The sequence below is a fragment of the Bufo gargarizans genome, chromosome 8, assembly GCF_014858855.1.
Source record: "Bufo gargarizans isolate SCDJY-AF-19 chromosome 8, ASM1485885v1, whole genome shotgun sequence".
NCBI lineage: Eukaryota > Metazoa > Chordata > Amphibia > Anura > Bufonidae > Bufo > Bufo gargarizans.
Genome location: NC_058087.1, coordinates 2,789,264 through 2,861,352, shown reverse-complemented (window position 1 = coordinate 2,861,352; position 72,089 = coordinate 2,789,264). Strand labels below are relative to the sequence as shown.

The 72,089-nt window shown below is 45.1% G+C and overlaps 1 protein-coding gene across 1 annotated transcript; it reads left to right on the top strand.

The window, feature by feature from the left end:
• Nucleotides 1–15,296: 15,296 nt before the first annotated feature.
• On the top strand, nucleotides 15,297–42,069 carry LOC122945623 (protein mono-ADP-ribosyltransferase PARP15-like). Its single transcript, XM_044304736.1, has 13 exons — nucleotides 15,297–15,431; nucleotides 19,699–19,854; nucleotides 24,612–24,674; nucleotides 26,177–26,350; nucleotides 26,488–26,651; nucleotides 27,588–27,708; nucleotides 28,157–28,219; nucleotides 29,310–29,486; nucleotides 37,171–37,343; nucleotides 38,712–38,757; nucleotides 39,070–39,215; nucleotides 40,580–40,754; nucleotides 41,011–42,069. Exons 2-13 carry the CDS (start codon nucleotides 19,740–19,742, stop codon nucleotides 41,307–41,309), a joined length of 1,716 nt encoding a protein of 571 aa, XP_044160671.1. The 5' UTR covers nucleotides 15,297–15,431; nucleotides 19,699–19,739; the 3' UTR covers nucleotides 41,310–42,069.
• The last annotated feature ends 30,020 nt before the right edge of the window (nucleotides 42,070–72,089 follow it).

The following is a 72,089-nucleotide window of genomic DNA, read 5'->3' as shown; positions in this document are numbered from 1 at the left end:
TAATCAGGGTAAGCAAAAAATTACTTACCTTATCCATTTGATCGCATAGAGGCCGTTGCGGCCATCTGGACTATGTCATCACGCTGGGCAGAGTGGTGACATAATAAGTCATCACGTGGGATTTCGCACGGTATCTTCAATCAAGATGGCCTCTTCACACGTAAATGGATTGATTCATTCATGAGGAAATTGATGACCACCAGATGTGCTTCCTAACTGTAGATCACATACCGTACATTGACAACTGGGTAATGTTGGCGCTATATAAAAGGATGAGATTAATAGTTGATATAAACAGTAACACTATATTGGTGCTAAGATTATTAAGAAGATATAGCAATACTCGAATCAAAGCCCAGAAAGATAGAGAACTGTTAATATCGGAGGCAAAACGTACTGGCTTGCATTTTCATTTAATTTAGATTTTTTTAAAAATAATTTTTATCCTTAATTTTTTTTTTTTATTACTTGTGGTGTTTAATGATAGAATGTCTCCAAGGAAATGGTGCTCATGATACGTGTTTTGCAGGCATGGCTCGTGTAGATGTGGCAGAATCCATCACGGCCATTCTGAACAGTATCCTGAACTACTTATCTGATACCTTAATTCCATCCCTCGATACGATCTTCATAATTGTCATTCAGGAAAGTATTTACAAGAAGTATCTTGAGGTTTTTCAAGCCAAAAGCACAGAGCTTCAGGTAAAACCTTGATGTTTCAGAGGTATTAAAGGGGTTTTTACATTAAGTGAATTGTGCCCTGGTGATGCAGACTGTATACTGTAAAGTCATTATTTAAGGTATTAAAGGGTTTGTCCGCTTTTTTTAATATTGATGATCTATCCTCAGGTTATCAATATCAGATCGGTGAAGGTCTGACAACCGCCTCCCCAGAGACCCCCGCCAATCAGTTGTTTGAAGTGAAAGCAGCCTTCGTACGAATGCTGCCCTCTTTTCACTTTTTACCGGCTTGCCGTCGACATCGCAGCGTTGAGCAGTGTAATTACATGCCATTTGCTTCTATGGGATGACTCTTTCCTGTCGATGGCGAGCGGGTAAACGGTGAAGACCCCCGCCGATCTGCTATTGATGACCTATCCTGAGGATGACAATGACGGATCTCAATACCGGATATACACTCACCTAAAGAATTATTAGGAACACCTGTTCTATTTCTCATTAATGCGATCATCTAGTCACCCAATCACATGGCAGTTGCTTCGATGCATGGAGGGTTGTGGTCCTGGTCAAGACAATCTCCTGAACTCCAAACTGAATGTCAGAATGGGAAAGAAAGGTGGGCTACAACAGCAGAAGACCCCACCGGGTACCACTCATCTCCACTACAAATAGGAAAAAGAGGCTACAATTTGCACAAGCTCACCAAAATTGGACTGTTGAAGACTGGATGTTGCCTGGTCTGATGAGTCTCGATTTCTGTTGAGACATTCAAATGGTAGAGTCCGAATTTGGCGTAAACAGAAAGAGAACATGTATCCATCATGCCTTGTTACCACTGTGCAGGCTGGTGGTGGTGGTGTAATGGTGTGGGGGATGTTTTCTGGGCACACTTTAGGCCCCTTAGTGCCAATTGGCCATCGTTTAAATGCCACGGGCTACCTGAGCATTGTTTCTGACCATGTCCATCCCTTCATGACCACGTAGAATTAAGGCAGTTCTGAAGGCAAAATGGGGTCCAACACCGTATTAGTATGGCGTTCCTAATAATTCTTTAGGTGAGTGTATTTTCTTGTGGACATCATAGCGACTTTATAGTACCTTCATCCAACCCATCATAATGTTCCACACACATGCATATCAAACAAACATGGAGAGGTTAGAGGCATTACGTGCTGAATTCCTTAATTACTACATCTTACAAAGCCCTGATTGAGGTGACGTTAACACAGGTGATGCCAGTATATAGCCTGGGTAGAACATGAGGGTACACACAGCCAAATTTTATGGTTTAGGTCCAGGTATTCCTAGACAAACCCTTTAAGGAAGCACTCCCAGAAAAATGTTTTTGTCCCCATTGTTTAGTGCGTAGATATGCATAATACAGAAATTGGATACAGAGAAAGCATAAAGGACCTAATCCAACGCTCTAAAACAAGTCGCACAGATAAAACTATCCAAGTGGTTAATTCCTTCTGGTATCAGTCTTTTATCTCCATCTGCAGCAAGCCCCTGAGGTAGTAGTAACCCTGATGAGATGTTTTGCCACAGTGTGCTCCCTCCGGCTGTCGTGGGTTTCTGCAGCCCTTGGACCTTTCTGTCTTTTTGGAGTAGTGTTCCTCACAGACGAGCCAATTTCTGGTCCTAGGGCCCTATGGGGCAGGAGCTGAGGGATTGTGCTCCCTCACTCCAGGCTTACTACGCTAACTCTCTATAAAGCCACAGTATCTAGAAATCCCCATCCTGGCATGAAGTAGGACCAGAATGGAATGGTATGTTCCATTCCTCATGCCAACCATACCTTATCATTCCGGAAGCATAGAGCAGATACATTACATGTGATATGACATTAGTACAAAACATAACAGACAACTGCAGATACCCCATCTGGAGTATTGCACATCTTGCTCTCAACATGTAGATCACAATATTGTAGCATTCCATATGCAAACATGTGGAAATGTGGATGGTCAGAACTTCTTCCTCTATATATCATACGCCTGCAGGGGTTGTCCACTCCTTTGCTATTGATGGTCTATCCTCGGGATAGGCCATCAATATCTGATCGCCAGGGATCCAACACTCTGCACCCCTGACGGTCAAATTTTCTGCAGTAGCTTCAGCAGGAACTTCAATGAGCGTAGCTCTGCAGTAACCACCTCCATCCACTACATAGTGGACAAAGCTATGTGGCTCCGGGGCTCACTTCTAGCACTGCAGAACAGCTGATTGGGGGGGCAGTGTCAATCAGATATTGATGGCCTATCCTCAGTAAAAGAAGTGGACAACCCCTTGTAAATCAATGTTTCACAGTTGAGTCTGATCCATGGAAGCTCTAGGGCCTTATAACTGTATTGGTATTATTTGTATCTCGATTCTATTGGTTTCCTCAGTGCTTGCTCTTTTCCAGCACAATTATCTAAGCTTTTCCTGTGTTTAATGTTTTTCTTTATATTTTATTCTAGGCACTCCAAAGGGAAGAAAGAATCGTGGCAGCAAAACTTAATGGAGGTATATATGGTGACAATGACAATATAACTCCTTAAAGGGCATCCGTCAGCAGATTTGTACCTATGAAACTGACTGACCTGTTACATGTTCTCTTGGCAGCTGAAGACATCTGTGTTGGTCCCATGTTCATATGTGCCCAAATTGCTGAGAAAAATGAAGTTTTCAGATATGCATATGAGCCTTTAGGAGCAATAGAGTTGTTGCCATTACTTTTAAAGGCTCTGTTGTGTCTTCAACTGCCGCGCCCTCTGCACTTAGGTTGAGAGGGTGCGGCAGTTGAAGACGCAGCAGAGCCTTTAAAAGTAACAGCAACGCCCTTGTTGCTCCTAGAGGCTAATTTGCATATAATAAAACATAATTTTTCTCAGCAGTGCGGGCACATATGAACATGGAACCAACACAGACGCCTTCAGCTGCCAATTGCACATGCAACAGGTCAGCCAGTGTCATAGGTACAAATCTGCTGATAGATGTCCTTTAATGACCAGCCTGTTCTTGGCCACATAAGAACGATTAAAACACACAGACACTCTCCTGAGCATGGCCAGCACCCTCTGCAAGCCATGATACATTTTCAAAAAGTGTTGCACCACTAAATCGGTCACATGCACCATGCAAGGAGCATGTGTTATTTCCCCCAAATGCAACACAACTTCAATGTTCCTGCCATTGTCGCTGACCAGCTTGCCCAGTTGTAGCTGGCAGGAAATTTTCTGCTTGACAGCAACTTATCCACTGTGAAAACTGTGGCCTACTGCTACTACTACTGGCCAAACGGCTGATGCCAATTGTGCTGCTACTGCTGTTTGCACTACTACAGTCATCACATTCTCACTTGTGGATGATGAGGCATGGGTTGTTTGTTTTCCACTGTCATTTACCAGACATTATAATACAAGGGCAAGTAATAGGTTTACTAAACTATTATTAAATGAGCAAAATTTGCAAGAGTTTTTTTTTTAAGCTACAGGCCCAATTAAACGTTCCTCGTCACAAACACACTCTACACTGGTATTGACACACTAAAATGTGCTACATTGCACACTTCCAAACAGTAGAAAAGTTGTAACAGTTATTTTTTTTTTAAGAAATAAAGGCCCAATGGTATATCTCCTGCTACGGACAAACTATAAACCGATACTGATGCACCAAAATGTGCTAAATTGTTCACTTATAAACTGTTATAAAATTGCAACTGTAATGTGCTAGATTGTGCACTTATGATAGAAAAATTGCAACAGTTTTTTTTAAAGAAATGCACACCCACAATGAAATTGATTCATTGTGGATGTGTAGTATATTTAAGCCCTGCGAGGATTGTCTCATTAGGTTAAGACTAAGAACACACCTGCGTTCGAAACGCGTCAACCATGCTGGGGTGAAGGTTTGTGTCCTTGTGTGTTACATGCTACAAGAAGAAATAAAAAGCAACTGAGTTTGATTACAAGTGCTGGAATTTTTTTTCCTTTACCATCTACAAAGAGTGATTGTCCTTTACCATCTACAAAGAGTGATTGGCTTGACATGTTCCGTGCATAGGGCTCAAGAAAATGAGGTGGGCTGGATATATTTTTTCATGGACTCTGCAAATAAATGTCCCCTGCTACGAGCACACAGTGCACTGGTATATATGCATTAAAGTGTGCTAAATTACACTCCTATAAACAGTAGAAAAATTGCAACAGGTTTTTGGAAAGAAAAAGGTGAAATTCCGCAGTGCATGCAATGAAATATATGCTACTGGTGATGTAAAATATCCCTGTAAAATACCTATTGTTATTATTATTATTATTATTATTAAAGCACCATTCATTCCATGGAGCTGTACATATGGAAAAAGGTATACAAAAAACAAATGCAATAAGCTGGAACAAGACGAGTTACTGGTACAGAAGGGGAGAGCACCCTGCCTGCAAGGGCTTACAATCTACACTTATAAACTGGAGAAACTTTACAACAGGTTTTTGGACAAAAATGGCTGGCTCAAGCACAGACAAAAAAAAAAGTACTGTCTCTATAAATAATCTTTTGCAGTGCAACACACTAAAGGTGAGGCTACATAGCGACTTTTTGTAGCACAAATGACTGATTTTAACTATTTCTGCAGTCCAAATGAATGCATTCAGTTGAATTCAATCTTGTGGACTGCAGCTGTCATTCAATAGTTAAAATCAATCAGTCGCACTACAAAAAGTCGCAGTGCAGCTCGGGCCTTAAATGGCTGGCTTGTGTGTGTAATTGATGTTTGTCAGAAACATGGCAGACACATCCTCTCACATCAGGGACTGAGCTTACAATGGTGTCTGTGACAGGCCAGCCAATATCCTCCCTCCTGATTGGCTGTCAGGCTGACTGCAAAGCATTGTGGTCAAGCCCTCCAGCTAGGGCCCCTCCCAGGCTCATGTCATCCACTGAATTCATCTTCCCTACTCTTTTTTTTCCCTCGCTATTCTACTGAATTTTGAGTGCAATTTTAGTGCATTTTAGTGCAATTTGCGACAAATCCAATTTGCCTAGCATTGATTCGCTTATACTCTTTACATTATAATAGTTCAGAAACGGTCAAGTATCAGGCAGAGCATTGTTACAGTATATTGGAAAATGGCATGCAATCGAATACTGCAGGACAATAGGCTGTACTGGATCGACAGATGTCTTTTTTCAGCCTTACAAACTATGTTATTATGTTTTGTTTTTTTCCTACAGTAAAATTTAGCTATCCCATGACATGGACAGACATTGCGAAAAGTGAATTTCAGGAGGTGATACTTGACAAAAAATCACAAGAATACAAAAACTTCAAAGATAAATTCTTCAAAACCACATTAGCGAGTGAATATGAAGTTACGGAGGTAGGTGCAGCGTCCAGGAAACCCAATTAAACAACTACAGAGTTACAAATACAAAAGACATGGATTCACAACTTTTTTTTTTGTCTTGTAGATCAAACGTATTCAGAACATAAAATTATGGTAGAGTTTCACCGTTAACAAGCAAGCAGTGAACAGGAAGAACCCTGGCCAGAAGAATATAAGCCACTTGTACCATGGCACACATTCCGATGCCATTACCAACATTAACCATGATGGGTTCAACCGGGTCTACTGTGGTATTAATGGTAAGATAGCGGGCAGCTAGTCTATGGCCAACCCCCCCCCCCGAAAATTACAACTTCCACCAAATTGATTGATCTAATGCCTTAACAGTCTGGCAGCAGCTTATCTTCTGGAAAAAAGGTTTGGGCATGTTGGATTCCGGAATTTGTTGGGGACCCAATTAAATCATCAAACATTACTAGCAAAATCGTCATGTTCAGCCAATGTTTATGTAGTGTGCATGGCCAGCTTGTTCCTATTTGGTTGTCTGGTGAATATTACTAAAATCTCTGAATTCATTCCGGCAGGTACAGCCTATGGGAATGGGACCTACTTCGCAGCTGAGTCACAATACTCTTGTGGCGACAGATATTCTCGTTCTGATGCTAATGGGAACAAATACATCTACCAAGCCGCAGTGATAACCGGACGGTACTGTGCGGGAAAATATTCCTACAAGGAAGCTCCACATATCGATGGTGACGTCAACAAAGGCCGCTATGATTCAGTTGTGGATAACGTCCAGAACCCCAAAGTATTTGTCGTTTTTCACGATGATGTTGCCTACTCTGAATATCTCATCACCTTCAAGAAACGCACATCGTGAGCTGTTGAGAAGACTGTGTCTCAGAGTATCGTACTTTTCTAAAACAAGATTTGTCAGATATCAAGAGGGTTATTTATTAAACTGCAAAACACCTATATATTAGGCGCCGCCATCTGCGACTATTCCCCGCCTCTTCATAACTTCGGCGGAACCACCGCCAGCTTAGGGGTTTATTAGGACCAGCGTTTAAAACACCGTTCTTAATAAATGTGCCCCCAAATTTCCACCATATGAACAGTGTGTGTGAATTCTGTGATGTATGTTAAAGACGAGGTTGGATCCCATCAAAGGAGTCTTTGCCAAACCTTGCTATGGTAATCCGGTTTTGGTATATGGTATTTACTTGAGCTGTTCATGCGGTGGTGTGAATGAAGACCAAGGCTCACACACAGTAGAATCTTCTGCAGGACGATAGATGATGGAAGCCAAAGTGATTCACTCACAGCCATTAATTCAAATACTAATGCTACACTATTGCCATATTAGTAGAAATGTTAAAGGGCTTCTGTCACCCCACTAAAGTGATTTTTTTTTTTTGGGCTAGTGAAATTAGTTATATTGCGATATATCACAATATAATTGTGTCACTTACTTTGATCCAGCAGTTTCTTCAAAAAACGAAGTTTTATAATATGTAAATCCGGTCTCTACCAGCAAGTAGGGCGGCTACTTGCTGGTAGCTGCTGCAGAAATCCGCCCCCTCGTCGTGTTGATTGACAGGGCCAGCCGGGATCTCCTCCTCCGGCCAGCCCTGTCGGCATTTCAAAAATCGCGCGCCTCTGTTGATTCGGCGCAGGCGCTCTGAGATGAGGAGGCTCGTCTCCTCAGAACTCCCTCAGTGCGCCTGCGCCGATGACATCACCGAAATAGAAGATGTCATCGGCGCAGGCGCACTGAGGGAGTGCTGAGGAGACGAGCCTCCTCATCTCAGAGCGCCTGCGCCGAATCCACAGAGGCGCGCGATTTTTGAAATGCCGACAGGGCTGGCCGGAGGAGGAGATCCCGGCTGGCCCTGTCAATCAACACGGCGAGGGGGCGGATTTCTGCAGCAGCTACCAGCAAGTAGTCGCCCTACTTGCTGTTAGAGACCGAATTTACATATTATAAAACTTCGTTTTTTGAAGAAACTGCTGGATCAAAGTAAGTGACACAATTATATTGTGATATATCGCAATATAACTAATTTCACCAGCCCAAAAAAAAAAAATGACTTTAGTGGGGTGACAGAAGCCCTTTAAGAGTACAGTATATTGTGTTCAGAAATTATTCTTAAGGATAACCCCTTCTCATATGCGCCCTGTTATGGCCTAAAGAATTCAGAGAAAGGGCCCCCTTCTGTGAGCAAGATCAGAGAGCTACTAAATATCGGGCAAGCACAACTTGCCTGTCTTGTCCGTGCTTTACATGGTTGGTTGTTGAGTTCAATGTCGTCATGTAATACTAAATTTCCCCTGCAGTGGCCGCTGTAGAGGAAATATCTCTCTATAACTTCTTCCAGCGTAAACAGCTGATCACTGGGGGTTATAGAAGCCCGACCAGTGGTGATCGGCTGATCGCTAGGCCAGCCTTATTTTAAGGGGGGGGGGATTGTCATCATGAAAGAAACCTTTTAAAAAGGATGTTTACAAATTTGTAACTCTATATCTCTACATTTGAATGCATATATTTTACATTAAAAACTGTGTAAGAACTCTGCAAATCATGACTGCTTTTATTTAACTGCTGGTAAAGATTATAATCCATCAGCACAGCAAAGTTAGTGGCTATAATAGCTGGAAATAATACTGTGTAAAAAATACTTATGTCACTAATGACTTTGTATTGTGTAGTATTCTATACATTGTGATGTGTGGAATTTAGTAGTGTTGATCGCGAATATTCTAATCGCAAATTTTTATTGCGAATATCGGCACTTCGAGAATTCGCAAAGATCTAGAACATAGTGCTATATATTCATAATCGCGAATATTCAAGATTTTTGTTCATCAGTAACCTCCTGCTTCTTGATTGTCGGCCAATGAGAAGGCTGCAATGTCTTTGTCTGAGCAACATCCCTAGCCACCAATAGGAAAGTTGCCGACCCCTTACTATATAGGAAACTTCCCAGCAGCCATTTTCTACAGTTTTTTGCAGTTCTGAGAGAGAGCAGGGACATTGCTGAGCTCTGTGCTTTCATCTGGATCCTATTCCTTATCCAATTACATTAGATAGTTAGCTCATATATATAATACGGATAGTGGGAGATAGTGTAGTTTAGATAGTGATATAGTTTAGCTGGTTCCAGTGCAGGGTGTTAGGCAGTGTGATAGGAAATACTGTGCTGTGATAGGGATTAGTGTCTTTGTCTTTCGTCTTTGAAAAAAAACAGTAATTTGCTGTCTGTTTTTCTGAATCCCTATTTTATTATATTTTTGCCCCATTGTCCCAAACCCAATAAAGTCATCCCAAAGTCCATCTTTATTTTTTTTTTGTATCGTTTTTTCACTGTAAATACATTTTTTGCTGATCATGAGCGGTTGTGGGTGTGCCGGCAGCAGTGGTCGTGGTAGGGGAGTTGGTTCCAGTGCTGGACCGCTACAAGCACGGGGCCGCTCCTCTACCCTGCTCCCTCGGGCAGGGATCATCATAGCGCTGTGATGTCACAACAATACTTAGTGCACCAATCAGTAATATCTACTCAGACCTGATAAAATGGGAAGTTGCATGTATTGTGCCAAAAAATATGCGCATCATTAGTGCCGATTTGCGCAATAGCGAATATATTGGAGCACTCTATGTGCATATAAAGCTATTGTTGTGCCATGCATGCGAAATGTAATCAAAAACAGTGCTGTAATGTAAAATTACTTACAGTGTACAGGAGTTCTTCCTCACAGTCACGAAAGTTGCTGCCAACCATCTTCTCCAGTCTCAGGAAACTGCTAGAAGCTTGAAAAAGGTAGCAAAGTGAGCCACGCTGGTATTGCGTACAATTGCTGATTTTCGCAATCAAGAGAATAATGACTGGAGATCACGAATTCTGGAATTTGCGAATTTATGGCGAATATGAGGCCAAAAATGTACAAAATATTGCGAAAACGAGTATTGCCTATGCTGCTCGTCACTATAATTCAGGTTAAAAAGAAGAAAAATATATAAAAACAAGAATAATGCCACATGCAGCAAAACTAACCGTCCGGACATCAGACCTTGCAATTAATTTAGACCTCAGATCCCAAAATTGAGTCAAACCTCATACAACAAAATCAATTCAGACCCCGCTCTTAGGCTCTTAGGATTGGCTCCGGATGCGTTCAGTTTTGTCTGTAATTGCGTTTAGTGGGTGCAATCAGGTTTGATGCGTTTTTCACACATATGAAAAAAACCTGGTTTACAAACAACATCTTCCAGCAACCACCAGTGAAGAACACATTGCACCCGGACTGCATCCAGGTCACACCCGGATGTGCAATGCATTTTTTAATTAAAGTTTCAGTGCGGATGCTATGCGTACACTTCACGCATTGCACCTGCGCAGAAAACTCTCTCGTGTGAAAGGGGCCTTAGGGTCTGAATTCTGGGGTGCTTTCACAGTGAAATAGATCCCCTCCCCCTCTTCTTTAAATAAAACAGCCGTCCCAATGTAACAGCTCCCATTGCCCCTTCCTTCCTCACATGGAAGCCATGCTGCTGCTGCGCTTAAAGGGGTTGTCCAGGATTAAAAAAACATGGCTGCTTCCATCCAGGAACAGAGGCTCACCTGCACACCGGAGATGTGTGGCATTTCAGCTGAGCACCATTTGCTTCAGTAAAGCTGAGCTGCAATACCAGTCGCAGCCTATGGAGAGGTGTGGCACTGTTCCAAGAAGAAAGACGTGTTTTTCTAATCCTGGACAGCCCCATTATCCTCTTCACACATTCTGACATAAAAATATGTCAGTGGAGCGTGAGAGGTAGATGGAGCAGGGTCATCGGCTGATTCAGGTCCATACACCAGAGGTAACGCCGTTCCCAGTCATTTAAAGGGGTTACCCCATGATGAATGTATAAAATGGAAATCAAACATCATATATGACAATGTCTTTCTAACAAAACTTCAACCCAGTCCTACAGGTGCGTCTCAATAAATTAAGAAGATCATCGAAAATTTTATTACAACTCGGTTGACATCCGTTTTTGGTCTGTGGTTGGTCTGTGGCTCTGGAAACTAATTATCAGCCTAGCAGTGTACGGGAAACACGGATGACACACAGACTGAAAATCACGGATCAAACACGGAGGGATCACGGACAGTGGAGGCCATTACTGACATGAACATGTGAATGGGGCCTAAGTCACATTCAGTCTCTTCCTCCTTCATTCTGCGGATAGCGGGGATGTCGGCGTTCTGACTGTTCAGGATCGGATGGTATATCGCCGCACATTGCCATCAATTACTGTGGCTACTTTCACATCAGCGTTTTTGCTTGATCCGTCATGGAACAGCAAAAACGCTTCCCTCAGGATAATACAACCGTCTGCATCCATTATGAACAGATCCGGTTGTTTTATCTCTATAATAGCCATGACGGACCCGGCACTAAAACCATTGTAAGTCAGTGGGTGCCAGATCCATTTTCTTTGTGTCCCAGAAAACGTATCCAGCACCATTGACTTACATTGTGTTCCGTGCCGGATCCATCCTCCTCCACATCCCATGGCACACTCAAAAACGCTGCTTGCAGTGTTTTTCTATCCGGCATGGGAACGCAACCAAACGGATGCATCTGCTGCATTCCATTCCGTTCAGTTTTGTCCCCATTGACAATGAATGTAAAACGGAAGTGTTTTCCTCTAGTATTGAGATCCTATGACGTATCTCAATACCGGAAAGGAAAAACGCTGATGTAAAAGTAGTAACTTTCCTGTATATTTACTATATAAACTACATTTTATTCTCTTACGTGGAAGTTTCCTTTAAGAATTCATGAACTTCTTTTCAGCTAACATAACTTCATCTCTAATTTCTGGAAAGGGTATAGTATTAAGGAGAATGACTTTTCTAGGAATAAGATAGAAGAAAATAGAAAAGCCAGGCAGAATGCAAGTCAAGCATACTCAAGCATGATAAGGCCCAGCAGAGTTTATTCTTTAAGGGTCAAAAATATTTTACCGAATCAGGTCGTCGGGAAAACTCCTCTCGAGGGTGATTTCCAATCAAGATTTAAAAAAAAAGCAGATAGGTAACATCCGTCTTGCAGATGGTAGAGTTGTTAAGGATCAAGAGTGTATTAAGGGGACTTTTCTGAAACATCTCTCAGGTCTATATAAAACAGATATACTACGGATGAAATGATGGACTCCTATCTGGATGCTATTTCTTTTCCAGTCCTTACAGATTTTTCCCTACAAGAAGTAGAGGCGGCAATTAAAGCATGTTCTGGTAACTCCTCCCCAGGGTCAGATGGTTTTTCCATATGAATTTTACCGTAAATCATCCTCTCTAGTTTATTGAGTGTATTCACTGACTCATTGGAAGATGGGACCCTACCGGAATCAATGACAGAAGCTGTAATAATATTAATATTAATATTAAAAAAAAAGGTAAGGAGCCCTTGTATTTGGGTCATATTGACCTATATCCTTACTGAATACTCTTAAGGATTCTGACTACAAGACTCTCCAAGGTTATTCCTTCAATTATACCCAGATCAGAACGGGTTTATTCCAAATAAGGTTACCCATTATAATCTTCTTCGGTTATTTGCGAACAGTCTTCCGGGGGGGGTCTCTCGCTCCATCCTGTCCTTGGATCCTTCCAAGGCTTTTGACAGGGTAGAGTAAAGATTCCTCTGGAAGGTATTGGGTAGGATGGGGTTTGGAGACAGATTTATAGATATGATTAAACTGTTGTATAGATCTCCTTTGGCAAGATTAAATATTAATGGGAGTTTGACAACGAGTTTTGCTTTGAATAGGGGCACTCGCCAAGGCTGTCCTCTCCCCATTGGTATTTGATATTTATATCGAGCCCCTAGACCTGGCTGTTAGGTAGGACTCTAAGATTGAAGGGTTTGGAACAATGGGGGTGGAGGACCGCATCTCTCTATATGTGAGTGATGTCTTATTTTTTATAGATCATACTAATACAACACTTCCAAGACTCATACAAATAGTTAACTCTTTTGGTAAGGTCTCAGGCCTAGATATAAACTGGTCAAAAACCACTCTTATGCCAGTGGATACTTTTGTACTCTCTACTGAGGTAATTCTGAGTATGTTGAATTTTTCCGATTCATTCCAATATTTGGGTATGATTGTATCTCCCCAAGATTGAGGATTATCTTCAGCTTAATTTGATGCCATTATTAACTAAGCTGAGGTCAAAAATTGGGATATGGCTCTGACTTCCTTTATCTAGAGCTGATAGTCTCCTTGTTCAAGATGGTGATTTTGCCCCAACTCCTCTATATTCTTAGGAATTCACCTATATGGATAGAAGATAAGTTCTTTAATCGAGAGAATTATCAGCGATTTGTTGTGGGGAAGAAAGTGGGTAAGGCTTTAATTGGAACACTTATACAAGCTGTTGGAACAGGGAGGATTGAATCTTCCCTATTTCAAGGGCTATTTTATAGCTGGGCAATTATGGCTGTATCGTGAATGGGAGACCTTGGTGAGGGGATCTTTGTATAACAACATATTCACATTATTGGAATTGGGGCAATTGATTGATGTGCAACAGGAGTATAGAGAGGATAAAAAGCTACTATCTAAGGCATGGGATACTATAAGAAGATGGTAGAGAATAAAAGGGTCTCTTCAGTGTACTCCCCTTTGGCATAATCTTCAACTACAGGCCTTAGAAAAAACAGCCGGGGACCAGTTTTGGCAATAAAATAATATTTTATATGTTACACAAGTGGTGAAGAATGGAGAGATACTTCCGTTCTCGGTTTTCGTCCATATTCTCCCTTTGTACTGTTTGTCTTGGTTTAGATTTTCAATTATGTTCGGCACTTAGTAGTGTAAAGAATAAATCACTTCTGGAGATAGATACATCTACTTTTTTAAATGATTTGATAAGGAATTTAGATCAGAGGGTTAAGATTTCACATTTTTTTTAATTATTACTTAAAGGGAACTTGTCACCAGTTTTATGGTGTCCTACCTAAGGGCAACATAAATAAGTGACTGATTCTCTTAGCAAAATGCTGGGTCACTTTCTTTAATTGACCCAATCAATCTGCCAACATCTTGTATCGAAAAGCTCCAGCTGATAATGATGAGTCATGAATATTCATGAGCTCCTGACTCTCCCCGCCCACCTGCTGCTGAATGACAGTTATTTTCCATATGAATCAGCAGCAGGTGGACAGGGGAGTGGCTATAGCTCTGAATTAAATATACGCTGGACTCAATGACATCATGCTGGACTCAAATCAGCTCATTAGCATGCGGCACGCTGCATCTTTGTGTGTATATTATGAGGTAACCATCTGTCACACCAGTAAGTGAATACATCTAAGGCACTTTTTAGTAGTTAATGATTGTATATAATTAGTTAGATTATAATCAAATATCCACATGACAGGTTTCCTTTAAGGCACTATTTACTAAAATGCAATCACCAGGACAAAGGGCCTGGGGAGTTGATTGCCCAAGGATGCAATTAGAGGGATGGGGAAATATATTTGCGAATTTGAGTTTAATATCTCACAATTTGAATCACGTATTGGTAAAATTTAATGTTCTGCATAGATTATATGTTACGCCCTTATGGCTTAATAAACTTAGGTTAAGATATATGTCCACGGTGTGATTCTCCTGGGGATGATTACCTACATATGCTCTGGTCTTGCCCAGAATTAAAAGAATACTGGATTGCGATCAATAATTTCGTTGCTCATGAGTTAAGACTCCCGATTCCATTTATGGTTGAGTATTGGATATTGGGTGATCTTTCCAAGGTAAATTGCCATAAATATAAGAAGATTCTCTTGAATAGAATATTGTTCTTGGCAAGACTTTTGATCTCCAGAGTTTGGTTTTCACAAAATTTTCAAAATTGGAACAATTGGATAAACTTGATCAATAGGGTTAAAAGCTATAAGTGTGTCCTATATAAGCAAAGAAACAGACTAAGGTATGGGAGGTCTGGAGGTTTTAACCTTTCCCGACCCTAATTCTATGTCTCAACTTCCCATGATCTTTTTTATTCTTTTCCTAATCTTTCGTTCCTCTTTTTCTTATTTCTTGTATTGGAATGATAGAGGATTTTGAGACGCATCACAAGGGTAGGGAGGGATGGGAAATGGGTGGTTATGAGTGGTAACATAATAATAATAAGTTTATACTGTAATTCTGTATGAAAAGGTGAATGGCTTGTACATCTTTTACTCTAATAAAGATATCAATAAAAAAAAAAAAAAAAAAAAAGAATTCATGAAATTCTTTGCAGCTAGCAGAACTTCAGCCGCTGGGTGTGGATTTACAGTAAAACGAAAGTAGAGGAAACAAATCTTTGTGTCCGGGATGTTTCTCTCCACTTACACATAGGTCGCCCTGATCAAAGTCCTGAGGTAAGTCTACAGTCCTGAGGTAAGTCTTAGGGTTCCCCTATAGGTGTAATTGTTCACAGTGCAGAGGGCATCAGCTGCCCCTACTGAAGGTGGCACTGAGGGCCGAGGGCTTGTGACCACCATGAACTTTTATATTAAGTGTATCTTTGTATTATTTAGAGCAGGCATCCTCAAACTGCGCCCCTCCAGCTGTTATAAAACTACAACTCCCGCAATGCCCTGCTGTAGGCTGATACCGGTAGGCTGCTTGGGCATGCTGTGAGTTGTAGTTTTGCAACAGCTGGAGGGCCGCAGTTTGAGGATGCCTGATTTAGAGCACGGATATTAGATTACATTTTACAGGGAGCTGTTATGTGGTCACTGTATCTGACGGTGTACATTGGGCACTGTATGGTGGCATTTACACAGTGTGGCACTTCTACTTGGGCCCACGTACAGTACAGTTATTTCTGCATTGTACAGTAGCGGCAACAATGTATAACATTTAATCCACAAAATGTAAGTGTTGTTTGTAAACAATCAGCATTGTGCATATTTGTAGACTATATGACTCACCATGAACTATAACAGCTGCTCAGCTTCCCACAGAAGAGAAGGGAGCATGCTGGGAGTTGTAGTTTCACAACAGCTGGAGTGCCGAAGAATGCTGACCCCGGCGATTTTTTTTGTTTTTGCATTTCTGTTTTTTTAATCCCGGCCTCAGGGCGGACTGGGAACTTGAGGTGGCCCTGGAAAGAAAACTAAAAGTGGTCCCACGTTGTAGATGGATCTAAATTGACAGAAGCAGGGACAACACAAGTAGATGGGGCCAATACAAGTTGGCAGGGTCAGTAATCCCACAGGCCAGCACAACATACCTCCCCTCTGTGGTGGCCATCAATACTCTGTTCTGTCCTCCTCCAATTGTCTCTGATATGGATATGGAGCAGGGGGCTTAGGCGGTGACATGTGGGCCACAGCACCAGGCCTATCCTACCTTCAGCATGCTGCCTGGACTTCTTCTAATAATGACCCCTATAGTTTCCCCAGTAGTATGTACCCGGCCAGCGGCAGTGAGGAGGGATTGGATGGCCCTATGGGCATCGGCCCACCGGGCAAATTCCCTGTAGTATCTATGGCCAATCCATCCCTGCCTGGCCTTCCCGGGTCCATATCATTCACCTATCCATATGAGGGCTTGTTATTTGTGGGATTAGTTCTTATTTCTAATGGCACCATTTAATATTGCTTACAATGTAGTGGGAAGCTGGAAAAAAATTCCAAAAACACAATTCTGCTACAGTTTTATGGGTTTAGATTTCACGGTGTTCCCAATGTGGTAAAACTGACCCATTCATTTCATTCTCTAGGTCATTATGATACTACTTTTAGGGTTTGTTCACACGAAAGTTTTTTGCGTTCCATATACGTTCCGTTTACGGAACCATTTATTTCAATGGTTCCGCAAAAAAACAGAATGTACTCCGTATGCATTCCGTTTCCGTATTTCCATTCCGTTCAAAGATAGAACATGTCCTATTATTGCCCACAAATCATGTTCCGTGGCTCCATTCAGATCAATGGGTCCGCAAATAAAACGGAACACATACGGAATGTGTCCGTTCCGTTTTTGTGGAACCATCTATTGAAAATATTATGCCTAGCCCAATTTTTTCTGTCATTACTGTATACTGTATATGCCATACGGAAAAACTGAACGGAACCGGAAACACTACTGAAACAAAAAACAGAAAAATGGATAAGTTGAAAAAAGGCCCACAAAACACTGAAAAAGCCATATGGTCGTGTGAACGAGCCCTTATATCGTTTTTCTTGTATTTTAATACAAAAAAAACAAACTTTGGAAAAAATGAATTTTTTGTTTTTTTTTGCATCACTATATTCTGACCACAACTTTTTTTTTATAGCAATGTCTACGGAGCTGTGTGAGGGCTCATTTTTTGCAGGATAGTCCTTAGTTTTTATTGAAAAAAGTATTTTTAACCCATATGTAAATGAGAAGTTAAGTGCACCAAGGATGGACCCCGACCTCTCTGTGCACCCTTGCTCCACCTGCTTCCTCTGCCAGCACCTCTCTCTATCCTTCACGATTGACAGGGCCAGGTTTCTGCATAGTCATTTTGCCCGGCTCTGTCAATGAAGAAGGAAAGGGCGGGGCTGACAGAGGAAGCAGAAGCAGCAAGGGCCCGCCCTCTGTGCACTTAACTGCTCATTTGCATATGAATTAAAGGTACTTTTTCTCCAGAATGGATGGTAAAAGGTGAAATATTTACCCATCCATGATGGCCAATGGCCGCATGAACAATCGTGCAGCCGTTGTCTGCCATGGATGGGCATGGCTTGCAATGTGCGGCTGGCCCGACTGAGGACAGACACTCATATAAGCATGGGTTAGCTCAGCACCGCTCAATTTTTGTTCTTTACTTGTTAGCCAGCTCCTGACTGGTCCATTTACCCCCCTATCCAACTAGAGGTATTTTCGGTGGTATATAAGGTTTTATTTTTGTAAAATATGCCAAACAAAAATTAAAAAAAGGAAAAAATAGTCAATAGTCTACTAAAACACCTTTTAACATTTTGTCCCCTTTCCATAACGGTCATTTTAATATATCGGGATATATTGTTTATGGTTGTTGGCGGCGTGGCCACAAGTTGTGGTATTATCATTTATTTTTTATTTTTTTATTTTGTCTTTACACTTTGTGCCTCCCATAAAGGCCATACAAGACCTTTGGGGGACATTTTCTTTTTTTGCTTTTATTTCTCCAATAACTGGGGCTGACATATTAGCCCCAGTTATAGGAGGAATACAACCCCCTGGAGTTGTCATTAGGGTAGATACAGACGGTGCAGATTAATTTGCCGAGAATCCGCATGAAATCTGCACCAAAATCTCACACAAAAAAAAATATTTGTTGCGTTTTTATGAGTTTTTGGTGTGGATTTGATGCAGTTTTTCTGCAGATCTTTCCTGTCCTTTCTATGCAGGGAACGACTGTCTCCGACAGCAGGCTGCCCGCTTCCGCAGCTGCACGATTAGCTTGTAGCTGCTCTCTCTGCAAGGATTTTCAGAAAGATCCTAGCAGAGGTAAATGCGGACTGCCCGGACGTATATAGTCAACAACTGGTTAAACTGGTTGAGCATCGCTCATATTCCCTTGAAAGAAAAATTAAACCAGAAATTCAGAAAGATCTCTTTCTTTTTGTGACTTTTACTTTTTCAAGTGAAAGGGTTCATATCCGTGATTCGGGGGCGCAAACGGCCGGTGCCTGTGTATTGCGGACCCACTGTTTGCAGGCCGCAATACAGCCACGGCCGGGCAACAGCCGTGTGCATGAAGCCTAAGACCGCATAAATGGATCCGCATCCGTTTCACACTTTTGCAGAACGGGGCCGTAAAAAATGCAGACAGTTGCTTTTGCTTAGCATAAATTGGTAATCCAAACAGCTCCCAAACGTTATCTTGGTCATGAGCAGGTACTGGCTTAACTTTGGCAGGCAAATACTTCTCTGCAACAATCTCAGCAGTGCTGTGCTGTAGCTCACTCAGCACTGCTATGCTTGGCTGGATAAATAGGAAACTCCTCCTCTTCTGCTGGAACTTAGGTTAGCTGTTGTCTGTACTCTGTCTCTTACTTGTAATCCTAGGAACTCTTGTCCTGGACTCAAGCTCTGTTAGCTTGGGAGGCAATGCAAGTCCAGGAGGGGTCATGACTTCAGAGGCCAGGCCTCTGGGCCTAGCAGAGCAGACGGTGCTCTGCTGGCCAGCTCACAACCTCTCCCTTAGGAGGGTAGACTAGACACTGACTCACTGACTAACTAAACTCCTCCCTATCTACAGAGGGCTGCGAGGAAACAGAAGGTTCCTCTCCAGAGAAACTATCTCTGCCAATGCTGCCGCCATCTGCTGGTAGACCAGGCAGTTGCATGAACATTACCAGTTTTACATGAATAAATATGCACATTATTAGGCGATGACACAAAATACATTAGAAGTTATACATTAGCACCTAGGAGACGGTAGCAAGGTGTAGAAGAAGTGGTAATGGCACTCCAGGACATCACACATACTAATGTCACAGGCAATTATGGCATAATAATGCCGCCATATAGTTTCCAAATATTGCTATCACACACCAGACAAGTGAATATGGTAATGGTAGGCTGCAATCTTCTCAGTGTAGCCTAGAGCCACATGAGGAGCATTCTTTATACAATGATGACTATATTTCTGTTTCTGCTAATATTGTCTTTATTCGGTTTTAGGCTTTGTTTTAACTGGGCAAGTACTTGTGAAAACCGCCATCATGACAGATGTGGTGGTGTGCGAAACATCTGTGAAGTTAAAAAACGGGGACATCACTGCTGAAAGTACAGACGCCATAGTAAACCTAAGTAATGCAACACTGGACCGCAGCGCTGGTAAGGAGCCGAGATCTCACATCTACTGTGTCTGATTCAGAAAGATAACCATGCAGGAACTTGGCCCTGTCTATCAAGAAGGAATGGGAGGGACTGGCAGAAGAAGGGTGCTTGAGCCTGCCCCCGGTGCACTTAACTGCTCATTTGCATATGGATTTTAAACGCCTGTTCTCTCTAGTGCAGGGTGGGGACTGACTGTCTTTAGCTCAACTCAATGTCAGAATGTGGAATTTTGAGCCATAGGCACACACACACCCTGAGATAGGTGACAACATGCGTCACTTGCAGCAGACCCAGGCGTTCGGGTGTCCGGGAAGATTTTAGACCGGGTCTCAGCTCTCTAGCACGTACCGTTCCTGAGATATTCCCAAAAAATGCATTAGCCAGTAGAAGCCTGGTCACATGACCCTTATTAGCCAATAGGAGCTCGCAGGCCCTTAGTCTTCACATAAACTGTGGAGGTCACTTTTAAAAGGGCGGGCACTGTGGAGGTCACTGTTAAAGGAGGAGGGGACTGTGAAGGCCACTATTAAAGGGGCAGCGGGGTACTGTGAGGTCACTGTTAAGGCAGCAGGGTACTGTGAGGTCACTGTTAAGGGAGCAGGGTACAGTGGAGGTCACTGTTATGGAGGTGGGTACTGTAAGGTCACTGTTAAAGGGGAAGTCGCTGTGGAGGTCTCTGCTAAGGGGCTGGGATTTGTGGAGGTCACAGTTAGGGGGACTATAACCTATGATCAGTGTTAAGGGGCGGGTGCTGTAGAAGTCACTGTTAATGGGGCGGGCCCCTGTGGAGGTCACTGTAAAGGGGGTGGGGTGCTGTGGAACACACTGTTAAAGGGGCAGGCTGCTGTGAAGGTCAAAGTTAAGGGAGTGGGCTGCTTTGGAGGTCCCATTTTAAGGAGACAGGGCACTGTGGGGGGTCAGTGTCAAGGGGTGGGGGCTGTGGAGGTCACTGTTAAGGGGGCGGGGTGCTGTTCTGGTGGATACTGTTGATATCTTTTAACGACGCACACAAACATTAAATGAAATATATCCGAGCGAAGCCGGGCCCTTTAGCTAGTTGTAAATAAATACCAGAACTTAGCTTAACCGCTACCTGACATGGCGAATTTATGTTTTTCCCTGCCTTCCCAAAGCCTTAACTTTTCCGTCCACATAACCATATGAGGGGTTGTGTTTGAGGGACAAGTTGTACTTTCTAATGCCAATTTATAATGTGGTAGAATTGGGAAAAAATTTAATTACGCCACAGTTTTATGGGTTTCGTTTTTACGGCGTTCAATGTGTAGTAACACTGACCTGTGGCCGTCAGTACAATTACAGCAATACCACATTTGTATAGTGTTTCTTGTCTTTTTTCATCACCATATTCTGACCCCGATAACTTTTTTATAGTTACGTCTACAGAGCATTTTTTTTGCAGGATGACCTGTAGTTTTTAGTGATACCATTTTAGGGTGTGTATGACTTTTTGATCACTTTTCATTAAATTTTTTTGGGGGTAGGCGAAGTGATGAAAAATGGTGAATCTACCATATAGATTTTTTTCTTCCGTTACGTCATTCATCGTATAGGATAATTTTCTTATATTGTAGGCAATGCCTATAATGTTTGGTTTTTTTATTGCTTTTTTATTTTTATTTTAATTTTGGGGAAAGTGGGGTGATTTCAATTTTTATATTTTTTAGATTTTGTATAACTTTTTAGTCTTTTTTTTTTTTAAACTTTTTTTTAGGTCCCCAAGTGGACCCCAACACGCAGTCATTAGATTGCAATTTGTATAAATATATGGAATTTTATCCATTACAATATAGAAAGATCAGTATATTCCACCTGCAAGCCTGAACTGGAATATACCTGTAAGGCTGCTTTCACACTAGCGTTCGGGTTTCCGTTCGTGAGCTCCGTTTGAAGGAGCTCACGAGCGGACCCGAACGCAGCCGTCCAGCCCTGATGCAGTCTGAATGGAGGCGGATCCGCTCAGACTGCATCAGTCTGGCGGCGTTCAGCCTCCGCTCCGCTCGCCTCCGCACGGACAGGCGGACAGCTGAACGCTGCTTGCAGCGTTCGGGTGTCCGCCTGGCCGTGCGGAGGCGTGCGGATCCGTCCAGACTTACAATGTAAGTCAATGGGGACGGATCCGTTTGAAGATGCCACAATGTGGCTCAATCTTCAAGCGGATCCGTCCCCCATTGACTTTACATTGAAAGTCTGGACGGATCCGTCCCAGGCTATTTTCACACTTAGCTTTTTTTAGCTAATATAATGCAGACGGATCCGTTCTGAACGGAGCCTCCGTCTGCATTATTATGGGCGGATCCGTTCAGAACGGATCCGCCCGAACGCTAGTGTGAAAGTAGCCTAATAGGCCTAGAAGCCTAGCACAGGCTCTGGCCTTGATACTTTAATGGAACGCCTTCCCTGATTTCAGCCATGGGGAGGTGTTTCTGCCCGGAAAGCATGCACATCCGGGTTTTCGGCTTTTCAATTTTTCCAAGGACCGGGTGGGGTGGGGGGGGGTTCTGGGCGGGGCTTAGGGGGTGGGCGGGGTTTATGGGGGTGCTGGTTGGCGCTGACTGATTCACGCGCACGACAAAACACAAGGTGCATATTAAGATATATAACACTATATAACGAATACATTTATTATTTAAATGTGACTCCCCAAAAAAGTATTGCAACACCAATTCGATACCATGAAGAAAAAAAATACTCACACGTTAACCACATGTTGCATGGGGTTAACGTGTGAGTATTTTTTAATTTTTACTTTTTGCAAAGTATCAATTGCCCATTATGTGAGGAGGTACTTGATGGGGTCACTTGCTATTAATATGAAGCAAATAGAAGTCTAAATTGATAAAGCCTTGTGCCTCATATTAATAGTAACACCAGCAAGTACTTCCTGACATAATGGACATTGAGCAGCATGGGGTTAATGTGTAGGCTGGTGTTGGGTACCACAGTATGATAAGGTTACTGGCTATTAATGTGAGGCACATGGAGTCTAAATTGATGAAACCATGTGCCACATATTAATAGCAACCTCGTCAAGTACCCCGCTTAACATAATGGACAACATGGGGTTAATCGCATCAGGTACATGCTGTTAATATGAGGCACATTGTTTTATCAATTTGGACCTGCATGTGCCTCACATTAATAGTAAGAAACCTCATTATGTGTACCTCATATCAATGGTTAACCCAATGTTGCCCATTATTTGATGATGTGCTTGGGGGCCACATACTTTTAATCTGAGGTACATGGGGTACTAATGTAATGGCACCATGTACCTCAGATTAATAATAGGTGACCCCATCTGTGGGACAGTGTGTGGGTACCTGCGCTTTCCAGATCACTAATGGCTGGGGACTGGTCTGAGAACACAAGAGTCAGGAGGAGGAGGAGGAGGAGGAGGGAGGAGGAGGAGAAGGAGGAGGAGGAGGGAGGAGGAGGGAGGAGGAGGAGGAGAAGGAGGAGGAGGAGGAGAAGGAGGAGGTAGGAGGAGGAGGGAGGGAGGAGGCTGCCGCTGCTGCCGTTCGCCGAGCACACTAGCTGAGACGGTGCAGCGGTAAACCCTCCCCCGTCCCTCCTCCTACTTTAATATTAGAGACATATTCATTGGTGGCAGTGGTGCGGCGCCTCAGAGCCTGCTCATTGTATTGGGCTCTGCAGCGGCCGCGTTATGGGAGGGAGGGATTCCCTCTCTCCGTCCCTCCCTCCGTCTCTCCCTCCGTCTCCACTAATGTTGGCAAGATGAACGCGTCGGCTGTGCAAAAGATTTTAAATACTAGGTCCTTGCAAAGGTGCACCATTCCAATGTGCATTTGCCTGTGTTATACTTACCAACATTTCAGTTGGCAAAATCGGGGCATATAAGAGGGCAGATTTTGTGTTAGTGCCGCCCACTTTTGGTCTAAGACTATCTCTAAAAATCAAGGACATTCCAGTCAAATTCGGGACAGCTGGTAACTATGGTGTATACCAACCCCTGTCTTATAACTGAATTTTACCCTTTGCGTCCTGACCTAACCTCTTCCTGTTCCTCATACTGACTTTTTGCTGCCTACTCTAACCTTTGGACAGTTTACTGAATTACCATGTTTATTCGTTTTTCTCTTTGAATGCACAATGGTGTGTCTTTTTTTTAAACAAAGTTTTTTATTTTGTAACAAAGACATACAAAATACACACAGACTTTGTTAGACGTGGATTACAATGTTGTATGTAAAGTAATTGAGCAAACACAAAAATAAATAACATCAACTTGGTATATGGCCTAAAGAAGTCACCGTTACGGTGACGAAACATGTTGCCCAATAAAGTATTTAGCTTTTATTCCATCCTTTGTATCCCCCTGCTCCAGCTGTTTTCTCTATAGCCTATCTTCCTGTACATAGAACTTATAACAGTATTACACTCCAGGAAGGCCTCCAGTCCCCATTTAAACTCCTTTAGACTTGTTCACACTGGTGGCAGGCTGTTCCGGCATAGAATGCCAGGAATCTGCATATTTCCCGGATCACCGTCGGACCCGATTGTAGTAAATGGAGCTGGATGGTTTTCCAGTAGTATCCAGCAAACAAATTGACCATGACTCCACATGGTAAGGTACATGGGGTACATACAGTCACTGAAATAAAGGTACCGAAAAATAAATCATAGTCAGTGCTCCACTGGTTTCAAATTTCACATGGGGGAAAACATGGAGATTAACTGGAGTGAATTTACTTATATTTTTTATACACTTTCAGGAGTATGTAAAGCCATCCTTGATGCTGCGGGTCCTATTGTAAAGGAAGAATGTCAATGTTTAGGTATGTCACCGTGTCGGCCTGCCTTCTACATCACTATAATTTTGTGCTGTTTCACCAAAGTGCGGTCTATATAAGGGGATATTTGAGGTTTTTAAAGAGTTTCTCTGAAATGTACCTAATGATGACCTATCTTTAGGGTAGGTTATCAATGTGAAATCAGTGGAGGTCTGACTCCCAGCACCTCTAACTATCAACTGTTTAAGGAAGTCCAACACAGTGCTGTCTATTTGATAGCGGATGTGCTTGATATCACAGATCACCCTCATTCACTTGAATGGGACTGAGCTGCTCCTAGACCATGTGACCGATAAACGTGACGTCACTGGTCTAGGGAGAGGCCTATGCGCTCACGGAGTGCCACAGACTCTTCATACAGCTGATCGGCGCAAGTCCCGGGAGTTGGACCCCAGATAGGATCAATAGGTAAATCCCAGAAAACCCCTTTAAACAACTTAGTTCTTTTCACCTTTAATGCATTCCTTGTTGACATGCAGCACTATTCTACAGAGTAAAAAACGTAAACCTGGCGGACCCAGTTAAAGGGGTTGTCTCATCATAGACAATTGGGGCATATCACTAGGATATGCCCCCATTGTCTTATAGGTGCGGGTCTAACTGCTGGGACCCACACCTATATAGAGAGGAGGACTCCGGTCCAGCCACCATCAAGCTGGCTCCCCATAGAGGTGAATGTCAGCGTACCGCGCATGTGCTGCCCCTGCTCCTATTCATTTCTATAAGGCCGACGGAAATAGCCGAGCAAATGCCCCCATTGTCCATGATGAGACAACCCCTTTAAGGGGGGTTTCTGGTTGCCCTGGGTAAGTGGGGAAGAGACATGGCTTGGTAGGAATCATAGCATGGCATAAAGGGGTTTTCTGGTTTGCATCAACATCCTGTAAAATAATCCTTTATGAAGGTCGCTGTAATTTTGTAATGTATTTCTTTTACCTTTCTTGCTCCTATCTCCCGTTCTGGGCTGTGGTCACATGACCATGTCCATGCAGCTCTTTCTTATTTCCTGTGATGTCATGTCCATGGGCGAGGCAGTGATAGGGGAGTGTCTATGTAACTTGCTGGGTGGGAGGAGCTATAACCTAGCTGGGCGTTGTTAGGGGCGGGGCTGGAGCTGGCAGAGGAAGGAGAAGGGCATCATGGGTTTGGTTGGATACAGGAACAGGAAGTTCTACATACAGGATGGAAACACACCGGAGTTATTTGTTTACATGATGAAGAGTCCAAATTGGAAAAGAAACAGCATGGGGAAGATGTACATGAGGTAAGAAACTACATGAGCTTATCTGCTAAAAACCATGGTCATCCTGGAAACCCCACATAAATGTTGGCACCGTCAATAGAGTTAGGCTCAAATTGTCTAAAGATGCATGGAATTGACCATCCTGCCTGAGCTGCTTTGAGAACTTTGACGCATCTCTAGTCTAAAGTTTCCATTTCCCATGTATTGGGCGGGATTAGTAAATCGGCTCCATTGTATTTTTCAGCAAAACTCCCCAACGACGACTGTGTTGTGACCTCAGCCGGAAATCTAAAGTGCAGAAAAATAATTCATCTCATTGACGTCCGATCAGACAACATTGTTAGCTATGTGACGAAGGCTCTTAAGGCCTGTGATAAGGCCAACATGGCGACCGTCAGTCTCCCAGCAATGGGAACAGGTCTGTACGGTTCTGTAATATAAAAAAATATATATCTTATTTTTATGGGATTATGAATGTTTTCTAGTTTTCTGTACATGTTTCTTACTTTAGCGTTTTCCTTGTCTTATAAACCAAATGTATGCTTTCTTCTCAAGGAGCAAGTAACTTAAAACCCGAAAGTTCCATAAGACTGATGATGAAAGGTATAGAAGACTACCTAAGCGATCCTTCTGTCATGACCATCATCTCTGAGATCGTCATTGTTGTCTTCGAACAGGAGATTTATGAAAAATATCAACGTTTTTTCCAGAATTACAAGGTAAGTGAATAGATGGTGCAGTCATCACCGTTTTTTTTTTTTTTTTTTTTATGATTTATTTTATTTTATGCATGGGATTTGCAGGGCTCTAAACAAATAAATAAAAGACCTTAGCACAGTATACAGTATATATGCTGCAGATTTCCCATTGCAGATTTGTTTGTACTGACAAAGTGGGTGAGATGTTCTATGATCCATCCAATCCGGTGTTGAATCCTCACATTTTAAATCTGAACCAATTTATTCTCTGGATTTCTGGAAATTCTGAGAAATCTCCTGGAAAACCCAAAGCATTTACACCATCAATTCCATTTGCTGCTGATTGTGCTACTGTGGAAATCCAGCAAATACGTTGCAGATTTTCCATAGTGGACTTGTCCCATGTGGGCCTTCCATAAAAATGTGACGAGGTCTCACTGAAGAATGTTGGACCTCCTAATGCTCCTGAATAAGGGGTATTGCCACCATAAAGTTCTATTTTAATATAATTCAGCATGAAAAACTAGTTTTATCATTTACTGTTACAAAATTGCTCCAGTTGTGAGATATTTTCTTCACTTCATTATAATAGTGCCCCCTGGTGTTTAATCTGTATAGTAACGTGCACGTCCACCTGCTGAGGTGGTCGCACATGCTCAGCTCTATCCTTCTGCCACCAGCCATATCTACTCTTACAAGCAGTGACTGTTACAGCAGAAAGGACAAACCCCTGGCAACCAGCTTGAAATAAATCTATGGGCAATGAATGAGGAGATCACTGGAGGCACAGGGCTAGTCTATTATGATATCTGATTCTAATTATTTTTGCATAAATTATTGGGTAACCCCAGTAAAGCACCTACCAGTACTGCTACATCAGGTCATTCATTAATTATAATGCTGGCAAGGATATTTTTGGTATTTGTGTATAATCATAGTTTGTGCTCTCCCATTCAGAAAAATTACCCTCACTTCTCTGCTTTCGGTAAAATGATAGAACTAATCAAAGGAGACATCACCCATCAGGCGGTGGACTGTATAGTGAACCTAACAAATGCCACACTGAATCAATCTTGTGGTGAGTATAAAATAAAAAATATATACCGTCCACACTTCTAGTGTCCTCTCGTTTAGAGCGGGGGTGACCGACTGATAATACAGATGTTATCACTGCCGGTAGTTCAGGCTGGCCCTACGCATTAGGGGGGTTATTTACTAACAGAAATATGTCTATATTAGGTGTATTTCTAGTGCAGATTACAGCGCAAAGGTTCTTTGCGCCACAATCTGCAACTTTTCCCCACTCACGCCAAGTCTAAAAAAAGTGGTCGTGGCGTGGGCCCGTCTCATTCATCATTTTTTACATCTAAGGCGTAGAAAATAGCAAGGGAGCTGGCATAGATTTAAAAGAGCGCTCCGCCTCTAAGTAACTTTGGATCCACCGCCAAAATTGCACTACAATATGCAAAAATACACTGTTTTATAGATGATATTGCGTCTCATATATTATATTCCTGTCATTGCAGGCGTTTCAGGGGCAATACTGTCTGCCGCAGGGGACACTGTCAAGGAGGAGTGCAAAAACATTGGTATCTTCTTTTCTTGAATACATTATTTGTTTCAAAATATCTTTATTAAATTAGCCGGATGCACAGTTCTATCTTCATGTGCAATGGGTGTTGTAATAGAGTTCGTTGTGATGCCAGTTTCATTTCAGCAATGAGAGCACAAGGCCCCCTTTTAGTAGATGGTGGTAGATGATGGGTACCCAGGATAGGAATGCCAGAGTGGTGTAGGGTTGGCCTAATGTCCCTTAGTGGTGTGCACTTGTCACGGTGCTCCTACATTGATACACTGGAACCCCAAGCGTCGTCGTCCGCTGCAGAAAAAGGGGTGGTTGAATGGTGGTGTGAAGAAATAAATTGAGACCAGACCTTGTGATGAACTTGATAAGAGCTTTACTTGGAGAAACGTTCATCAGGCAACAATCTTCCAACTTTATCTTGGTCACCAGCAAGCTTTGGCATAAATTCTGGCAGGCAAACACACTCAGCTCTGCTACATCAGTTGCTCTCTAGCCCTGCTGTGCTTTCAGGATTAAATAGGAACTTTTCCTTTGCTGTATGCTGCAACTTAACTTTGTCATCTGGTCTGTCTCTGTCTTGCTTTATCCACGGGAGCTTCCTCTCCCTGGCTCCTGAGGCTTGTAGCTTGGGCCTCCAAGTCCAACAGAGCTGATGGTGCTCTGCTGGCTAAGGCAGGGCTTGCCCAGCAGGGACGAGCTCCCTGCAGCACAACATCCCTTGGACAGGGGGTAGACCAGACTGACCTTCACTAGCTAAACTCCTCCCCAGAGGGAGAAAAGAGAATGGAAAGAAGGTTGCATCCTCTGTAAACTAGCTCTACCAATACTGCCGCCATCTGCTGGTGAACCAGGTACACTACATCAAAAAAACTGTTGCATAGAAATAAATATACAGATTTTGCAGGATCTGGAAATAAATGCAAATATGACATTATATACCATAACAGATAGTGGAGACACTGGAGAGGTGTAAAAGGTGATAATGCACCTATGGGACGTTACACAATCTCTATATAATGATACCATAATCATAGGGAAACTAATGATAACAGGAAGACGCTCACGTCCTCCGTTCACCTGTTTATCTGTTTTAGGTGATTTAGGAGCAGATGAAGTTGCAATTACAAGTGGCGGGAAACTCGAAAGCGAACACATCATGCATATTATCGGCCCAACCTCTGTGCCGGCCTATGAACCTTCCATCGACAGGATTCTGCATGAATGCCATAAGAATGGGTTCACGAGCGTGGCACTGCCAGCCATTGGGACAGGTAAACAACCAAAATCATGGGAAACCACCCATTCAATTATCTCTAATTTTTCAGAGCTGTTTTGAAGGGGAAGCCCAGCTTTTTGGTCTTTTTTTTTAAAACTTACATTCCATTCCATGTCTTCCATTCCCCATCCCGTAAACTACCAGATGGACAGAGTCACCGGCCACTGCAGCCAATGACTGGCCTCAGCGGTGTGTCCACAGGCAGCACGTCATCACTGGGTTATGTGCCACTTGGAGCTGAGACAGAGACCAAAAAGCTGGACACACGGCCACACGTGGTGAAAATGCTGCAGATTTTCCACAATGGATTTCTCTGCGATAAACCTGCAGCATTTTGCATATATAAACCTGCAAAAAACTGCACCAGAAAACACATAATCACAAATATAATAAAATACTGTCAGTAACAGCCGGATCTCTGCCGCTGATCGCGACACCGCATGCAGGACGAGAACGCTCGTCCTCTAGCGCTAAGTGCCGGCAATTTAGGATGAGCATTCTCGTCAGGGGAGGACTGGCAGCCTTAGTCCTGGGGGGCAAATCTAGTCAAGTGGCCCATTTTTAGCCCCGCCCATCATTAAAAGCCCCTCCTACATATAATAGGCCACTCCCAACACACACTGTACAGCTGACATTTTATAGTTGCGGCCTGTCTGCATATCATACGGAGAGGGGGGTCTGTCCTGGCTGCACTGCCTGCTTATATAACAAGCTACAGCCAGGAAGCTCCTCCGCTCTCCTCCCTACCCTGATCCTGCTCAGGGCCTGTGGTTCCCCCCACCATCTGCCACCCGCCTGTGGCCTGCTGCCCCCCTTTGACCGTCCTCACCCAGTTCTGAATCCTCCTTCTGCAAATGGCAGGGGGGGGAGCCGGAGCATCTCCTCTCCTACATAGCGCCACATACCTCTTACATCCAGTGATGTCACCTTTGTTGTAGACGTTCTCTTTCCTCATCTTCTCCATTCAGACCAGACCGCCATGATGATTCTTCAGCATCTCCCATCTCTGCAGAGATTGAGAAACAGACATTAGTTTCCTGCCACCCCCAATACTATACTGCAGAAACAGTCCACCTGGAAATACTACTACCACACAGATAGTGCCCCCAATACTGTACCCGCTATGCCCCCAATACTATACTGCAGAAACAGTCCGCCTGGAAATACTACTACCCCACAGATAGTGCCCCCTTAAACAATTATTGGCACACAGCGCTCTAAAAAATAACTGTGCCCAGACACTAATAGTATAAAGATAATGTCCCCCAAAAATAATTGTGCTAAGCTGATACTATGCCAGGGTGCCCCCAAAGTAACAATGCTCCCCAAAATCCCACCAATAGAAATAATTCTCTGCCAGAGCACACTTAGTAGTAATAATGCCCCTATAGTGCCCTAGTAATCATGTTCTTCATAGCCCCTAGTAGTAGTAAAGCTCCCCATAATACCCCCTAGTAGTACTAATTTTCCCTATAATATGACAGTACATGAAATACCCCCGCTTAGTGCCCGCAGTTGAGCTAATGTCCCCATAATGTATGCCAGTATAAAATACCCCTATATAGTGCCCCAGTAAATGCCCTCATACTGCTCCTCTCCCCCTTCCCCATAGTGTCCCCATAATATGCCAGTAAAAAAATGCCCCTTAGTGCCCCCAGCAGATGCCCCTATAGTGCTCCTCTCCCCCACAATGTACCAGTAAAAAAATGCCCCTTCTTAGTGCCACCATATGCCCCAATAGTGCTCCACTCCCCCATAGTGCCGCTCTCCCCTATAGTGCCTTCCATAATGTGCCAGTAAAAAATGCCCCCTTAGTGCCACCAAATGCCATAGTGCCCCCCATAATGTTCCAATACAAAAGGCCCCTTTAGAGCCCCCACTTCCCCATAGTGCCCCCAAATAATGCCCCTATAGTAGCACCAGATGCCCCATAGTGCTGCTCTCCCCTATAGTGCCCCCCAGAATGTGCCAATAATAAAAAAAAAAGCCCCTTTAGAGCCTCCAGTTACCCCCATAGTGCTCCTCTCCCCCATGGTGCCCCCGCATAATGTGCCAGTAAGAAATGCCCCCAATAGTGCCAGCTCCGCCAATAGTGCCAGCTCCCCCTATAGTGCCCCCCATAGTGCCAGCTCCCCTATAGTGCCCCCCATAGTGCCAGCTCCCCCTATAGTGCCCCCCCATAGTGCCAGCTCCCCCTATAGGGCCAGCTCCCCCTATAGTGCCCCCCCATAGTGCCAGCTCCCCCTATAGTGCCCCCCCCATAGTGCCAGCTCCCCCTATAGTGCCCCCCCCATAGTGCCAGCTCCCCCTATAGTGCCCCCCCCATAGTGCCAGCTCCCCCTATAGTGCCCCCCCATAGTGCCAGCTCCCCCTATAGTCCCCCCCATAGTGCCAGCTCCCCCTATAGTCCCCCCCATAGTGCCAGCTCCCCCTATAGTCCCCCCCCATAGTGCCAGCTACCCCTATAGTCCCCCCCCCATAGTGCCAGCTACCCCTATAGTCCCCCCCCCATAGTGCCAGCTCCCCCTATAGTCCCCCCCCATAGTGCCAGCTCCCCCTATAGTCCCCCCCATAGTGCCAGCTCCCCCTATAGTCCCCCCCATAGTGCCAGCTCCCCCTATAGTCCCCCCCATAGTGCCAGCTCCCCCTATAGCCCCCCCCATAGTGCCAGCTCCCCCTATAGGCCCCCCCATAGTGCCAGCTCCCCCTATAGTGCGCCCCATAGTGCCAGCTCCCCCTATAGTGCGCCCCATAGTGCCAGCTCCCCTTATAGTGCCCCCCATAGTGCCAGCTCCCCCTATAGTGCCAGCTCCCCCTATAGTGCCCCCCATAGTGCCAGCTCCCCCTATAATGCCCCCCATAGTGCCAGCTCCCCCTATAGTGCCCCCCATAGTGCCAGCTCCCCCTATAGTGCCCCCATAGTGCCAGCTCCCCCTATAGTGCACCCCATAGTGCCAGATCTCCCCCCCATAGTGCCAGATCTCCCCCCCCATAGTGCCAGATCTCCCCCCCCCATAGTGCCAGATCTCCCCCCCTATAGTGCCAGATCTCCGCCCCCCCCCCCCATAGTGCCAGATCTCCGCCCCCCCCATAGTGCCAGCTCCCCCTATAGTGCCCCCCATAGTGCCAGCTCCCCCTATAGTGCACCCCATAGTGCCAGATCTCCCCCCCATAGTGCCAGATCTCCCCCCCCCATAGTGCCAGATCTCCCCCCCCCTATAGTGCCAGATCTCCGCCCCCCCCCCCCCCATAGTGCCAGATCTCCCCCCCATAGTGCCAGATCTCCCCCCCCCATAGTGCCAGATCTCCCCCCCTCATAGTGCCAGATCTCCGCCCCCCCCCCCATAGTGCCAGATCTCCGCCCCCCCCCCCCCCCCCCATAGTGCCAGATCTCCGCAAAGAAGAAAAAAAGAAAAAATACTTACCTCCATCAGCAGCGTGTGCTGCCGGCTCAGGCGTCGCGATGATAATGACGTCATCTCGCTTCCTGAGCCGGCCTCTGATAGGCTGCAGGCATTAGTGCCTGCGGCCTATCAGAACAGGGGAGCGACACGCCTCTCCCTCCCCTGCCCCACAGCCCGGCCGCAGCGCAATTACATCCAGGGCCGCGCCGCCTGTGGTGATCGGCGGTGCGGCCCTGAAGAATAAAAAAAATATTTTTATTTTTTTTGTAGACGGGCGGCCCAGCGGCCGTTTATTTAGGGCGGCCTGGGGGGCAATTGCCTCCCTGCCCCCCGGCCCAGTCCGCCCCTGATTCTCGTCCTGGGTCGCTAAGGGGTTAAGACTACTTTCACACTGGTGTTTTGGCTTTCCGTTTGTGAGATCAGGGCTCTCTCAGACGCGGTCCAAAACGGATCAGTTTTGCCCTAATGCATTCTGAATGGAAAAGGATCCGCTCAGACTGCATCAGTTTGCCTCCATTCCGTCTCCATTCCGCTTGGAGGCGGACGCCATAACACCGCCTGCACCGTTTTGGTGTCCGTCTGACGAAACTGAGCCAAACGGATTTGTCCTGACTTACAATGTAAGTCAATGGGGACGGATCTGTTTTCACTGACACAATAGAAAAACGGATCCATCTCCCATTGACTTTTAATGGTGTTCATGACGGAACCGTCATGGCTATAGAAGACATAATACAGTCGGATCCGTTCATGATGGATGCATGCGGTTGTATTATGGTAACGGATCCGTTTCTGCAGATCCATGACAGATCCACCCAAAACGCGAGTGTGAAAGTAGCCTTAGGCCTCATGCACACGACAGTTGTTTTTTGCCTCCGCAAATTGTGTGTCCGTTTTTTTCACAGATCCGTTGTAATAAATGCCTATCTTTGTCCGCAAATGTGAAAAAAGTAGGACATGCACAATTTTTTTTAGCTGAAGCGAAACACGGACAACGGACGCGGAACACAAACGGATGAATTATCAGCATTTTTTGGCTGACCCATTGAAATGAATGGGTCCCCATCCTATCCGCAAAAAAAAAACGGAACGGAGGCCGAGAAAAACAACGTGTGTGCATGAGGTCTTACTGAAATGATTAACTGGAAGATTCTAGACTTACTGGTCAGCCAGGAAAACGCTGGAACTTTCCTTTACTGGCATCTGGCTCCATTTTGTCACATCTCTTTATCCTACAGCCTGTCTGACTCCTGAGGATAGGCCATCAGTAACAAAATCCTGGAATGCCCCTTTAAGAAGCGTAAGCTATAATTACAAGAAACGTATAAATAGTTACCATAGCTACTAAAGGGATATGAGAAAAGAGTAATGCGTCAACAATACAGAGCGAAAGCAATGTTACGTTCCACAAGGAGACCCATTCCTGATGCACGTTTGTTCTGATGACCAGTAGTGATATATGAAGTACGGCCAGCAGGTGGCAGCATCTCCCACTGGGAGCCTCCACGCTGCTGTTAACGTGTCACTATATTCTGTGGCTGACTGTATATTATTATTTGTTATTAAAGCGCCATTCATTCGATAGCGCTGTACATATTAGCACACTTTACTATGAGCTGCTTACATAAAGCAAAATAATCCGATCATAAAGTACTATACAATATCCCTGCTGATTGCATACCAATCCCTATCTAAATGTACTTATAGCGGGGAGGGGCGCGCCGATTCTGCAATGCCAGGGTCAATATTCTCTTTTTTTATATTACAATATAGACTATTATAGAGTCCCCTCTCCTGACGTCTGCTTTAGTAAATGCAGGTATTCCCCATACTTTAACATGTGTTGATGAAAGGAGGTAAATTCATCCATCATTCACTGGACGAGATTTCTCGTAGTTGCCGTCTCTGGCTCTGATAATCGAAGTAAATACTTTATGTCAAAGCCACCCGTCCTCAGGTTTTACCCAGCGGTGGTGGAGGTGGACGGCACTAACTGTAGATCACATACGATCACAGTAGCCACAACCTCTGTACGACGCTGCGGAATATGGTGGCGCTATATAAATATATTGTATAAATAAATAAAACAACAGTAAGGCCTCTTTTACACGGGCGTTGCGGGAAAAGGTGCGGGTGCATTGCGGGAACATGCGTGATTTTTCCGCGCGAGTGCAAAACATTGTAATGCGTTTTGCACTTGCGTGAGAAAAATCGGCATGTTTGGTACCCAAACCCGAACTTCTTCACAGAAGTTCGGGCTTGGGATCGGTGTTCTGTAGATTGTATTATTTTCCCTTATAACATGGTTATAAGGGAAAATAATAGCATTCTGAATACAGAATGCATAGTACAATAGCGCTGGAGGGGTTAAAAATAAATAAATAATAATTTAACTCAACTTAATCCACTTGATCGCGCAGCCGGCATCTCCTTCTGTCTTCATCTTAGCTGTGTGCAGTAACAGGACCTGTGGTGACGTCACTCCGGTCATCACATGGTCCGTCACATGATCTTTTACCATGGTGATGGATCATGTGATGACCGGAGTGACATCACCACAGGTCCTTTTCCTGCACATAGCAAAAAAGAAGACAGAAGAGAAGCCGGGCTGTGCGATCAAGTGGATTAAGGTGAGTTAAATTATTTTTATTATTTTTTTAACCCCTCCAGCGCTATTGTACTTTGCATTCTGTATTCAGAATGTTATTATTTTCCCTTATAACCATGTTATAAGGGAAAATAATAATGATCGGGTCTCCATCCCGATCGTCTCCTAGCAACCGTGCGTGAAAATCGCACCGCATACGCACTTGCTTGCGGATGCTTGCGATTTTCACGCAGCCCCATTCACTTTTATGGGGCCTGCGTTGCGTGAAAAACGCACAAAATAGAGCATGCTGCGATTTTCACGCAACGCACAAGTGATGTGTGAAAATCACCGCTCATGTGAACAGCGCCATAGAAATGAATGGGCCCGGATTCAGTGCGGGTGCAATGCGTTCAACTCACGCATCGCATCCGCGCGGAATACTCGCCCGTGTGAAAGGGGCCTAATAGTGGATAAAACCTGTAACATTATACTAGTATGAATAATTTTATCATACTTGACCTAAAGGCCAAGAAGATGGAGAATTGTTAGTACTGGTGTTAAAAAATCTCTGTACTATCGAAGAATCGCGTTATGGATTCTAAATTCCGTTATGGTCCGTGGTAGTGGAATCCATAACGCGATTCTTCGATAACCCGAACTTTAAACGCCGAACTTAAAACACAAGTTCGCTCAACACTACTCATAACAGATACAGACGGTTGTATTATCAGTAACGGAAGCGTTTTTGTTGAACCCTGCCGGATCCAGTAAAAACACTTGTGTGAAAGTAGCCTAAGGCTACTTTCACACTCGCGTTTTGTGCAGATCCGTCTTGTATCTGCACAGACGGATCCGCACGAATAATGCAAACGCTTGTATCCGTTAATAACGGATCCGTTTGCATTATTCATTAAAAAAAAAGTGTAAGTCAAAACGGATCCGTCTTGACTTACATTGAAAGTCAATGGGGGACGGATCCGTTTTCAATTGCACCATTTGTGTCAGTGAAAAACTGATCCGTCCCCATTGACTTACATTGTAAGTCTAGATGGATCCGTTAGGCTCCGCATAGTCAGACGGTCACAAAAACGTTGCAAGCTGCGTTTTAGTGACCGTCTTAAAACGCAACGGAGACCAAACGCAGCCAAACTGATGCATTCTGAACGGATCCTTATCCATTCAGAATGCGTTGGGGCTTAACTGATCCGTTTTGGGCCGCTTGTGAGAGCCCTGAAACAGATCTCACAAGCGGACCCAGAAACGCCAGTGTGAAAGTCTGATCTCTTCCTCCTTATCAGCTTTCTGAGCTCCCTAGAAGAAAACAAATATAGTGGTGAAGTAATGGAAGTGAGGTCACCTCACGAGTGCTGGCAGATTCCACAGTAGGTAGATACCCTTTGCTTGTGAGAGAAATGCATCTAGCTGTGCAAGTGAAACAGGGAATTATATGACTGAGGAAGACATTAGGGAAGCCCAAAAAAAGACCTTTCCCTTCACAGCAATGATTCTACAATGAAGCATAGCCATCACGTCAACATTTTTTTTTATTTTTAACTCAGGTCCGTGTGTGCTGTCTTGTTTTTTTATTTTCACTTTTTGGAATCATTTTCATAATTAAATTTGTTTTATTACTTGCAATGTTAGTGAAAGAATGACTACTGGTGCTCATGATACGTGTTTTGCAGGCATGGCTCGTGTAGATGTGGCAGAATCCATCAAGGCCATTCTGAACAGTATCCTGAACTACTTATCTGATACTTTAATTCCATCCCTCGATACGATCTTCATAATTGTCATTCAGGAAAGTGTTTATAAGAAGTATCTTGAGGTTTTTCAAGCCAAAAGCACAGAGCTTCAGGTAAAACCTTGATGTTTCAGAGGTATTAAAGGGGTCTTCTCATTAGTGGAATTGTCCATGGTAGAGATTTGGATGGCCTATCCTGAGGATCAGCGGGGAGTCCAAGGGGGCAAGAGCAACACATCTTTTTCAATGTTTACCTACATGCCATCTTCAGTGCAGTGTAATTACAGCTGCTTGTCCCATTCAAGTGAACAGGAGAGGTGTCAGGGCCAGAGGATGTGGATCCCTTTGTCAGCTGATAGGCAGAGTACTGGCAGAAGGTGAACAAAAGTCAAGTGAGGCTGGACTGGAGGTGTAGCCTTTGGGGGAGGCCGGCATGATGGGGGGGGGGGGGTTCAGGGAAGCAAGCTGGCTCTGGGATTGGGCAATTTGAGTAGAGGTGGGATAATGAATAAGGGGGAGGCAGTAGGGCTTAAAAGGGGCAGAGGGGAAGGAAAGGTCGCCATTTTGTCAGGAGAAGGTGACGAACCAACCCACACCTTACAGTTTGCCCGTGGCCCCTTACCTTCTCCTAAATGGCAGAGATGGACGCCATCTTACAGCAGCTCAGGGCGGCAAGGAGCACAATGGCTGCGGACATCTCGACCTCCAGCACGCTTGAGCCTGGAGATAACTCCCAGGGTAGGATGTCCGGTTAGGAGCCCCTCCGGGGACCCTCTGCTCTGGGAGGCGAGTCGGCAGCATCCTTCATGGCCTCCCTGGTGTGGGAGGAATACTTTGGTGTAGCGGGACCCAGGGAGGGGGCGGGTGCCTTCTTCCTCCTCCGGAGCAGTGGTCGGCGGGGGGGTTACAAAAGCAAACCAAAGTTCAGAGTAATATGGTATACGGAGTCAGGCGGACTCGTAGTCAGGCAGTGCAAGGTCAGAGGTCCAGACGAACTTACAGATGACGTCAGGCAGAATCGAATCAGGCAATGCAGGGGTCAGGGCTAGTGGCATACAGGCAGGGAAGGTCAGGGTTAATTGGTAAAAGTCCAGTACACAGAATGCAGAGCATCAGGAAACTTCAGCAGAGGTTAACAGGTCAGTGAGGCCGCCCTAAATACCAGTAACCCTGCCTCTGGGCGGGACCAGTACTTAGGAAGCGTGGTCCCCTCTCCCATAGCTATAGCGCACAAGACGACACCTGGCAGTGAGGACAGATGCAGCATTGTATGCCAGCAGGAGCCTGCCCAGCCGGCAAGGTGGGCCAGAGCTGGGACCCATGCTGCTGCAGTGGGCCCAATACTATAAGAGGAAAGTCTTGGTTAGCCTGCACCCCTACCCCTTGCTCCTGAGGATAGACCATCAATAGTAAAGGAATGGACAACCCCTTTAAATCAATGTGAGTGCAGTGGTTCATGTTTTTCTTTATACTATGTTCCAGGCGCTTCAAAGGGAAGAAAGGATAGTGGCGGCGATGCTTCATGGAGGTATATATGGTGACCATGCTATAACTTTTTTGTTTTGGCATCAATTAGGTTATATGGTTTGCCACTAATCTGGGGATCACTTTTTATTCTGCTTTTTGGAAGGCAGGATGAACAAACAGCGGCATTCATGCCATTGTTTTTTTAGTACACAGTTTTTTCCTACACTGCTTGTCACTCGGTATAGATTATGTGATCATTTTATAGTTTGGGTGGCAATGGATGCAGTGATACCAATTACTGTGTGTGTTTCGTTTTTTTTCCCATAATATAGCACTTTCTAATTAAAATTGAAAGCTCTTTTTTTTTCTACAGTAACAGTTCGCTATCCAATGACATGGACCGACATTGCGAAAAAAGAATTTCAGGAAATAATCATTGACAAAACCTCCCAAGAATACAAAGACATCAAAGATAAATTCTTCACAACCACATCAGCGAGTAAATATGAAGTTACAGAGGTAGGTGGATGGGCAGGAATATGGATCTTTCACACGGTGGATTTCAACAATCATATATAGTATTGTTTATTATTGTTGCCTTGAAAAAGTATTCAAACCCCTTCAACTTTTCCACTATTTTTTATGTTACACCAACAAACCTAAATGTTTTTTTTATTGGGATTTTATGTGATAGACAACACAAAGTAAAAGTGGCGTGAGCGGGTAAAAGTTGCAGATTTGGCTGCAAACCCCCTTTGCAACCGAATCTGCAACAAAAGTATGCCAAAAAGTGGTGTACATTGCATAATAAATGACCCCCTTAATATTTTATTGTTTTTTTTAAAAAAAATTGTATTAAACTTTTCTTAACTTTTTGAACTCTAGGGGGCTACAACCTGGAATCTTTTAATCCCTTGTCCTATTGACCCTAATAGAGATCTAATAGGGTGAGTAGGATTTTGACACACTCTCTGCTGAGCTGTGCCTAATGCACAGCTTAGCAGACAGCTTACCAAGGCAGGCCTGGGAAGCTCCAGCAGCACCCAGGCTCACGATTTCACTGCAGGAGCTCCAATCGGAAGGCAGAGAGAGCTGCATCCCTATGCCTTACCTCACAGATGCCACGATCGCTGTTGACAGAATCTGAGGGGGTTACATTTGTGCATAGCTAATACGGTTAAAAAAAGACATAAGTCCATCAAGTTCAATCAAGGGGTAGGTGTTTCCCGTCATAACGACTGAGTGCTGGCTGTATTATACAGCGGCACCCGCCATGTATGGAGCGGGCTCACTGCAGCTCTATACATTACCTCAACCACCATGACATACCAGTGGGTGATGGTGGCCAGGGGCGTAGCTAAAGGCAAGAGTTAGGCTTGGGCCCCCCTTTCCTCAGTGCTTTGTGTGTCTTCTTATGCAGCACAAGGGTCTTTGGGCCCCTCAGGCTCCTGGGCCCGGTAGTGACTGCTACCTCTGCACCCCCTATAGCTACGCCCCTGACGGTGGCTGAAGGTGTTGTAAAAAAAATACTCACCTCACCACAGGCACTCCAGGAACTCTCGTCTACAACTGGAGGCAGCAGGACCTGACGCTCCACGTGATCACTCAGGGAGAGTCAGGTGGTCATTTATCCCTATCTAACATCCGTTTTGATTTCAGTGCTGTGTGAATGTACCCTTAGCGGCCCGATGATCTGAATGGCTGCATTCAGGGGCATGAGATGGGGAATAGTGTGATATTGAGCTACACCCCAGTCCAAGCATGATACATTTTTTCCCTAATAAATTGGTAAACCCGGTTAAATAGACACTGCTAAAACACCATGAAATAAAAAAAATAAAAAGATATAGCGCAACAAATTATTATTATTTTCCTCCTTCTAGATCAAACGTATTCAGAATATAACGTTATGGCAGAGTTTCACCATTAACAAGCAAGCAGTGAACAGGAGGAACCCTGGCCAGAAGAATATAAGCCACTTGTACCATGGCACACATTCCAATGCCATTACCAACATTAACCGTGATGGGTTCAACCGGGTCTACTGTGGTATGAATGGTAAGATAGCGGGCAACTAATCTATGGCCAAAAAATTACAACGTCCACCATATTTATTGATCCAATGCATTAACAGTCTGTCAGCAGCTTATCTTCTGGAACAAAGGATTGGGCATGTTGGCTTTCAGCTTTCCCCCATTAAATCATCAACTGTTCCCACCAGAATCGGCATCTTCAGCTGATGTTTATGTAGTCAGCTTGTTCCTATTTGGTTGTCTGGTGAATATTACTAAAATCTCTCAATTCATTCCGGCAGGTACAGCCTATGGGAATGGGACCTACTTCGCAGCTGAGTCACAATACTCTTGTGACGACAGATATTCTAATTCTGATGCTAATGGGAACAAATACATCTACCAAGCCGCAGTGGTAACCGGACGGTACTGTGCGGGAAAACGCTCCTACAAGGAAGCTCCACATATCGATGGTGACGTCGACAAAGGCCGCTATGATTCAGTTGTGGATAACGTTGAGAACCCCAAAGTATTTGTCGTTTTTCACGATGATGTTGCCTACCCTGAATATCTCATCACCTTCAAGAAACGCACATCGTGAGCTGTTGAGAAGTATCGTACTTTTCCAAAACAAGATTCATCAAATGTCCACCGTATGAACAGTGCATGTGAATACTGTGATGTGTGTCCCAGCAAAGTCGTTTGGTAATCCGGTTTCAGTATATGGTGTTCACAAGGACTGTTCATGCGGTGGTATAAAGAAGACCAAGGTTCACAAGCAGAGGAATCTCCTTCAGAATCATAAGTGGTCCCAGCCAAGTTTATTTTTTAAGATGTAGAACTTTTTCAGTAACAGCCATATACTGTCACATTAGTAGCAATATTAATAGTACAATATAGTGAGTTTGGAAAATATTCATAAGGACAACCCCTTTCCGTACGCCCTATTAGGGACTGTAGATGTTATAGAAGGGGCCCCCTCTGAGGACCCCTTCTGTGAGCAAGAGGGGAGCTACTAAATATCAGGCACACACTACAGGTCAGGTTTGTCTGTGCTTTGCATGGTTGATTGTTCAGTTCTGTGGCCATCATGTAATACTACATCTCCCCTGTAGTGGCCTCTGTAGAGTAAATGGCTCACTCGAACATCTGCCAGCATAAACAGCTGTTAACTGGGGGTCTTAGAAGCTGGACATGTGGTGATCAGTTGAAAGAACCCTTTGTGGGGATTCAGTCTGGTAGACAGGGTGTGCCGTCGCAGTACAGAGGCAAATTACCAGTTCTTAAATCAAACTTCCGTGTTTATTCACACATAAAGCAAAAACAAGACATCACTATGCAGTCTTGGTGTTAGTTAAACACAATGGAAAGTCCACATAGCAAAAAGTCACCTTGTTGGCAGTTCTGCCTTCAGCAGTCCATAGCAGGCTTTTAGGGGGTCTCAGCCTCCAGCACGGCACAAGCCTCAGATCCCAGCACACACACCTCCTGAGCTCCACTGTCAGACTGAGGGGATCCTCCTCACCTGGTAGTCCTGGCCAAACCGACCTGGATAATGGGGAATAGTCACCCACCCAGCACTTTGACTACTCCCAGTAAGAGCCGTCCCGGATCAGCTATACAGCCATACTAAGTATCAAGGTGTCAAACAGCAACTGCTGCTGACACACAAAAACCAGCTCTAAGGGCTCTTTCACACCTGCGTTATAGTCTTCCGGCATAGAGTTCCGTCGTCGGGGCTCTATGCCGGAAGAATACTGATCAGGATTTTCCTAATGCATTCTGAATGGACAGTCCGTCCTTCAGGATGCATCAGGATGTCTTCCGTTCCGGAACGGAACGTTTTTTGGCCGCAGCAAATAGCGCAGCATGCTGCGCTTTTTGCTCCGGCCAAAAATCCGGAACACTTGCCGCAAGGCCGGATCCGGAATGAATGCCCATTGAAAGGCATTGATCCGGATCCGGCCTTAAGCTAAACGTCGTTTCGGCGCATTGCCGGATGCGACGTTTAGCTTTTTCTCAATGGTTACCATGGCTGCCGGGACGCTAAAGTCCTGGCAGCCATGGTAAAGTGTAGTGGGGAGCGGGGAGCAGCATACTTACCGTCCGTGCGGCTCCCGGGGCGCTCCAGAGTGACGTCAGGGCGCCCCAAGCGCATGGATCACGTGATCGCATGGACACGTCATCCATGCGCATGGGGCGCCCTGACGTCACTCTGGAGCGCCCCGGGAGCCGCACGGACTGTAAGTATGCCGCTCCCCCGCTCCCCGCTACTACTATGGCAACCAGGACTTTAATAGCGTCCTGGGTGCCATAGTAACACTGAAAGCATTTTGAAGACGGATCCGTCTTCAAATGCTTTCAGTACACTTGCGTTTTTCCGGATCCGGCGTGTAATTCCGGCAAGTGGAGTACACGCCGGATCCGGACAACGCAAGTGTGAAAGAGGCCTTACTCCACCGAGGCCAGGAACCTCGGTGACACGTACCTATCATCCATGATGATTCCTTGTACCTTCTTACACCTTTGAAAAAGTAAGTTTACGAATGTTTAACTTTACATAGCGACTGTACATTTTAGATGCACATATTATACATTAAAAACGTCTATAGTGACAGTTCTCTACTAATGACTGCATCTACTTCACAGCAGGTAAAGTTTATAACACACTGACGTTATAGAGTTAGTTAAGACTTTAATACATGGAATTAATAAATACTGTGCAATAAACACTTTTCTAAGAAACAACTTTGCATTGTATAATTGTTTATATACAGTATATACTAGCAGAAGGACCCGGCTACGCACCGGTATATCTCATCCATTTTATTCAATGTTTGTGTGTGTTGTTAAAAGATATCAACAGTTTCTCCCCATAACGTGACCTCTACAGCACCCCAACCCTTAACACTGACCCCCCCCCCCCCCCACAGTGCCCCACCTCCTTAAAATTGGACCTCCACAGCAGCCCACCCCCTTAACTTTGACCTTCGCAGCAGGCTGCCCCTTTAACCGTGAGTTCCACAGAACCCCAACCCCTTGACAGTGACCTCCATAGGGGACCGACCCCTTAACAGTGACCTCTACAGCACCCCGCCGCTTAACAGTGACCTCCATAGGGGACAGTCGCCTTAACTGTGACCTCCACCATTCCCTGCCCTTTTAACAGAGACCTCCACAGCACCTGCCCCTTTAACAGTGACCTCACAGTACCCCACTCCCTTAACAGTGACCTCACAGTACCCCACTCCCTTAACAGTGACCTCACAGTACCCCACTGCCTTAACAGTGACCTCACAGTACCCCACTCCCTTAACAGTGACCTCCACAGTACCCCACTCCCTTAACAGTGACCTCACAGTACCCCACTCCCTTAACAGTGACCTCACAGTACCCCACTGCCTTAACAGTGACCTCCACAGTACCCCACTCCCTTAACAGTGACCTCACAGTACCCCACTGCCTTAACAGTGACCTCACAGTACCCCACTCCCTTAACAGTGACCTCACAGTACCCCACTGCCTTAACAGTGACCTCCACAGTACCCCACTCCCTTAACAGTGACCTCACAGTACCCCACTGCCTTAACAGTGACCTCACAGTACCCCACTCCCTTAACAGTGACCTCCACAGTACCCCACTCCCTTAACAGTGACCTCACAGTACCCCACTCCCTTAACAGTGACCTCACAGTACCCCACTGCCTTAACAGTGACCTCACAGTACCCCACTGCCTTAACAGTGACCTCACAGTACCCCACTCCCTTAACAGTGACCTCCACAGTACCCCACTCCCTTAACAGTGACCTCACAGTACCCCACTCCCTTAACAGTGACCTCACAGTACCCCACTGCCTTAACAGTGACCTCACAGTACCCCACTCCCTTAACAGTGACCTCACAGTACCCCACTGCCTTAACAGTGACCTCACAGTACCCCACTGCCTTAACAGTGACCTCACAGTACCCCACTGTCTTAACAGTGACCTCACAGTACCCCACTCCCTTAACAGTGACCTCACAGTACCCCACTGCCTTAACAGTGACCTCACAGTACCCCACTGTCTTAACAGTGACCTCACAGTACCCCACTCCCTTAACAGTGACCTCACAGTACCCCACTCCCTTAACAGTGACCTCACAGTACCCCACTCCCTTAACAGTGACCTCACAGTACCCCACTGGTTAACAGTAACCTTCACAGTCCCCTGCCCCTTTAACAGTGACCTCCACAGTGCCTGCCCCTTTAACAGTGACCTCCACAGCGGCCTGACAATCGTCCAATCGAATTTATTTTCTTATGGGGCATTATTGTCTTTAATTGGCAGTATATAAAACCCCACAGAAATAGTATACACTTAAAGGGAGTCTTTCACCTAAAATGACCATTATACACCACAAACATCATGATAACCATTACATTCCCCATATTATAATCTTACCTTTCATATTGCTGTCCGTCGCCTATTCGCTCTTAAAAACACTTTTATTCCATATGCTAATCGGGTTCTGAAGGTGCCCAGGGGCGGCGTTTATGCGGCCGGTGCCCAGGCTCCACGGCGCTGTTCAAATCAAACCCCTCCCCTTTCACCCCTCTGGCCCGCCCTCGGTTCTTCAGATACCATCCTCCAGTCAATGACAAATCCGGCGCTTGCGCCTGCACACTCCATTACTCACTAGGGCAGAGGCAGCAGAGCGTTTAATGCGCATGCGCCGGCCCGTACATCCCGATCTAGCCGGCGGAAGTAAACTGCCAAAATATCGGGATGTACGGTGCTTCCGTTCCGCATCTCCCAGATTGTGGACAGATTCAAGTGAATGGGTCTGAGATCTGTGATGCGGGATGCACACGGCTGGTGCCTGTGTATTGCAGATCCGCCGTATGCGGGCCGCAATACGACCACGGCCGGGCAACGGCCGCGTGCATGAGTCCTAACTCACACATGAGCTGTCTTAGGCCTCATGCACACGACAGTGTTTTTTCACTGTCAGTGATTTGGCTTCAGTGGTCCGTGTCCGATTTTGCTTCAGTTGCGTTTCCTTGTGTCTTCCTTTTTTTTTTGTCTGACAGGAAAAAAAGGAAGGTTAATGAAAAGTGTAATTTTATTGTACCAAGGTCTTGTAGAAAAAAACAGACACGGACGCGGAAAACGGATGACATACCAGTTGTGCATCTGTTTTTTTGGACGGACCCATTGACTTGAATAGGACAGGTTATATTTTTTTGACGGGCTGGAATCACGGACGCGGAGAAAACTCCGCTAAACTCCGCTAAACTGTGAAAAATGACGCAATGGACGCGGATGCACACAACGGTCGTGTGCATGAGGCCTAATACTAAGAATGTCCTTCGTTGCCTATAGGAACCAATCAGAGTTTATGCAACACGCCAGACCTGCAGGGTATAGCGAAGTGAGGTCACGGTTATGGGCAATCGAGGGTTACTCACTGTATTGGAGAACCCTGGGCAGGCGCGTGGCAGTGAAGGAGAGGTAGACACGGTTCCTCTGGGGCACACTCTGTATGTAGGGACCAGGCCTGATGGTGGATGAGGTGCCCTGGTTGTTACGGGTATTTTGAGTGCCTGGGGCAAGGTCCCTGTTGGATTCGTGACGCCAGTGCCTTTGACGGTGGCACACCGGTTGGTAGTTGGAATGATTGAGGTACACAGGTGGTATAGTGAACCAAACGTTACTTTACTGAACAGTCCAACTTTGTACAGCGGATGGTCACACAGTCTCTTAGAATCACAGTTCCACAAGGAGGCTTATTCACAAAATGGCAGGTATTAATTATGCAAGATACGCAGAGGGTAACTTCACAAGCACTCAGCAGCAGGTTGTACCTTCCCTCAGAAATAGTGTACACTGTTCTTTCTAGAACTCCTGTCTGGCTTTCTATCCCAAGGCCCGGATGCCTAAAGGGTGGCTTAAATCCTTGGTTACTATCTTCCTCAGGTATTAATTAAATCCTTGCGTTAACTTCTATTTGCATCTGCCCATCAGGGTTACTTATCTTTCCCTGGCATTTCCTTACTTGGCTGGTGATTGACTGTGGGTTTCTCCCAGGAGGTTGGGTCCTGCAACTGGGATGACTTCAGAGCTAACTAAGGCTCTCTTGTTCTCAGGCAGGCTGGAGCTTCTCACTAGCCTCCTGGACATCACTAGCAGCCAGGGCTATCCAGCTGCATGTCAGGAGCAGGCTTTCTAGCCTCTGTCTTCTCAGACTCCTGACTCTGCACTAACTCTCCCTGTCTAGGCCTGGACATTTATACTAGGGGCTCCCTATCTCCCTCTAGTGTCTGGGATGTCTAACTACACCCAACTAGGCCTGCTATTGCATCATACAGGGGTACATTGCATGTAAAAACACATTAGAGCATACATAAAATGCACAATTAAATATGACATTTCTGTTCCTTGTGAGTAGGAGTAACGCGCACACCAATTGACCCTTGTGTAGTGCCCACCCCTACCTAGTGGGACACTACATACCCCCACGCTATAACGTTGCCCGTCCTCGGCGCAACATGGAGGGGCCCTGCCCAGCTGGATACTGCACCTGTAATAGAAGAATAATGCAAAGCAGGAAGACACATCTACATTTGCGAAATACATTATATGTATATATCAGGCAGTTCCACTGGCTAAGGAGCAAGTGACGGTGAAAAGGGGCGTCGTTCTCTTCTCTCAGGATAGCACAATGGGAACAGGGGCGCTGACCTGGCACAGCGTAACAATAAATACCAGGATAGTCCATAATAATACTTTTAAGTGCAAATTGTCCATAATAGAACAGTTGTAGTCCATGGAAAATGTAAAAACATTAAATAACAATTCTTGGAGGCTCAAAGCATATAAGATGAGTCCGTACCCAGGTTCTTTTTCTTCAAACAAGTAAGGATTTCCCAGACAGTAAAGCAAGAAGAATAGAATCACAGAGGCTCGCATATGGTGGAGTCCATCTCTGGGCACATTTCTTTAAAATAGTAGCAAAATCTCAGAGGCTCATGTGCATTTGAGTCTATCCCTGGGAACAATCTTTGGAATTTAAATTGCATAATAAAATGGCAGCACATAAAATAGTCCACATTATTTAAATGGCATACATATATAAAACAAGTGCTGTAATACCCTCAATCAACCTGAAAAGGGGGTGAGAGGGTTAAAGGTGCAACTTATGAAAACAGGCACAACTGGGTTTTCACTCTGAGAAAGCAGGCAGGAGGTCCTGTAAACAAGATGGCCTTGCTGCACGTGGTATTTCAGTGGTTTGCCGCCTCCACTGAGCCGTGGGTAACTGGCAGCAGCAACAGAGGGCCAAAACAACGAAGGACTCCTGTCCTGAAAGGGTTAAATCTTCTTTATAGGATCCCTTGGCAAAAATAAATCAAACATCAAGGGCCTAGCAGGCCAATTCACAGGGGCAAGTCCTATCCACTAGGCATCTCAGTGGTGCTCCCTGGCTCCATTTGTATATTGGGCCTGTACTGAGGTTCAATAGACGGATGTGCCCACAACATTGTATTGGGGGGCAACTGCAGCATAAACGGACCCCTAATAGGTATAGGCCCCATAGGCCTAGGGGTAATCAAAGTTACTGACTGCACCGGTGCAGGCATAACTATCGTAGGCTGCTGCACTGGCCTGGGTACCGCTGCTGCAAGCGGTCCGGTGGGTTCTGGGACGACTGGCTCTGTGCGCCGGTGCACAGCGTAGGAAGACCTCACCGCAGGTGCCGATACTAAGGAGGGCCGGCTGGAAGGGACAGGTACTCTCACCTCAGACCCGGAGACGTCCGAGTCCTTAAGTCCTTTTTCTTTCAGGTCGGGTGGAGTCTGGATCCTGGCGGAGGCAATCTGGCGCAGCTCCCGTAGTTTCATCTCCAGCCGCACGATCTGGTCGTCCAGGCTTTCGGAGTCGGGATCGCTGTTCTCCGCTGTGGCCGTCGGCACTTGTAAGGTGGGTGGCACGTCCTGCGCACCCGCTGCAGGCTCAGGTGAGGCGTCCGCTTTTCTTCCTCTTCGGATATTCTCCAGGGCAGCACGGAATCTCTCGGCATCTTGCAGTTCACGGACAGTTTTCTCCCTGCGAGGCAGCTCAGGTGAGGGCCATGGGCTAACCCTCTTCTCCACCACTGTTGGTTGCCAAAATACATTCGGGCCAATGAAGGAGCCCCGTTCCTGAAAGGCATGATGCGCCGGTTCTGGAGAGCACACAGGTTCGCGCTCGCAGCCAGGGTGGTCCTCATCAAGGTCCCAGTCCTCCGTTTTCTTTTTAGGACGGGACACGGCAGTGGCGTAGGGGCCTCGCAGGCCCTCAGCAGGGGTGAACTCGACTTCCTCTCCCTCGCGGAGGTTATGCAAATGCTCTGGGAGGTAGCTCCGCTTGACGGACCTCCGATTGACATATAAGTCTCTTCCAGTAAGCTAGTCCTTGATAAAACCGAAGCCTCGGTCCTTGTCAAAGGCCACAACCAACCCCATTCTCCTTTCCAGGCGGGGTTGGGTGTCAGTGTGGCACTCATGAACGGTCTTTGCCAGTTCTTCATAATAGATTTTAGTCTTGGTTGTCTTCTTTATTGCGGCCTCCCGGATCTCTGCCATTAAAGCTGACCACTTAAACGAGGGCTGGAAGAAGTCTCTCCAGGAGCCATAGTAGGTCTCCGGTTGCGTCCTCGGTGGCGGGCAGGCGGGTCTCTCCGGTCCCGGAGAGTAGGCCGGTGGAGCGTCCTCTTGCTCTACACCAGTCACATTCATCGTTAACAAATCAGGCGCAGACATCTCAGCAGAGCAGTCCTCACTCCTCAACATGCTCAATCCTTCTCTGGAGAGCGACAGGGTGGCGCCAACAAGTTCAGACAGATCCTCCCATTGCACTGGGAGGCTGCCCCCCAGGTACTCCAGTATGGGGGAGGCGGAGTCCATTTCAGCAGACATGCAAATGTCCAGACAGGGCGGTGGCGCCAGCATACAGCCTTCCCGCACTTTTCAGCAGAAGGCACCAATTTTTACCGCCAATTTAGTATGAAGATGACGCAGCAAACAAATCCAATCAAGCTAAGCGGCCATCTTTGTGCAAAATCGCTGTCTATTCACTGACAGCAAGCGGTGGCTTAAATAAGCAGAAAACAGTCCACACAATGCTATTTTCACACCGCAATTATTACAGTTCACTTTGGCCCAGCAATCTTCAATAAAACAATTGGGGCTTGTCACTTTAAAGCATTTTACAGCACACAGTTTTTATATCAGCAATGGCGCAGGAATGTTTGTATCCTGTTCGTGACGCCAATTTATGCAACACGCCAGACCTGCAGGGTATAGCGAAGTGAGGTCACGGTTATGGGCAATCGAGGGTTACTCACTGTATAGGAGAACCCTGGGCAGGCGCGTGGCAGTGAAGGAGAGGTAGACACGGTTCCTCTGGGGCACACTCTGTATGTAGGGACCAGGCCTGATGGTGGATGAGGTGCCCTGGATGTTACGGGTATTTTGAGTGCCTGGGGCAAGGTCCCTGTTGGATTCGTGACGCCAGTGCCTTTGACGGTGGCACACCGGTTGGTAGTTGGAATGATTGAGGTACACAGGTAGTATAATGAACCAAACGTTACTTTACTGAACAGTCCAACTTTGTACAGCGGGTGGTAATACAGTCTCTTAGAATCACAGCTTCACAAGTAGGCTTTCTCCACAAAATGGCAGGTATTAATTATGCAAGATACGCAGAGGGTAACTTCACAAGCACTCAGCAGCAGGTTGTACCTTTCCTCAGAATCAATGTACAGTGTCCTTTCTAGAACTCCTGCTCTGGCTTTCTATCCCAAGGCCCGGATGCCTAAAGGGTGGCTTATATCCTTGGTTACTCTATCTTCCTCTGGTATTAATTAAATCCTTGCTTCACTTTCTACTGCATCTGCCCATCAGGGTTACTTATCTTTCCCTGGTATTTCCTTACTTGTTTGGTGATTGACTGTGGGTTTCTCCCAGGAGGTTGGGTCCTGCAACTGGGGTATCTCTTCAGAGCTAACTAAGGCTCTCTTGGCTTCAGGCAGGCTGGATCTCCTCACTAGCCTCCTGGTCATGGCTAGCAGCCAGGGCTATCAAGCTGCATGTCAGGAGCAGGCTTCTTAACCTCTGTCTTCTCAGACTCCTGACTCTGCACTAACTCTCCCTGTCTGGGCCTGCAGAAAATTTAAAAAGGTTTCAGACCACTATCCGGCGCTGCAAGCTTAAAGATCACTCCTTGAGATGAATAGGATTCTTTTTATTATTACAGTCAACGCGTTTCAAGGGCAAAATGCCCCCTTCGTCAGGACAATATACAGAATAAAATACACTTGTGTTAGAGGTATTTAAAACGCTGTTTTGGCGGGTTAAACACGGGGAGGGTCAGGGGTGGAGTGGGCGTGCTTAGTAAAATGAGGCTAATTGCTAGTATCTCTTGGCAATTAGTGACAGATGAGGACGAGGAGTAAAGCGATCTATAATAGAAATAAATACATTGTTTCATTCATAAAATCCATAGTGATACATGTTACATTATTTAGTTTGTATCGAACATTTCATAGTAATAGGTTGAGTGATGCAGCGCTGCTAGCCACTGTGGGACTTGCAGCGGACCTTCACATAGAGCTGTGTGCGGCTCTGGCTCCCCGCTTTCACCATGCATCGGTTCGCCTGTCTGTTATTCCTGCAGGGCCTGCCGGCTCTCCTGCGTGCTATAACGCTCAGCGCTGCTCGATCTCTCAGACCGGGATCTTTACAAGCCGCAGGTCGGTCTGGTGTGGCGCTGTTATTTTATAACTGCTAAGTTCTAAATAGGATTTTTTGCGCTAATTGTTCAGGGGTTCTGGATTATTGTTCCCAGAGGGGATCCTCTAATTTTAATATGTATATATATATATACTATGATATCTAGTTGTCACCCTATGTCGGCCACTTATATAAAGTACCAAATGGTGAGGTTAATACTGGTTAAAATTCCTTACAGCCACTTTTGGTGTTATTAAAACCACAATTAAAATATGTTATGGTTTATAAAACATACACATATGTATATATATATATATACACACACATACACATATATATATATATATATACACACATATATACACACATACACATATATATATATATATACACACATATATACACACATATGCACACACACACACACACACATCCCCAGAACTTCTAAATATAGAACGAAATGGGAAACATCTATTAATATTACACTAATAACTAGTGTTATAGTTATATGGTTATCAGTAATTGGCAATAATTTAAATCGATAAAAACCTTTTTTCCTTTGATGTGGACCTGAGGAATATACTACAAGGTTGTATGGCAGGATTTTCCTTGAGGTCCAAATGTCTTAGAACATTCCAAACACAATGAATGCATTATAATATAATATGTAAAATAATAATAATGAGATAATAGCCAGTAGAAGAGAGAATATCACTGGTAGTGATATGGAGGGTACATAATGACTGTCAATAGTTTAAATGGCTAGGTGGGTGCATGAGTGTGTTATACAGATATTATAATATATGTAGAGAATCTATAAAAGAAGGAGGGCATCTCTACACGCCATACTCTTAGCCCCGATTGTATGAATAAGCGTTGTATGGATATATATCCCCGTATATACGTACATGATTGCATACCAGTACCCGTCAGTGGACCCAATTCGTGTTGGGGTCTATAGTGATAAGGATTTTGACCTATATAGTCATCATAGGATGGTCTCACTGATTTCGTTTAGGCCTCGTGGGCTCAGCGTATCTAATTGGTACATCCAGTATACTTCCCTTTTCTGTAATCTTTCAAACCGGTTAAAGGGATTTTCCGGTATAAAGTCGATTGGAGTAATTTTGATCTCATGTTTCTCTTTTTCTGGTGTAGATGCACAGTGTCTGGATACCCCGTGCTTCAGATATTGTTTACGTATATTGTACCTATGTTGGTTCACCCGGCAATGAAGGGCTTGGGTAGTGCGGCCGACATATTGTAGGCCGCATCTGCATTCGATGAGATAAATAACATAGGTGGAATGGCAGGTAAGATAGTGTTTAATTGGAAATGATGTGCCATTACAATTAGAGGTAAAGGAAGTTTGTTTGTGTGTAATAATTTTACAACACAAACACTTTTTGGCTCCACACCTATAGCTCCCTTTTGCTTTCCCTTTCTCCTGGCTCTGTTCGCTTTCGCCTATCATTTGGGTATGCTGTTTTGGTCTGCTTGGGGCTAGTATGTTCTTTAGGGTGGGAGCTCTTCTATAGGTGATTTTTGGTATGGAAGGTAGATGTTTTGCTATATACGGATCTTGCAGGAGGATATGCCAGTGATTTTTCAAGATTTTTTGTATCTGTCTATTCGATGTATTATATTGCGTGATAAACCGGACTATTTCTATGGGATCCTGCTGTTTGGTGGTAATTGATAGGCATTCCTCTTGTGACTGTAGACTGCTCTTTTTTATGGCATCTTTTACCAGTTTTTTGGGATAACCTTTGTCACGAAACCTATTTTCAAGTATTTTGGTCTGGATTTTAAAGTCCTCATTTTTTGTACAGTTACGTCTGATCCTTTTGCATTGGCTGTAAGGTATATTTTGCAGCCACTTTCTGTGATGAAAACTTGAATAGTGGATATAGCTATTGGTGTCTATCGTTTTAAAGTACGTTTTTGTACCTAAATGGTTATTGTGATATGAGATAATGATATCTAGGAATTCTATTTCAACTTTATTGAAGTTTGGAGTGAAGGAGATTCCCCAGTCGGTATTATTGAGGGAACTACAGAATATTTGCGCAGTGTCTTCCTTACCATCCCAGATAATGAACAGGTCATCAATATACCTTTTGTAATATATGATCTGTTTATGGTGATTTGGGTGGTTAATAATGAATTTGTCTTCAAACTCCCCCATAAATAGATTCGCAAACGCCGGCGCTACTCGCGTCCCCATGGCGGTCCCTTTGCGCTGGTGGTAGACCGTACCGTTATATATGAAGTAGTTGTTCTGGAGGATAAAACGTAGGCTCTCCAGGAGAAATTCTATCTGGGGCGATGTTAGTGTATCATCCTTTTGCAGTGTTGTTTTTACTCATTCTATTCCTATATCGTGCTCGATGTTGGAATAGAGTGCTGTTACATCCATTGTGAGTAGTCCATATGTATCTTTCCACTCTATTTGTTTGAGTTCTCGAATAAGTTGGCTTGAATCATGGAGATAGCTTGGTAACTTCTTTACGTATGGCTGTAAGTGTATATCGATAAACTGTGATAAGTTGCTAGTGGCACATTTTGTATTGGATACAATAGGTCTGCCGGGTGGATTTTTTATATTTTTATGAATTTTGGGTAAATGGTAAAAATACGGGGTGCATGGTGTTTTTGGAGACAGGAAATTATGTTCTTTTTTATTTATGTACCCTTTCTCATGTGCATTTTTGACAAGGGAATTTAGTTTTTTCGTAATCTCAGGAAAAGGATCATATGTAATTTGTTCATAATAAATGGTGTCGCTGAGAATATTTTCTGCTTCTTTTTCATAATCTTCATAATTCTGTATAACTAGCCCCCCTCCCTTATCCGCGGGCCGAATGATCAATTCTTCGTTCTTTTTTAATGTGTCCAGAGCTCTGCGTTCCTGGTATGTTAAATTTCCCTTGGGTATATGGATTTTTTCGGTTTTTGTTCCATTGGCCAGTTTTTCAGATCCGTCGATACAAGATCAAAAAACGTCGGGATAAAATATCCCTGACTATGTAGTGGAAAGAAGTTAGATTTGGGTCGAACTTCTATATGTTTATAGTTATCTATTTTCATTTGTGGAATTTCTCCATTGTTTCCTACGGTCTCCTTATCTTTGTCACTAGTAGATTTTTCTCTTATTTTGTGGGGAGGTGGTTTGTTTTTTTCTATATCAAAATGCCTCTTTATCGTTAGATTGCGCCTGAATTTCTGGATGTCCATAAATAGACCCAGAGCATCGACCCGATTTTGGGGGCAGAAGGACAATCCTTTTTGTAAAACATAATTTTCATGTGCTGTCAACAAATGTGTAGATAAGTTGAATATTTTTACTGTAGATGTATCTCTAGTGAAAGTGGGAGGTTCATGTTTCTTTAAACCACTCTTCCTTTTTTGGTGTTGTCCTCCTCTCTTTCCTCGTGTTCTAATTTTCTTTTTCTTTTTGGGAAGTACTGAGTGATCTGTATATTTGGTTTTAGGGGAGGATGAGAGGGATATGTCTTTTCCCCTAAAAAAGAAATGCTAGGTGTGTTTGACTGTCTAGCATGGTTTAGAAAAGGTACATGTGCATTGGAGCCTGGTACTGTATTGTCTACAACTGAGATGTGTTCCTCAATTTCAATCAGTGGATAGTTGTGAGCACTGGAGATAGGGGATAAGTGTATAGTGTAATCCAAAAGGTTACGTATGTCGCTTGGGTCTTGTGAGGGGGACCCTGTGTGCGATGGATTGTGATGATCCGGAGGGATTCCAAGGGGGTGGGATCCTATATTGATATTTGTAGATATAGGCATGGATGAGGTATTCTGAATATTTTGCGATGTCTCATGGTGGGATGTATCTCTTTTAGATTTATATTCAAAATACTTAGATTTTAGAGCTCTAAATTTCTCTATGAACTCATCTGTCTCGATTGATTTAGTTTTTGTTATGCTGTCAGTGGATATAGTGTTTGTTATGCTGTTAGGTACTGTATTTGGGGTGTTGATGTAGTCCCTGGGTTTGTTATTATCCTTCTGGCACAGTTTGGGGACAGTTGTAAGTTCATCCGTCTTATTCTTATTAGTATGAGTATTTTGATTGGACTGTAGATTAGGGTCTGCAGTCCTGTAGTGTGCGTTACTTTTATGTTTCATGTCCGTGTTTATGTTCCTCATATATGCCTGATTGGTAAAGGATCTACTTTTAGAGTTCCCTTCATATCTCCTAGTGTTATAACTCTGGTCCCTCCTCTTGCCCAGATTTGTCGGTACTGGTTCCTGTGTCTGGATATTGGGTTTATTGGGTTTATTCCTATTCGCTGGATCACGATAATTATCCTGTTCTTTATCTAGTCTATCTCTAATGAGTTTATGAGATTTTTTTGCTATTATATCCTGCTCATTTTCATATATTCTATTAGTTACACTAAGATTAATGGTGGAGAAATCAGGGTGTGTTCTGAATTGTTGTAAATCTCTTATATTTGCCTCTATTTCTTTTGTGTGTTTATCAGTTAATATTTTCCTTTTATTAAGAACCGTACTAATGAGGCCCGCGGAGCATTGATCAAGGTAATTGTTCCATTCATATGTGAAATCTGGATCATCTGGAAATGTCGGTTTTATGTACAGTCTTAAACCTCTAGGGGCCAAATTCTCTTTTAAATACATATCTAAAAACATTACATCAAGGTGGTGGAACAGTTCACTCTTCAGGTTGCTTTCTAATGCTTTAAACAAGTCCAGCATCCTATCAGATTCTTCTTTGGAATACTTTGTTATATTTTCGCTTGTGGCCCCGAGGGCAAGAGTACCTTTCTCATTGCGAGCTGTGAACCGTGATATTATGAGTTCCCGTTGCTGGATTCTCTGTGAAAAATATTCCATGACGTGCTGGTCGTAGTCCGTCAAGACGTTCCTCTTTCAGGGCAGCTGTTTGGACGTACGTCCTCCGGTCTTAGTGTGCAATACTCAATCCGGAAAAATCATAAACAAGAAAAAGACAAAAAAACACAGCGCCTCATGTGTGGTAATGTCTTATAGATAATATAGTTTTACGGTGCGTATTTCGCTTACCGGATTTTGTTGTGAAAAGTCACAACAGCTGAAGGTGCTTGGCTGGTATATTTCCCCACCAGCGTTAGGGGATGCCGTGCTGCTGCCTGGGTCTCTTCCCGTCCAGAAGTTCCAAGGAAGTAAATATGCAGAAAATTTAAAAAGGTTTCAGACCACTATCCGGCGCTGCAAGCTTAAAGATCACTCCTTGAGATGAATAGGATTCTTTTTATTATTACAGTCAACGCGTTTCAAGGGCGAAGTGCCCCCTTCGTCAGGACAATATACAGAATAAAATACACTTGTGTTAGAGGTATTTAAAACGCTGTTTTGGCGGGTTAAACACGGGGAGGGTCAGGGGTGGAGTGGGCGTGCTTAGTAAAATGAGGCTAATTGCTAGTATCTCTTGGCAATTAGTGACAGATGAGGACGAGGAGTAAAGCGATCTATAATAGAAATAAATACATTGTTTCATTCATAAAATCCATAGTGATACATGTTACATTATTTAGTTTGTATCGAACATTTCATAGTAATAGGTTGAGTGATGCAGCGCTGCTAGCCACTGTGGGACTTGCAGCGGACCTTCACATAGAGCTGTGTGCGGCTCTGGCTCCCCGCTTTCACCATGCATCGGTTCGCCTGTCTGTTATTCCTGCAGGGCCTGCCGGCTCTCCTGCGTGCTATAACGCTCAGCGCTGCTTTACAAGCCGCAGGTCGGTCTGGTGTGGCGCTGTTATTTTATAACTGCTAAGTTCTAAATAGGATTTTTTGCGCTAATTGTTCAGGGGTTCTGGATTATTGTTCCCAGAGGGGATCCTCTAATTTTAATATGTATATATATATATATACTATGATATCTAGTTGTCACCCTATGTCGGCCACTTATATAAAGTACCAAATGGTGAGGTTAATACTGGTTAAAATTCCTTACAGCCACTTTTGGTGTTATTAAAACCACAATTAAAATATGTTATTGTTTATAAAACATACACATATGTATATATATATATACACACATACACATATATATATATATATATATATATACACACATATATACACATATGCACACACACACACATACCCATACACACATCCCCAGAACTTCTTGTCTGGGCCTGGACATTTATACTAGGGGCTCCCTTTCTCCCTCTAGTGTCTGGGATGTCTAACTACACCCAACTAGGCCTGCTGCTGCATCATACAGGGGAACCTTGCATATAACAACACATTAGAACATACATTAAATGCACAATTAAATATAACATTTCTGTTCCTTGTGAGTAGGAGTAACGCGCACACCAATTGACCCTTGTGTAGTGCCCACCCCTACTTAGTGGGACACTACACTCATATTAAGGACCTGTAGCAAAATAGAAGCTGAGCTGTGATTGGTTGCTATATACAACCTGATGACTATCCAGGCTAACTGCCACAACATTTAACAGACAATGGCTCCTGGAGTTTGGCGGTTAGGTTACTAAGCGTATTTCTTTGAAAGCCTCGGGTGAAAATTTCCACTCAAAACATAGTCTATGCTATGACGTTCCCTGAGTCACAGGAGGCGGCTGTGCAAAATGTTGTGATTGTAAATGCGGCGGTGCGGATTCCTTTAGCGGACATACACATACATACACTCAGCTTTCTATATTAGACATATCATGATGTTATGAATGTGAGGAATTCAGGTTAAAATTTTCAAAAGAGAAAAAAGGCTCAAAATAAGTAATACACAACATAGAATAATTAATTCACTGCCCAGACATCGGACATTAAAAGGGGTTGTCCTGCCATATACTGTATATTGATGACCTTTCATCAGGATAGGTCATCAAGATCTGAACGGCGGGGGTCCGACACCCGTTTCCTCCGCCGATCAGCTGTTTGAAGAGGAGGCGGAGCTTCTTGGCCGTTACACTGCGCCACGTCTCAGAAGTGCAGTGTAATGACAAGTACTACTTCACTACAATGGAGCTCCACAGGACCAGGAATGGAGCGCCGCCTCAAACAGCTCATCGGCAGGGGACCGACAGATATTGATAGCCTATCCTGACGATAGGTCAATATACACTCACCTAAAGAATTCTTAGGAACACCTGTTCTATTTCTCATTAATGCGATTATCTAGTCAACCAATCACATGGCAGTTGCTCCGATGCATGTAGGGTTGTGGTCCTGGTCAAGACAATCTCCTGAACTCCAAACTGAATGTCAGAATGGGAAAGAAAGGTGGGCTACAACAGCAGAAGACCCCACCGGGTACCACTCATCTCCACTACAAATAGCAAAAAGAGGCTACAATTTGCACGAGCTCACCAAAATTGGACTGTTGAAGACTGGAAAAATGTTGCCTGGTCTAAAGAGTCTCGATTTCTGTTGAGACATTCAAATGGTAGAGTCCGAATTTAGCGTAAACAGAATGAGAACATGTATCCATCATGCCTTGTTACCACTGTGCAGGCTGGTGGTGGTGGTGTAATGGTGTAGGGGGTGTTTTCTGTGCACACTTTAGGCCCCTTAGTGCCAATTGGCCATCATTTAAATGCCACGGGCTACCTGAGCATTGTTTCTGACCATGTCCATCCCTTCATGACCACCATGTACCCATCCTCTGATGGTACTTCCAGCAGGATAATGCACCATGTCACAAAGCTCGAATAATTTCAAATTGGTTTCTTGAACATGACAATGAGGTCACTGGACTAAAATGGCCCCACAGTCACCAGATCTCAACCCAATAGAGCGTCTTTGGGATGTGGTGGAACGGGAGCTTCGTGCCCTGGATGTGCATCCCTCAAATCTCCATCAACTGCAAGATGCTATCCTATCAATATGGGCCAACATTTCTAAAGAATGCTATCAGCACCTTGTGGGATCAATGCCACGTAGACTAAAGGCAGTTCTGAAGGCAAAAGGGGGTCCAACACCGTATTAGTATGGTGTTCCTAATAATTCTTTAGGTGAGTGTATATGTCAGGACAACCCCTTTAACATTTACTCAAACCCCCACACAGCAAAATCAATACAGACCCCAGTCTTGGGGTCTGAGGTCTCTCTGGGGTGCTGGGTCACGTGCTGCTTGTGGACACATTGTCACTGAGACCAGTCATTGGCTGCAGTGGTGCACGTTGCTCTGTCCATTCTGAAGTTTATCGGACGGGCACCAGAAGACAGCAGAAACGAGCAAGGGATTATTATTTTTTTCAACAGGTACAACATGCTGCCACTGGTAAAAAGGGGTTGTCCAGGATTAGAGAGACATAGTTGCTTTCTTATAGGAACAGTGACACACCTGTATACAGGTGGTATATAGTATTTCAGCTCAGGGCCTACAGATATTGTATAGGAGGGTCTCCCACTTTGGGCCACCCTCTGTTTAAGAATGGAGACCCACGCTGTAAATTTGTCAGAACCAATGCATCCCATAATTCAGGTGGTCCATGCGCAGTCATCTCCTTTTTCCCGGTGGGCACTGCCATTGTAATGCTCACCTGTCCCCCTGCTCTTTGCCTGCAGTACCTTTATGTGCCTGTAGGGTGCATGCTCCCTTGCTCTCTTAAAGGGCCAGCGTGTACATACTAATCTGCCAGCCAATTCCTGACCATTTTCAAGGTATGTAAGGTGGGAGGGTGCCTGAGCAATAGGTATTTTAGCCTGCTAGTTCACTGCAAAATTGCACCATATTACATTGTGATCTCCAGTTTCCGACTTCTGCCTGTTGATCAGATTTGACACTATGCTTCCTGACCTGACTTCTCCATGACTCTCGTGTTGACCCTGAGCCACCTGTTCTGACCTTTGGCCTGTTTTCTGGATTGAATGAACTCTACCTGCCCTGACCTTGAATTGGCTACAATTTTTGCCTTATCCCTTGGTGTTCTGCAACGGTATCTATTGGCCCTGGTGGGTCAGCAGTCACCAAACAGAGACTCCTCCAGGAGGTAGTGGACTGGTCATCACCCTGCAGCAGAATCCAGATTACTATATAGGGGTGAAAGGTTGAAGAACTGGGGGCACCAAGGACAACTCACTCAGGAGTTGCCCCAAGCAATGGCGCAACTAATTGGGCCCTCAGTGGCAAGATTCTCAGGTCATTATTCCCCAGCCTGTCCTTGGCCTGTAAGCTATCCTACATCACGCCTGCTGGGAATAGTGGGATATGCTCAGGTCATCGGGGGAAAGGAGCTAGATGAGTATTGACTTTTATTATTTTATTAACATTACAAATGCATAACTACTGTAAGTAGGGCACTAAGGGGTCAGCCTTTTCTAGTTATGCCCCTGGCCCCAAACAAAATCTATTGAGTGATACAGCAGATCCACATCCACTTCCGTTACACGTCCATGATGTAGACCCATCCATGGATGGTCATTCACTTATATGGCTGGCATGTAAAGCTACATGTGTGCCACTTTAATGACTCACTGATAGTGTTGAGTGAACTTGTGTTTTAAGTTCGGCGTCTAAAGTTCGTGTTATCGAAGAATCACGTTATGGATTCCGCTACCACAGACTACAATGGAATTCGGAATCCATATCGGGATTCTTCGATAACCCGAACTTTAGACGCCGAACTTAAACCACAAGTTCGCTCAACACTACTCACTGATTTATTGCTTTTATTTTGGTGAAATGCTCTTCGAGGAGATCTGTCCTTGTTACTCAATGTATTAAACTCTGCTTTTGATTTATCTTACCCATTAATCTGCTTTTATTACTTATTGCTTTAATCCTGTAGCAATGAGTATTCCTGATGCTACAAATAACGCTCTCAGATGAGTCTTTATATTCCCTGCTCCCAAATAAACGGTGAAATATTCATTTGATTGCCCAATGTGGTTTTATCTCTTCTGTGTTTTACAGGTTTATGTGACTTGTGTATATAGATAAATGCAGTCAACGTGTGCGGAGAATTCTTACACGAGCTGAGCTCTGTGTTAAGACCTCATTCACACGTCAGTGCTTTGGTCAGTGATTTCCATCAGTGATTATGAGCCAAAACCAGGATTGGAGTGCAGTGACCGGAACCGCAGGGGCAATGTGTGAGTGTGGTGGCCTGATAGGGGTAGTAGTTGGTACTCACGTTTCTGCAGCTCCCTGAGCTCCTTCACCAGTTGGGGGGGGGGGGTCTCTGCACAGTCTGATACTGTCTAACCAGCGCTGCCAGTGTGAGCCGGTGCAGGGAAACACCCCCAATGGTTAACACCTGGTTGTAGATTCATTAATACACTTCTAATAGCAATAACTGAGGAACCAAACACATTGGGGCACATTTATTAGGACCGCCGTTTTAGACGCCGGTCTTATTAAGCCCCTGTGCTGGCGGTGGATCTGCCGAAGTTATGAAGAGGCGCTGGCCGCTTCTAAAAGTAAAGCAGCTTCCATTTTCTAAACCAGGCGTAGAAAATGGTAACTGAGACGGGCCTGCTGGCCCTACGCCCACGTTTCTAGACCTGGCGCGAGCAGAGTGAAGTCGCAGATTGCGGCTCAAAGGTCCAATGAGAATCAAAGCGCAGACATGACCCAGTCTAAGTAACTTTATTCTGTACTTACCAACGTATTATGTATACTTATTTTATATACATTTATGGATAGATGCAGTTTGCTGCCTATATGTATCAAATAGAGAATGATAGGAACATCGATAGGAGTTGCTCCTGGTTCTAAAATTGAGCACTGTCAGGAATATTGGTGGGGCAGAGGAGTCGGTCCTGGGAGGGTCTTTTGTCTGGGCTGAGAGAATCCTATAACTTCTGTGTGTGGGTGGGCGATAAATGATTACTAATGGCAATATTGTATTTATTTTGTATATGTTTTCATGTGTCATATGGTTTACTGCATGTGGGAAAGACCAATGAGGTGTTAAAGGTCTCACATTGTAAAATAAACGTTACAGGAGGATCAGGAAGGGAAGGGTCCAAATCCATATCCAAACACTTTACTGGGTATTCTGAGGCACTGAGATCTACAAGGAGACTCAGAATTGATACTTTCCCTTTTATATTTGTGAAGTAGGAACTGGAATATAGATAGATAGATATTCTCTGACCCTGGATCTTTCATGCAATACCATTAAAATAAACCCTAATTTCATGGTTCCAAGGATACTGTATTGTGAGACATGCAAAATTCTGGACACAAGTGGCAGAGTAGTGACTCCAAGAAAGATCTCACCTGCACCTGTAGATAGATAGAAGAACAGAGAGAGTACTCCTGAAGGAAAGCAAACAGACACTTATAGAAGGTTTAGAACAGCCAAGGCCATGCAGGCACCGCACGTTTATGGCACTAAGACTTTACTGCTTGTGGAGAGAGGTAATTGCCTCCAGCACCCACGACACTTTGAAACAGACTGGCCAGCCAGATCTAGGATCTGTACCCCACAGACTGGGAATTGCAGAAAGAGGTAATAAGAATGGATTTGCATACCTGTGGTTATTTGGAAAGATTGCAAATGGTATCTAGAAAGGCTGAGGAAGGATTTCCACCATCATGACCTACAGTATACATAACTATTTAAAAAAAAAAGTCTACTCTGTGAAATATCCCAGAACTTTATTTAGTGCAATCAAACTGCCTTGGTCATTGACTCAACTATCCATTCGCCAGTCCATACATCTACCCCCCTGCCTTGCACCTATCTACCTAACATCAAGGGCAGCCCACCCAAGACCAGGCAGGGGCCCCAGAAAGTCTATAGTATGCCCCGAGTGACAAAAGGGTGCACGCTCAATTCACTGCACGGTCCTAGGGAGCATTGGGGGTGAAGAAATCATGGACTGGCAAGGAAAATCCGCTGGAGCATTGATGGTGACACACAGCAGGAGCTGGCACCCTAGAATGGCACTGGTGAGGTGTAACTAACAGTTGTACCATAGAGACATCTGGGGCAGGTCCAAGAACAAACCAATACCATGGGGCTTGTTGAGCAGAGCAAAGAAAATGTAAAAAGATTTGGAGGTTTCTGATGACATCGTGTGTCGCTTCCTACTATCAGGTTCTCAGCTGCAGCATTCCCCTATAACCCAGATGGTGTTGGGTTGGTAACAGACAATTAGTGTGACATTGGGTATATCCAAACCTCACAAATACATAAACAGACTATCACCAGGGGGGCATAATATGCCTAAAAATGAGGGTCCAGAATATGACTACTATAATCCCAGACATTGTATCCATGGAACCAAACAAAGATCATCACAAATTTCTATTGAGATCTAGATTTGGTTTAGTAAAACCATGGGGGGTCTGGGTGTTGGAGCCATTAAAGGGGCCCTAATTTGCAGCTGTATTACAGCCATCTGAACCAGGAAATAATGGTCTTAGGCCTCCTGCACACGAATGTGTGCGCTCCGTGGCCGAATTGCGGACCGCATTTGCGGATCCGTAATAAACGGGCACCGTTCCATGGGCATTCCGCATCACAGATGCGGATCCATTCACTTCAATGGGTCCGCAAATCCGGAGATGTGGAATGGTGCGGGACGGAAGCACGTAACGGAACATTACGGAAGCACTACAGAGTGCTTCCGTGGGGTTTCATCCCGTACTTCCGTTCCGCAAAAAGATAGAACATGTCCTATCTTTTTGCAGAAAGGGGTGGATTCATTCACTTTAATCCGCTGCGGCTGTGCATTGTGCATTGTGGCCCCGCAGCACGGCCACGGGGCGCACACGTTCGTGTGCAGGAGGCCTTAGTCTAAACATTGAGAAAAGAGGATCTGTAGGAAAAATGTAATATGGAGCGTGATCTAACAGGATCAGGACTATTGATTTCATCCTGTCATAAAATTCTGGAGTTTCCTTTGAATATTTTTGGAAGGTGATCTCATAAAGGAGTCGCCGTTGTAAATGTAAAGCTGAATAACGTATGCAATTAAATGTTTCCATTTCCACGTACACCCATTTGTAAGCTGAACATATGGATCATTGTCTGCCTCCTAAAAAACCACATCATGATGTCTGGTGTAAGTGTGACTAATCGTATCTGAAATCAATCATGTATATTTCACGCAATATCCATTGCAGCGCGGTCATGATTCATTGTACAGTATTCATGGGAAACATTAGTTTTATATACAGGTCTAGGAAAATGAGCCCCAATGAGGCAATATCTAGCCAGAACTCTGTTCACATTGCCATATGTGCTGCGTTGCTAAATGTATGCGGCGTCGTACTGAAGAGCTCAGTGACTGGCACTGTTATAGGACGCCACCGATCATGAAATGTATCACCCTCCGTCATGATGTCAGAGACCACACAAACTCACAGTTGTAACAGATCCCCATGTTTAAAGTTACAGATGGTTTTTAGCCAGGACCTTGGATACCTACTTTTAACAATGGAGCAGACATCTATGTGTATCAGGTACATAGGTGTAGACACACTTCCAGGCAGGCAGTCTACTCTAGCCTCAAGACTGACCTACTTAAAGAGGACCTTTCACCAGAAAAAAGTATCTAAACTGACTATACCGACGTGTAGAGCGGCGCCCAGGGATCCCCCTGCACTTACTGTTATCCCCGGGCGCCGCTCCGTTCTCCGGTTATAGCCTCCGGTATCTTTATAGTTAGGCTCCACCCAGGGGAACCTGCCGGCGTGATTGGCCAGCGCTACAGCATAGGAGAAAGAGACGCCGGCAGGTTCCCCTGGGTGGAGCCTAACTATGAAGATACCGGAGGCTATAACCGGAGAACGGAGCGGCGCCCGGGGATACCAGTAAGTGCATGGGGGTCCCTGGGCGCCGTTCTACACGTCGGTATAGTCAGTTTAGATACTTTTTTCTGGTGAAAGGTCCTCTTTAACTACAATACACAAGATAACACTCTGGTCTATTGTCTGGGTAAAGACACAGGGCCAGATTTATCATTAGCTCAGGTCAGAGTAATGGAGTGAAAAAGTCCCCCAAAAAGTCCCAAACGCTAAAACTGTGCACAAATTTGCGACTTTTTTCTGCTCTGCACTATGCTCGCCAGTTTTCTGAAAGTTGGCGTGTTTTCTTATGTAAATGAATCTCTAGACAGATTTACTATTGGAACTATTTAAAAAGTCGCTAAAAAGTCGCAATTCCCTGGACACTCTGCAGAGGGGGAAAGAGGAGGGTGGGCTATCAGTACCGAATGCATGGCTGTATTACATCTCGGCCCAGTTGCAACAGTTGAGGGGATGAGGAAGAACTCCTGGAGATGTTGCCTCAGCCAGATTGGTGGCACATATTATTGGGTACAGTTCTCCAGTGGCTCTATTGGAAAATAGCGGAATTGTAGGTAGCTGTCGGGGCACCCCACACTTTTTATGATACACAAGGTTTGGCAAAAAAGCCGGGCGCTGTTATCAGTAAAGGGGTCTACGCAGTTTTCCCCTATTTGGAGAAATCCGCACCTTCCTGAACTATTCCAGTTAGATGGCTTCTCACCCTGGGAGCGCAAAGGAGTGAGATATTTATGTCAACTTCAGAGTGCTGATGTTTTCAAGTCCTTTGAACAGTTGAGAAATGAATTTGGTCTCCCGCACACGGCTTCCTATCAATTTTTACAACTTCGTCGTGCCTTTCAGACACAGGCTAAATCTGTGTCGTTGAAATGCACTGTGGTCCCGTTGTTTCAGCAACTCCTCACAAACAGCTCCTCGAGCGGTCTGATATCCTCTATCTACAGGAACCTGTATGTGAAGTCACTGAAGCAAGGGGTCTTAGCTGTCAAATCTAAATGGGAAAGGGAGGTCGGGCCGATCTCAGAAGAGCAGTGGAAATCGCTTTTGGCGCTCACTCCACAACTGTCAGTTTGCGAGGGGCAGCGTATGTCCCAGCTGTTTTTAATACATCGGGTGTATAGGACGCCAGAGTTTTTATACCGGATAGGTGTTCGGGAAGATGCGGATTGTCCTAGATGTGGCAGGGGCCCTGCATCCTTGTTACACATGTTCTGGGATTGTGCGGAGCTCCGGAACTTTTGGTCCGCGGTTTTAGCCCTAATAAAAGACGCATATAATATTGCAGTTCCGCCTGGTCCGAGAGCATGTGTGTTCGGGATATTAGACATCAAAAATCGTCATCGTCGTTTGGGAGTACAGCGTCTACTATTTCAAGCTAGAAAACTCATAGCTAGATTTTGGCTTAGACCTCAGTCTCCGACTAGGGGAGAATTCCTCAATAGAATGTCAGAAATATTACGCTTAGAGAAAAGTGTGTACGTTAAAAGAAACTGTGCTGGGAAGTATGACAAACTATGGGATAACTGGGAGAAATGCAGGGCACAGTGTCCGGTTTAGCCTTTCCTCGTAGTCGGACTACGGGGTAGGAAGAGGCGCAGTATTTGTTTATGTAGGCTCTCTATCTCCTTTGTCCTATTTTTCTCTGGATGTATGCTGAATGAAGGTGTGTAGTACTACGCAGGTCGGGTGTGAAGAGGTCTGATATACAGACAGGAGGAGTACACCAATGGATGTGCCTTTGACATGTTGATAAGATGTCCAATCTTGGAGTATGGATCCGCTCCATCGCTCGGGTGGGGGGGGGGGGGGGGGGTACTGGGCTTTAGTTGGGTAGGGAGGGGTGGTTTCCTGTTTATAATTTATTAGATGGGAAATGTGGTTCTGTACCAGATATACTTTGTAACTAGAATACATGATTTGATGTGCTTCTTGTACCATGGTTTATGTAACTTGTGATACTTATGTAAGTAACTATCTGCCCGATCGTGTAATGCTATGGTATTTTTGTCATCAACTGTTGCATGTATGCTGTACAGAATGTCTTCCTTTTGCTTTTTTGTGATTTTCGGAAAAATCAAATAAAAATTATCTGATTTTTTTTAAAAAGAAAAAAAAAAGGCACAATTTCACTCCAGTGCTGATCTTATGAGACTTTTTCATAAAAACGTGCGACTTTTTTGTAAAGATGTGCGACTTTTTTGTAAAGATGTGCGACTTTTTTGTAAAGATGTGCGACTTTTGTAAAGCTGCTTACTGACGGATAAACTGCTACCGTCAAACCACATTTATTACAGTCTTAAAGGGCCGATCATAAATCTGACTTGGCTAAAACTGACTTTAGCCATATGTTAAAGTGGAGTGAGCTGTCAGAGTCATGATAAATCTGGCCCACGGTGTCTACTTGTAAGCTATGTGACCAAGCCCCTGTGGAACTGGTAACCCAACTCCCGATAGAGGAGGCAAGAGAGAAAAGAGCCTATCACCTACAGCTACTGATCGCCCAATGAGCAGAGAGCTCAACGGTACTATTCATTGTGACCCCCAGCGAGCGAAAAAAGGTACCATTTGCAGCATTTAAAGCATACCAAGAGACAGATGGGAGATAGATGGATATTTGGCCGACTTTGAAAAGCAATGTGCGCTACATTAGGTGCCACCCGAGGAATGGATTACAATTTTGTCGGGCAAACTGTCAGGAAAGGCCAATGAAGTCTTTCGTGCCATCCCAACCAAGTATGTTACAAATTATGCCACTGTAAAGGAATAGCTACTGTTCCGTTATGCTGTAACCCCGAAGCTTACCGGCAACGCTTTAGGGAGTCCAAACGAAAAGGAGGAGATTCCTACTCAGAGTGGGCCTGTACGCTATACAGGCCGCATCCCATTGGGTACAGCGATGCCAAGCCACCACAGGAGAAGGATTTTTGCAGCTGTTCCTGCTCGAAAATTTCATAGGAGCATTACAACCAGGCCTGAAGGTATAGGTTCAGAATAGATGGCCACTCACCCTACCAGACGCAGTGCACCTGGCAAATGAATATACGGATTCCCGACTGCCAGAACTAACCGCTGTATGTCCTCGTCCCGAGCCGGCAAATACAAAACCACCTCCTAGGGCAGAGTTCTGTGCTCCAGTCCCTCCAGCCCCCGGCCCGCTACTCCGGACCCCCAGGTTCCAGCAGAACGAGTCCCGAGTACGGTGCCATGGATGCCAACAGCGGGGACCCATCAGGAGTAACTGCCCTCTGGAACCCCCCAGGTCCAACTGGGAATGAACCTCCAACCAGCCCCAACCTACACCAGCTGCCCACTGTGTGGAAGCTGAAGCCGAGGCAGAGGAATACTTAGGGGTCCTATACGAGGCCAACCCCATCCAAGCTGCCGCTCATGACAACAGACAACAGCACCGCCAAGGGGTACTGGTCAATGGGCAATCAGCGCAGGGCCTGCAAGACTCTGGGGCCACCCTGACTCTCATACAGCGACACTTGGTCTACAACAATGATCGCACCGGAAAGACTGTGGCCGTCCTAGTCACCGGAGGAGCTATTTATCGTCTCCCAATTGCCCGGGCTCATCTAAACTGGGAAGCTAGATCTGGTATTGTACAAGTGGGAATAATTGACAACCTCCCAGCTGAAGTATTGCTGGGCAATGACCTTGAGCCCCTCACCTCAGCCTATGCTCCTACCGCAGCCGCTCATCCAGTTACCATCCGTGCTCAAACCCGCACCGCAGAGAACAACTCACCGGTCGGGGAGACCCAGGTAAAACATACTGACTCCTTGACTAAGACATTAGCCATGACGAACCTAGCCTTGGATACCCCAGAAAAATTTGGTAGGGAGACTAGGGCTAACCCCTCCCTCCAGAAGTATCGCCTTGGGGCAGAGACAGGTCAACCAGGTTCAGAAGGGGAAAAATATGTGTGGGAACAAGATAAGCTATACTGGGTGTCTGACATCCGTCACCCTGGGGGTGCCCCTTCCCAGAGGCGCCAGTTGGTAGTTCCAAGAAAGTACCGATGGGAGCTTCTCCGAATAGGGCATAACATTCCCTTAGCAGGACATTTGGGAATGACTCGCACCTCTCACCGAGTAACCCAGCACTTCTTTTGGTCAGGTGTCTCCACAGATGTGCGACATTTTGTCGGACCTGCGATGTTTGCCAGCGGGTTGGAAAAAGGGGGAACACCCCAAGGCAAAGCTGCCGGATAGCAGTCGACCTGATAGGGCCCCTCAAATGGCCTAGTCCATCTGGTAAACAATTTATCCTTACCGTGGTGGACTATGCCACCCGCTATCCCGAAGCCGTTGCCTTATCCAATATTCAGGCAGACACAGTTGCCAATGCCTTGGTCGGGATATTCGCTAGGGTGGGTCTCCCTAGGAAGATCCTCTCCGACCAAAGGAGCCAGTTCACCTCTGAACTTACTAACTAATTGTGGAAAGTCTGCCAAATTAAGTCCCTACTTAGCTCCCTGTACCACCCCCAGACCAACGGCCTCTGTGAGCGCTTCAACGGTACCCTCAAACAAATGTTGAAAACGTTCACAGACAAATACCGTGACTGGGAACGGTTCCTGCCTCACCTCCTGTTTGCGTACAGAGAGGTGCCGCAGGAATCCACAGGGTTCTCTCTTTTTGAGCTACTGTACGGGCGAAGGGTGCGAGGCCCCCTGGACCTCATCAGGGAACACTGGAAGGGAACCCCCATCGTGTCATATGTGGTGCAGCTCCGGGACCGCATGGAACAGCTGGCACAGATGGTTAAGGAAAACCTCCAGGCGGCCCAGGAAAGGCAGAGGGTATGGTACGATCGGGGTGCTCACCAACGGACGTCCCAAGTAGGACAGAAAGTCCTAGTGTTGAAACCGACCAAACATGATAAATTGCAAACAGCCTGGCAGGGCCCTTACACGGCGGTAGACCAACTCTGCGATACCACATATGTAATCGCCAGCAACAAGATGAGAGGGTACGTAAGCCTTCAACATTAATCTGTTCAAAGCATATCAAGAAAGACCCGAGGACATAGCTGCCATCTGCGCCCCAGCCACTGACGATCCAGACAGCTTACCGTTACCTGACCTCTTGAGTAGACAGCCCCAGACCGATCCCCTTAGTAAGATAAAACTAGGGGACCGACTGACGGCCAACGAGAGGGAGCAGATAAACTGCTTAATAGCCAGTAAGAGCCACACGTTCTCCCAAGAACCAGGGTTCACCACACTAGCTACTCATAGGGTAGAAACCCTAGGCCAGGCGCCAATTAGGCAACCCCCATACCGGATACCTGACGCCTTCAGAGCCGGCATGAGGGAGGAGATACAGGAAATGTTAAGGCTAAGAGTCATTGAGCCCTCTGATAGTCCCTGGGCATCCCCAGTATTCCTGGTACCAAAGAAGGATGGGACTACCCGGTTCTGCGTGGACTATCGGCGGCTAAATGACAAGACTGTGACAGATGCCTAACCCATGCCCCGAGTGTAGGAGTTATTGGATCGCATTGCCAGGGGACGATATCTGATCACCATTGACCTCTGTAAGGGGTACTGGCAGATTCCCCTGGCCGAGGAGGATACCCCAAGTTGGCTATTTTCACCCCGTTTGGCTTGTACCAATTTAGGGTCATGCCATTCGGGATGAAAAACGTCCAGCCATGTTCCATTGCTTGGTGGATAGACTCCTTGATGGCTTCCAGGATTTCGCTTATGCGTACCTGGATGACATTGCGATCTATAGCGAGTCCTGGGAGGAGCACTTGAGGCATGTGGGGGCAGTGCTGGATCAGATTCGGGTGGCTGGCCTGATTCTTAAACCAGAAAAATGTCATATAGGCATGGCGGAGGTCCAGTATTTAGGCCACCGGGTTGGGTGTGGGTAGACAGAAACTGCCTAGATAGAAACTGTTGCTAACTGGCCCACACCCCGGACCAAGACCCAGTGTCACGGCTGAGGATGGGGAATACCCTCAGCCGTGCGATGCCAGAAGATGTTAATGGCTGCTCGGCCAGGACGACAGAATAGGGAGCAGGTCACCTCCTAACACATCCCTAATCCGTCCCTAACTCCTAGCTGCATGGGCCGACCTTGAAGGTAGGAGGGCCCATGCTCAGGAATGAGGGTAAGACGACCTGTTCCTTCTGGACGCGGAGGAACAGGAGTCTCACTGGCCAAGCTGCAAGGAATGGGGAACAAATGCAACATACAGATATGACAGGCGAACTAACATAGTTCCAAACGTACCTGTCAAAGCCACGCTTACTGGAACCCATGCATAACTACTAATGTCCACAGAACACTAAGGGACACAGCACACATATCACACAGGTAACCAGGACATCCATAGTTGCAATAACAGATAAGAAAGGAAAACATCAGGTGAACATCAGTATAAAACCTAGTGCACACATACACACACACCTAACAAAGAGGTAGCTAGGTGTAACCGCATGAAGATGCCGCGAGCTGCCTAGCAACAGCTCAGGCTGCTATCTGCGACAATCTCCAACCACTTGTTGCCCGCGGCAACCACAAGTGAGGCAACACACTAGCAGCCCTCACCTGTGGTTGAACAACCAAAAACAAACCGCAGGCAACAGCTTGCGGTTAAGGAGTCACGACCATAACCATGGCCGTGACACCAAGGTCCTGGCCTTCCTAGGGACAACAGGGTATTAAAGACGGTTTGTACCAGACTACAGCACCCTAGCTAAGCCCCTGACTGACCTCACGAAAAAGAACCTTCCCCGACAGGTCCTGTGGTCTCTTGCCTGTGACACTTCTTTCCAAGCCTTGAAAGACGCTCTTGTGCGTGCTCCTGTGTTGGCTGCACCAGTCTCTAACAAACGTTTTACC

What these genes read in the sequence shown, in the direction of transcription:
- LOC122945623 (XM_044304736.1), top strand. Translation starts at nt 19,740, where the DNA reads ATGACAGATGTGGTGGTGTGCGAAACATCTGTGAAGTTAAAAAACGGG. An exon ending in TCTCCCAGCAATGGGAACAG is followed by an intron (nt 26,351 to 26,487) that starts GTCTGTACGGTT and finishes TTTCTTCTCAAG; the next exon opens with GAGCAAGTAACTTAAAACCC. An exon ending in GTAAATATGAAGTTACAGAG is followed by an intron (nt 39,216 to 40,579) that starts GTAGGTGGATGG and finishes TCCTCCTTCTAG; the next exon opens with ATCAAACGTATTCAGAATAT.